This window comes from Lolium perenne, chromosome 7 (genome assembly GCF_019359855.2).
Source record: "Lolium perenne isolate Kyuss_39 chromosome 7, Kyuss_2.0, whole genome shotgun sequence".
In the NCBI taxonomy this organism is placed as follows: domain Eukaryota; kingdom Viridiplantae; phylum Streptophyta; class Magnoliopsida; order Poales; family Poaceae; genus Lolium; species Lolium perenne.
Window position 1 is genome coordinate 189,953,268 of NC_067250.2, and position 72,089 is coordinate 190,025,356.

Sequence of the window (72,089 nt, forward strand, 5' to 3'; positions counted from 1 at the left end):
ACAGTGAGGTTGTCAATCTCACCGGCTTGCTGTAACAAAGGATTAGATGTATAGTGTGGATGATGATTGTTTGCAGAAAATAGTAGAACAAGTATTGCAGTTGATTGTATTCGATTAAAAGAATGGACCGGGGTCCACAGTTCACTAGAGGTGTCTCTCCCATAAGATAAATAGCATGTTGGGTGAACAAATTACAGTTGGGCAATTGACAAATAAAGAGGGCATGACCATGCACATACATGTTATGATGAATATTGTGAGATTTAATTGGGCATTACGACAAAGTACATAGACCGCTATCCAGCATGCATCTATGCCTAAAAAGTCCACCTTCAGGTTATCATCCGAACCCCCTCCAGTATTAAGTTGCAAACAACAGACAATTGCATTAAGTATGGTGCGTAATGTAATCAACGAATATATCCTTAGACATAGCATTGATGTTTTATCCCTAGTGGCAACAGCACATCCACAACCTTAGAGGTTTCTGTCACTCCCCCAGATTTAATGGAGATATGAACCCACTATCGAGCATAAATACTCTCTCTTGGAGTTACAAGTATCAACTTGGCCAGAGCCTCTACTAGTACGGAGAGCATGCAAGATCATAAACAACACATAGGTAATATTGATAATCAACATAACATAGCATTCACTTATTCATCGGATCCCAACAAACACAACATATAGCATTACAGATAGATGATCTTGATCATGTTAGGCAGCTCACAAGATCCAACAATGAAGCACAATTAGGAGAAGACGACCATCTAGCTACTGCTATGGACCCATAGTCCAGGGGTGAACTACTCACTCATCACTCCGGAGGCGACCATGACGGTGAAGAGTCCTCCGGGAGATGATTCCCCTCTCCGGCAGGGTGCCGGAGGCGATCTCCTGAATCCCCCGAGATGGGATTGGCGGCGGCGGCGTCTCTGGAAGGTTTTCCGTATCGTGGCTCTCGGTACGAAGGCTTTAAGTAGGCGGAAGGGCAGGTCAAGAGGCGTCACGGGGGCCCCACACAGCAGGGCCGCGCGGCCCCCCTGTAGGCCGCGCCGCCCTACTGTGGCGGCGCCCCGTGGCCCCACTTCGTGACTCCTTCGGTCTTCTGGAAGCTTCGTGTCAAAATAGGCCCCTGGGCGTTGATTTCGTCCAATTCCGAGAATATTTTCTTACTAGGATTTCTGAAACCAAAAACAGCAGAAAACAGCAACTGGCTCTTCGGCATCTTGTTAATAGGTTAGTGCCGGAAAATGCATAAATATGACATAAAGTATGCATAAAGCATGTAGGTATCATCAATAAAGTGGCATGGAACATAAGAAATTATCGATACGTTGGAGACGTATCAGTCAACAGATGCGAAGAAAAATCCTAACGGACGTGTTAGGTACCCGATAAAACATAACGGGAATTCGACATTTGGTAAGACCTTAAGCGGCGCATGTCGAATTTCACCAGTATCCCGAGATCATGTCCAGGGACGTGATCTTGAAGTAGGTTTTGGTGGATTGCCACAAGAGAAGTTAACTAGTACCTATTCAGTCAGATGAACTAGCCCCAATTACCGTTATCCCTGCATAATATATGGTTGATTTATTAAAAATATATCTTAACTCGAAGAAGTTGTATTGTAATTATAAAGCTGGAGATTTTCCCTGATTCTTCGATTCAAGCAAAATCTCGGGGGCTACTGACATAGGCATCCCCAATGGGCCGCCAAAGATGGTACCCGGGGTTTTACTGAAGGCCCACGACCCGAAGATTATAAAATCCGGAAGCCCAGTTAGGAGAGTTTGGAAAGATAGAATTGTATTAGGAATATCGACTTGTAACTATTACGGGACGGACTCAGATTGTCTCCCGAACTCTGTAACTTGTGTATCACGAAACCCTCAGCTCCGCCTCGTATATAAGGGGGAGTCGAGGGACGAAGAAACGATCGATTTCATTGTCAACACAACCCTAGTTTTCTAATAGTCGAGCACTTTTCCGGCTGAAACCCTCGAGATCTACTTGCCCTCTACTTTCAACTAAACCCTAGTCTACAATCTGTAGGCATTGACAAGTTAATCCCTTGTCATGCGGAGCGCGTAGAAGGACGTTGACGACTACGAGGACGACGCGTCTACTGCTGCGTGAAGCAGGAGACGCTTGTGCCGGCAGCGCCCGAGCCATCAAGCAATTGAAGGCGGAGGAGGAAGCCAAGTGGTCATGGGACGGGCTAAACGAGGTTGTCGGGCTCATGGCCATGGTGGCGGAGCACATCGCCTCGCTGCCACCGCCATCGCCACTGCCCCCGCACGCGCCACTGCAGGTCGCATGGGAAGGGCAGATGGTGCCGCCTCCGCCGCAGTACATGTCGCCTCCGTCTCAGCACATGTCGTTGATGCACACTGTGTGGGCGCAGCATGGGCCATGGACACCTCCCCCGTTCGTCGACCTCACCACCAACGAGGAAGAGGATTAGGTGGCAGCGTCGCCGCCTCCGGCGTTGGGAGTTAGGGTTTAGAATTTTTTATTTTATTTATTTTATATAAATTATGTTTGAATGAATGATTTTTTTTTTCCAAAATTCCGCGTGGAAGTGTAGTGTGCTAAATGTTTGCGATGCCCTAAAAGCGCTCGTTTAGCTTCGTGTGTGCATTTTTCTCCCGATGTGGTCAGGCTTTGCGTGGCACTATGTACTTGTTCGCGGTCTTTGGCCTGTGTTTTAAATTAATGAAAGAAAAATTCAGGTGGGGATTTGCCCCCACGGTTGACCCATCAAAGAAAAAAAAATGCAAATCAAAATTTTACGTATCATAGATCAAATCTTATCATTTTGCAATAAAAAAACATCATCGAGCTAATAAATTTTCAGGTAAGAATAGGACAAGTCACATCATCGTGCAGAATCTAAATTTTCAGATAAGAATAGGACAAGTCACATCACCGTACGATCAATGATTTAACCGAGAACCAACCTGAGGTTGGGTGGTTAGGAGGGTGGTTGTACCCCCAGCCCACCAGAGTTCAAACCCCAGGTTTGACATCTGTGTGTCTCATAAAGGCGGAATATTCTTTCAGTGGGAGGCGACGTTCCCGTCGATAGCGAGGCGCCTGTGGCGACTTCGTCAATTTCAAGATCCAATCCGCCGGCTCGGTCTTCCGGAGGTGCTCATAGGGGTAGGGTGTGCGTGTGTGCGTTCATAGGGGTGAGTGTATGCGCGTGTATGTGAGCGCCTACGTTTGTACTGTGTTTCTCAAAAAAAAAATGATTTAACCAAACAATACAGTTTCTGAAAATTGTTGCTGCCTTGAGCCTTCTTGCATCCATCTCATCGGTTCCTCCTTACAGCCCCGTACCTCCCGGCAACCTGCTGCATGCATGCATTGTCGATGACGACGACCAAATTAATTTAACCTTGAGATAAATAACCAGACCACCGATCACGTTTCACGAGTCACGAGCAGCAATGGAAAAGGACATGAAGTTAAACACAAAGAGGCACGCACATGAGGAGACCGGCGTTTCTTGGCCCTGCCGTCTTCTTCTTCCTTAGGCGGTGGGATCCGGCGGTAGGAAGTCAGGTCTGTCTTCCTCCTACTGCAGCTGGAGGAAGAAGATGATGCGGGGCCATCAACCATAGCAAGTGCCGTGCGCTTCACTGGCCTCGGTAGCTGATGGCGCTCTTCATCCTCCTTGGCCATGTACAAGAAAAACATAATCAGCGTGTTGGCTCAGCATTACCATACTCTGGCAGGAAACTGTAAAACTGACCGACTTAAGCTGTTGATACTGCTTCCTTCGATCGTCACTAATATAGATTATCTAGATATATTTTAGTTCTAGGTACATTCATACTAGTGGCTTTTTTTTTTGGAATCATACAAGTGGTCATTAATATGATTCAGAGAGAGTACTTGCATCGCGATTTGTTGCGGAAGAAGAAGACATACCGACGATATCTCGATGAGCTCATCAGAGTCGTTGTGGGTGTCTTGGTCGACGTGATCCGAGGAGCACTTCAGTTCCTCGAACGCGCTGAGCGCCATGCTGGCTGGAAGGTTCTGCGAGCTCGGTGTGCTTCCAGTTTCTTGCTTCGCTGATGCCTACAGTGTGGTAGAAGGATGCCACTATATATTATTACTTTCGAGCTCTCTCCAAAATCAAACTTATCAAGGGCAAAGATCGTTTCCTCGTAGCCTCTATAATTTTAATTATAAAGACTTACGGAACGATCTCAGTCTTTGATGTGCTTGAGTTTAGGGGAGGAGGTTATACTGGAACAAATGTCATCCCCCTTTAACTACATGTCTCATTTTGTTATTTGCTTTCTCGTCATATTAAATCGCATATCAGTTCAGCTAGCTGGTAACTGAAGAGCAAAGAGTTTTTACACACCTGCATGCACCGATCCAATTCAAGTGCTAACTTTTCTTTGTCCCCGCTTTTAAATTCTGAAGAACCATCGGTCAACTTCTTCTGCAAAATTGAATGACCTCTTCGATTCACAGGATTTCAAACAGTGCAGGAATATGAAAAATGTAGGATAATAGTATCATGCCAAAACTAACCCTACAGAAAAATAAGGTTTAGGGTCATGCCAAAACTAGCCTTGTAAAAACAAATTGCACCAAAATTTATCTGATTGCACCATAAGACAAATAAAATAATCATTTTGCAAAGGATTTGTGTGGATGGAAAAAAATCCTTAGAAAAATTTGATTCAGTCCTACATATCAATTAAACAAGCCACACAGGAACAGAATTCTAATCCTCCAAAGTTGATATGAAAAACCTTTGAGCAAAGAAACCCCAACTTTAGAATTTTCATTTCATGGTCTGGTCAGGATTATTAGTTATATTTTTATTAATAAGATTATTTTCTATATTACTACCTGAGATCTAATATGTATATTGAGTAACTGTACTATACGTGTGTAATATGTGGTTGTCTCAGAGTCTATTCATGCTTTGAGATTTGCATGTGTTCTTTTCTTTTTTATTGGCACGTGTTATTTCACACTTAACTAAATCAACTTTTTTGCGAAATTAAGTAAATCAACTCTATAATGTCTAAATGTCTAAAACAAGACCAATGAAGTCTACATTGCAAAACCTAGCGCATAAGCGAGAAAAAACACGTCACGCGACGCCGCCAGCTGCGGCCCTTTCTCCCCCACGTCGCAGAGGATGGGTAGGGCCCTCTCCCTCCGTGGAGTTGGTGCACCTCGGGAAGCTCTGGTCCGGCGCGGCTGGGTGCTTCTGGCGGCGGTGCTGTCCCCCGATGGCATTGTTCAGCTGCAGCGGGTGCTGGCGGCGGCTCGTCCCTGGCTCTGGGCGGCCCGAGCCCAGATGGGCTTGGCTAGGCCTAGATGGGTTCAAGTGGGCCAGAGCTTGTATGTGGAAGAGCTCCCTGATGGTGGTGGCAACGACTTGGCCGGATCCCGGAACCACGGCTCTACGGTCTGCCTTCTGCAGCAGGGCAGCCCGAGCTTCACTGGCCCATCTGGGCTCGGCTGGGCCTGACAGGGCCGGGTGTGCTCCCGCTGCTATGTCGGCCAATGATTGCCTCTCGGCAGCGGAGGTGGGTTCCTCCCGTGTGGCTGCGAGGCTTCTATTCCTAGCTCGTCGATGTCGTGTGCCTCCGTTACTCGTTGCTTGAGTAATGGAGGCACATGACATCGACGAGCTAGGAATACAAGCCTCGCAACCACACGGGAGGAACCCGCCTGATGATGGCGACTACAAGACCGTGGTGGTGCATACTGGTGGATGGCGAAGTTGGGTGGTTGTGCCAGGGCTTTTTTGTCGATGGGGGCGGGAGAAACCCTGTCAGCTTGTCTGGCCCTGATGCGGTGCCGCCTTCGAGTGGCACAATTCCTTCCTAGAGGGCGTCGTGGGAATCCCCTGCCCACTGTACTCTATGTATCGGGGGAAACACTAGGACCGGTCTGGTCCGGGCAGCAACGCCGTGTCGATGGTGTTTTCCTTCCTGAAGGTGTTGCTTGATACGGGGCACTTCGGAGTGCTTGGAGTGTGGTGGGTCAATGATGGAGGGCGCATCAGTGGCAGGTCATCATCATTTCGTCGTTTTTCCACTGCTTCCATTTATTTTCTCTTTGGGCATGTTTGTGATGTTGTACCTTTTTTTTTTTGTTCCGAACTCTTGTATCGGTATGGCTGCTATATTAATATAGCGGGACGAAAACCAAAATTAGCACATCATCATTTCTTCTTTTTAATACCTAACAAACATATGAATTGATTTGTAGGCCAGAGAGTTAGAGCAATAAACATGTAAGTCTCAAAGCACGATCTGATAGTATATATAACAAGGGTATAAACCACCAGGGTCACTCTCTACTATACGAAGATATTGGTGGTGTGAAGTGTCTCTTACTTTCGCATCTTCAGTATTTTTCTGCAAGCAGGAGTGAAACGCCATATTATCATCCTTTTTGACAAAAACATGCAGGGCAGTCTGCAGATCATTCACTTGAAGAATCTGCGTTTTCTGCAAGACAAAACAGTGCAATATTGTTTTGTTACCACCGATTTGCTACTGGACAAAATGAATAAGCCAGATATCATACCCTAAATACACTATGGTAGGATTCATCTTGAATAAAATAGTTGCATCAACGTAACTATGGATTTTGTACACTCAGGTGTTCACGCAGTTCGTGATTCACAACAAAAATAGAAAAAACATGCAAGAAATTTTGAGCATATAAGTAATTGAGCTACGTGAGCCACTCGGTGAAGGGGCTGGGGATGCTTCTTTGTTTTCAACCAAAAAAATTAAAATAAATGGTATTGATGTACTTTATTGGGTGTACTACAAACCTACAAATTTCAAGTCAGAATTGTCAATCTGCCTTCTATGATCCTATCTTTCATGTTCAGCGTCCTCAAAATGACATGCATCAACTAAAGCTAAACATGGACAAACGGCCTGGACCAGAATGCAACATCACTATTAAATATCTCCGTCATAACATCGGACGAAATTTTCCAAATAAAAGTTAAGTTTAAGTACCACGTTACTCTCTGCAACCAAATCTTCGACTGTGCACTGATCAAGGTCAGTTGGATAAATCTGTTCAGAACCATCAGTGTTTACTGCAATATAAAAGGAGAGTCTGGGAATTATTTGTAATTCTGCATTATAATTGTATTAGTCACAAGTGGTGGATACTAATAATGCCATATTTTATTAGCACAAGTATGCACCTTGCGTATTTTGACGTCTTTTCGCTGATCTTGAGAAAACAATAACGTCTTGGGGATTTGCGACCTACAATTAAATGTTCTATGATAATAGACCACCTAAGTAGTATTAACATGCGTCAATGTTAGAAAGTTCCATAATAGTTCTTGAGGTACCTTCCCAACATACTTTTGACCAAACCGATGCGGGTTTATAGTCGAAAACCCAGAGTAGTCCACCTGTAGAAGAAGATGAAAATTTTCATTTCACAATCATGGACGCAAAATTGGACAACATTATCTGAAGAGCACCTGATTTATTTACCTTTATCCTAACAAGTGGAAGTTTGGGCTCTGATCCACTGCCTGTTTTTCTATTGTTCTTCTCAATAAGATTTTCCACCTGAAATTAACAACTTATTGAGTATCCAGTATACACAAGTAGATAACTGGAGAGCAAAACTAAATATAAAGATCCAACAATTGAAACTCAACTGCGACCAGCTCTAATAATTAATATGTGGACAGAGTTTCTAGACAAGATCATCTTGCTCTTGTATTGCAATTTGAGTTAAAAACCTACAACTTTATCCAAATGTGCGTGAACCGTCCGTTCGTCGTTCGGGTCAACATCCTCTTGTTCTTCTAACACAACCTGAATGGCATTCCCTTGATGAGATTGATACTGAAATAAGCATGAAGAATGGAGTGGCTCACGTACCTCAGCATATTCGAATGGTCTAACAGTCTTCAAAGGTATTTTAGTTGGCCTGTATTTCATTCCCTATTGAGTGGAACATAGGAAATTAGACATGTTGGTGGTCAATACAGCAGGTTGAAGCAATATATATGTGCTTGCCTTTATTTCCAACAAAAGCACATGCTTTTGGGTTGCTTCGGCACTAGTGAGTGATGTGGTAATTGTAGATCCTGGTTGTGTGATGTGAAAACCTATACCTGGAACCTCCTATAAAGAATAGATTGATCAAAAGGGAGGTGAAGTTGAATAATATATGTGAGTAATGAACAACATTAATCAAACTGAATTGTAAATTTGCAATTAAGAACCAGCTGTGTTTCTTGTTACCTGTGGATCTGCAATGCTTTCATGCTCGTGGCCCCAAATTACCAAGTCTAAAGAATGTGGCAAAAGATATTCGGTGATGCCATTGTCAGGACTCGCCGTTCTCCTGCAGAAATTCAGAAAAACTTAATTTCTAGCCAAGGAGCACAGTAGCAGATGAAGTAGAATAAAACCCAGTGAATACAAAATTGTATTGGTGTCCGTTCAATCACATCATGTACCTGTTCTGATGAAGAATCATAATGTTGAACCAGTTAGATAATGGCATATCTTCTGGACTTTCATGGTTAATCCACTTTATTGCACCTGGTGTCTGAACAACATATAAGAAGATAAGAAGTAATTTTCTAGCACCAAAAAGTTAATTAACCACTCTAGCTAAACAAATTCCATTAAAAGTGAAATTAATACTTGAAACATCTCTCTCAATCTTGTATCCCTGACATTCCCTAGGCCGTATAGTGCGACAGATGTTGCGGCCTGAAGTAGCACACATTTCGGAACGAATTAGCATCTGGAACGTAACATACACAATTGATTATAATTGGCAATGTACAGTGTGGAAACTAGGAAAATACCTTTTTGATAAGTATAGGATGAAGTGATATTTCATCAACATCAGAACTGCCAAGATCCACCTTTCCAAAATAATTCACAAAACCAGCCGAGGCAAGAACATCTATTGCAGACATGTTATCCTGCGGTACCCATTGGAGAATAAAAGGTAAAACAAAAAAGAACGTTCAACAAAACTGGATTCAAAGTTTTCCATTTTCAATAATGAACATGTTTTGTTTTCAAACATGATCATGAGCATATATATATAATTTAAAATCCATATGAACTAGGTATCGATATTTGTACCACTCCTGTAGGATCATCATGGTCGCCATGTATGGTGAACACGGGCAAGCTGATGTTGATGTTTGGGTCTTCGTGATTCACCCGACCGAACCTGAAGCATGCATGCAACAACTTCATTAGTTTGAGCGAGAGAAAAAATACATGGCGTTCAAAGTTGAGAGATGGATTAAGAGCGTACAAGTTCTGCAGGCTCGTTGCCTGATCACTGACCACCTGAAACTGCACCGGCCGGTCACCCAGGCAGCAGCGCCTCAGGATCTCAATCGTCTTCACCAGCGTCGAGCGCGACGGATTGTTCTCGTGGAACAGATTACCACCGAGAAGCACAAAATCCACCTGCAGATTAACCATGGTAAATCACGTACACATGCATTGCAAAAGACATCATGCATGCAATGCAAGATCGTTGATTAGTTAGTTTACCTTATGTTGCTCTGCCAGTGAGAAGATCTCCTCGAAGGTGTCGAAGGAGTCGGGCCTGCGTAGCTCGTCCTTCTCGAGATAGCCGAGGTGGCAGTCGGTTGCTACCAGTATCCGCAGCGTGCTGCTGCTTCCTCCTCCTCTTCCTACTACTGCTGCGGCCTCCCTGAATGAAGAACACAGGCGGGCCCGTGCATGCAGAAGCTAATTTCATCAGCAAAAATAAATTGCAGGCTTGCATGCAATATTGGAAGCTAAAATGTATACTAGCATATCGAAGTACGCAGCTACCTGCTTATGGGATGTTTGGATAAATCATATTTCTTACTCAACTTACCTGTGAAAACTTATTTGAAGAAATCCAAACCAATCTGATAATTTAACAAACATTGATAGTTCAAGATTTTGTCCGGCGGACCGATTTTGGAGCTGAGCGTTGTACAATAAAATTGGCCATAAGTTTTAGTAGTATTGTAAAGTGCACCTTTGTGAATTGGTATTTAATTACCTCGAAATCTTGAATGCCATTTTTCTTACAACCAACCATATGTTTTTTTCGAAAAAAATACAAAGCTTCTGTTTCAATGTATTGATAGAAAGAAAATAATTGTGAGTCTAAGAATAGGCGACAACTGACCACGAAAGACACGATCATGACCAACGGTTGACTGACAACCACACGAGCGCACATGATACTACAACCCAACAAAGCCCCGCTAACATGGGAAAAATTGGAACCCTCCCGCTTCGGTATAGTCGATAGCGCCCCGGTCCGCCGGAATTGCCTCGGAACCGCCAACCGATATTGTTTTCCACATATTGCCATAAACTCAGTCGGTCACAACATACACAAAGAGGTGTCATCCATATCCATCGAGAGCTATCCTCCATGATCTTCTTTCCATGGAACGCCCAAGGTAGATCTGCTGCCATGATGCTAATAATGCAATTAGGAACTGCTTAGAAAAGAGGGTAGGGACATTGATGATGTTCGTCGTCTTTTAATTGAGTTCCAAAAATTATGATCTCGGTTTTCAGTTAGAGGACTTGAACACAAGGGATGTGAGCAAAATGGGGCTCCTTGATGACGGCACAAAGAATGAAGTGACGCTCGAAGGTGCTGCCATCGATAATGCCGACAAGGTTGAACTAGCTTTCGACTGGAGTCGCACAACCACCACTGCCTCCCTACTTTCAACCCCCACAAAGGCACTCCAACAAATCCCTAAAATCACCCATAATCACTCAATCCCCAAAACCTGGTTGGTTACTTGGCTTTAGAGACCACCATGCACCACGAATCAAGATTAGCACGAGGCAACGACGAGGCCAACCCAAAGAGCTAGCCCGTGGCCCAAGGACCTATGCACATGCATCCCAAACCCGTGGCATCGACACCTAGATCTAAGGTATGTCGTCAGACCACACAAGAACAACCCTAGTAAGTAGCACGACAAATAAGTGGGACCACACCACACGATTTAGTAGGATGAGAACCAACAAAATGTGTGCCACAATATCTATTGCACATCGTTGTGTTACCGCATTAGACAAATGTCTGTCTTCATTGAACGATGGCCACCCATAAAAGGTACAAATAGTCGATGGACGTCTCCTAGGGCGAACCTATAACAAAAATGACCCGGTGTGACTAATGTAGGCACATAATTTTATTTACCTAGATTTGAGGTGTCATAGACTATAAATGACTGAAATATATATCCAATAAACCAATTTTTACCGGGTGTCTTTTGACTCCTAGTAGCATAACCTGGGTATACCACCACTCCCGGAATACACTCCCACCCTCGCCTCATCGATAGCATCCATCCCCTAGCTCTCGGCTATGAGTGACCAATCCAAATTATCATGCCGGTGTATAGCCGCATGGCCGATGTCAAGTTTAAACACCATGTAGACACCACACCCCGTCTAGTTGGTTTGCACGTTCGCTTGCCGAGAGGGTTAGAAAAAAATCCAAAGATATCACAAGCTTATTGTGGCGGTGGTTCAAAGTATACCATCGCAGTCAACACTTCACTCCAAAATCTTCATCATTGTAGAAGTTATTTGTGATGCAAAAATAGACCCATCTAGGATAAATATTCTTCTCAAGAACCTCCACAAATGTGTCTCATTCTTGATGAACTTTTCATAACCATCTTAGATGATCAATAGGTAACATGTAATAGTGATTTTAAAACAAGGGGAAACTACACAAACCCTGCGACCAAGCCCGACGAAAGAATTATTTAAGTGTCAATGGATAGGCATACCCAATCAAAGATATTTTTAATATAAATCGACGGGGAAAATGAAAAGCCAAATAAAGAATATAAGGTCACTAGATTTTACTTGGAAAATCCATGTGGGGTGAAACTACATTTGCACAATAATGCCCCACCATAGAGGGAAAAAAGAGTGTAACAAAGATAAATGATTTGTACTAAGGTGTCAACTTAGGTTCAAAGAGTTGGTGCCTAAATAGGCTGAAATATAATCCAATTTCTCACCATAAAATTGATTTGGATAATACAAAAATATTTATTTTTTCCTCCTCGAAATAGGCTTTCGCCCCGCTATATTAATATAGCAACCAACCGATACAACAGGCACGCTGGGACTGCAGCACAACCAAGTCCAAAGAAACAGAAAAGAAAGAAAAGAGAAAACAATGCCGACGTTGGCAGCTCGACAAAAACGAAGATGACTCGCAACCGCTGCGCCCTCCGAGTAGTTCCACCACACACCTAGCCTACCGAAGCCCCGCGTATCAAACAACACCTTCAACAAGGAAAGCGACGACGATGCCGCTGCTGCCCGGACTAGTCCTAGGGTTTCCCCCGATACGCGGAAGGGATTGGGGAGGAGGTACACCCGACGCCCTTCAAGAAGGCAGGGCAACACCCGCAGGCGTCTCCGCGTCGGTGTCGGGCATGCCGACAAGGATTTCTCCCGCCCACCAAACCCACAACCCCGAAAGCTTCGATGTGCTCCACCTAACTTCCGCCCACCAGCACACGCCACCGCGGTCTTGAAGCCATCATCGCCATCTCGCTGTGGTCACCGGAGCAGGGCCTGGACGTAGAGAATAGCAGTAGCCGGGCCGGGGGTCACAGCACCTCAGCCGTGCGGGAGGGAACTACCTCCACCGCCTTGGCGGTAGCCGACCGGACATGGCAGCGAGGTCAAACCAGGCCCAGCTGGCCCGGCCGGGCCCAAAAAGGCCCGTAAAGTCCCCACTGCCGAGCTGCAGCAGGCCGGCCGGAGCGCCGCCGACACCCAGCCACCACCACCGCGACTACTCCGCCTCCAGGGAGCTCCGCCGGCGAGCCAGACGCGGCAGCCCGCCCAGCCCCTCCGGGCCCCGCCTGGGCCCAGATCTGGGCCTAGCAGGCCCTGCATCCCGGCCGCCGGCCTCGCTCCGCCACCAAGGACCGCGCCGCCGCTCCTCCTCCCACCCGATGAACGGAAATCACGCCGCCGCGCCGGACCATCGCCCGCCGAAGAACACCGCCGCCGGCTCGAGATCCCCGCACCTCTGCTGCGCCGCGGGTAGAGCCACCCCCGCCACCACCGGCACCGCACAGGCAAGGCCCGGCGGCTCAGGCCGGCGGCGGCGGCAGGGGAGAACGCGAGAGAGAGCTAGAGGAAGCCGGAGGGAAGGCGCGGCCCGGCCGCCGCGGGGGGCGGCGCGGGTCGCGAGTCGCGAGAGCGTTTTCCTATCGCTGTTTGGAGGGTTGCCTAAAGGGCTCAATATTTATTTTTTCACACCCCAGCCTGCATCAAAATGATGCATACAGCCGCACACACGTGTCATATGGCACATGCGAAAATGGCAAAATGGCATTGTATCAATAGGCGATAGCTATTAATCGGGATTACCTTTTCTGTGGGTGCAAGGCCAGTACGTAGATCAAATTAGTTTGATATAACCACATGAAGTGAACGGCACATGCAATGATGAGTGACACTGATCAGTGTGAGAACCGACAGCAGTACCACATTTCCTTTTCTTTTTTTGTGAGTACATTTCCATTTTGCAGCATTTGTGCATACACATATTGCACATATGTTACAGCCAACCTCCTATATAATTGTATCTACATGTCAAGGTAAACAAGGACCCCCGAGCATGCAAATGTTTAGCCTACATGCATGCACAAATGTAGAACCGTCTCTTAACCATGCATGCATTGTAATCTTAGACTTGGTGGATATCCTAGACATGGAGAACTGCATCTATCTTTACATGCAGGCAGCTCCAAAAACGTTTCTTTTCCTTTCAGGGACAGAGCAAGAACCTTGCTTTCTTAGGTACTGATTTGCGGGACGCCCCCGTTCCTGCTAGATCCCATCATGCATGTAGTCTATTACTAACTGATACTTCATACTCGTCTGTGCGTAGCAAACTGAATGTCACCATCACCATGCATTCACATTTCTGTACACTAGAACACGGACTGATATACAAAAGAACCCTAAATTCGCACACAAACATTTGCGGATCCTCTGTTTTCAGGGCCACGGTCAATCTTGAGCTAGAAAAGAGTTCAAGAGGACGACGAAGAAAAGCAAAATCAATCCAGTAGAGTGACTATACGAACTCACATTCCAGATTTGCTTGATTGCTTCCGTCCGTCCGTGCAGCTGGCTAGAGCTAGCGCAGCGTCATCAGCTCATGGCTGTGGATCAATCGATTCATATCTTTCCGATCTGTGAGGTGAGGTGGTCCTCTGCGTATCTAACCAGTTACCTAAAACTGAGGAGGCAGAGAAGTGGGAGGGAGTGTAGTGGCGTCAATCGAGTGGCTGAAGCTAGGGGGTGGATCGATCGTTAGCGTCCTTTGGAAGGAAGAGAGAAGAGTGCAAGAGAAGCCACACGAGACACGACATGGGCCGCTAACGCGGACCTCGGCCCAGAGAACAGGCCCAGCACTTTTAGAGGAAAAAAACAATAAGAAGACAGAGAAAAAGAAAACAGAACAGAAAAGCAGAAGGAAACACCTGCATCGGCGGCCGCCTCCCTCCCTACGCCGGTGAGCCATCGCCGCCGAAGCATCCCTCTCCTGCGCCGGGCGATGTTCTGACCGTCTTATGGTTTGGTCTCTTCCTTGAAGGTTTCGCTGGTTGATTGGTTCGTGGTGGTTAGTTTTGGAGCGAGCGAGCTGGTTCGCGATGGTGAGTAAAGCTCGGATCGAATCGATCGATCTCCCCGTTCGCTAATGGAAGGTTGGAATTTGGATACATCTAATTCGAGTGAGTTCTTTTCCTGCTTGTGCAGTCGGGGCGCAAGGAGACGGTGCTGGACCTGGCCAAGTTCGTCGACAAGGGCGTCCAGGTCAAGCTCACCGGCGGCAGGCAAGGTCCGTCGCTTTAATCCCTTCGCAAATTAATCCCTGTTCGCGTCCAGGACAATCCCCTCCAAATTGGTTCATGCTATTTATCTGTTCACCGACGAGCTCATTGCAAGTTTGTTGGCTAATGGGTTAGTAATTCGACTTTTGTTTAGATTAGATCGATCATTAGATGTGCATAGAACTTCCTCTGGAGCTTCATCTGATTGTTAATTTGCCAAATGATCCTAGTGAATAATGTTACATTCATAACTAAAACCAAGGTAATTGACTCCTTCAGCGAGATAACTGGTTGGGGACGGGATCACACCGACCCCCTCGCGTCGCTCCTCACGCGGCGCCAGGGGGAAACCCTAGCCCCCAACCCCGCGCCCCCCCTCCGTGTCCTTCCGCCGCCGCTGCCGCCGGCCTCTGCCGCGGCGGCGGCGGGCCTCGCCGCCGAAGGTGGTGGGATCTCTCTCTCGCGCGGCGCTGGTGGCTGGCTCTGCCGGGTGAGGCGGCGGCGGGCCGACTGGCGCGTGGAGGCCGGGGCGGCGGCCCCGGACGAGCCGACGGCGCTTCGGCGGCGGGAGCTCGGGTGGGGGCCGCGGTGATGTGCTGCGGCGCATCCCCGTGGATGGTGGCCGGCATCTTCGGCCACGGGGGTGGCGTCGCTGCTGGCCGGCCCAGTGGAGCCTCCATCGTGGCGGATCTGGAGCTCCAAGCTCCAATCCCTGCGTCTGGCCAGGCCGGCGGTGCGGCGGCTGCGGCGTCGTCGGTTGGAGAGGTGGTGGCTTGGGCGGTTGTGCTGCTGGCCCAGATCGATCCATCTTGGATCTGTTGGTGCTTGGCAGCGGCAGGGAGGCGGTGTTGTGGCGCTCTTGGTTGCGGATGTGCGGTTGCAGGTCGTCGTCTGGCAGCTCGGGTGGTTCGAGGTGAAGGATCCTAGGAGAAATCCTTGTCCCGGGCTTTGGTCCGGACTGGCGACGGCGACACCTGTGGGTGCCGTTGACTTTCTTGGAAGCGTCGTTCAGGACTCCTCTCGTCACCACGGAGTTACGCACTCCGGAGGGAAACCTCAGATCCTTGGGATCGGACGATGGAGGCGCTTCTGTGTCTCTCTCCCTGTTGAGGGCATTGTCTCGGAGTGGGCTTCGTCCTGGGGACTCGAGGATGGATGGTTGATGAGTTGCCTTGCTGGGGGCGCTACGGGCAGTTTGGCAACGATGAGGCGTCAAGCAGAGTTTGGGTCGCGGCTTGGGCTTGATAGTCGGTTACCGGCGTGTCCGACGGGTCTTCTCGTGCTTCGTTGTGGAGCTGTGGAGTCGGAGCTGCGGTGGAGGGTGCCCCTGCGGCAACGATGACCAGCAACCGGTGTTGTGGAGGATGATTCGGTCGGCGCAAGCCCAGCATAGTTCTCTTGTGATGCTCGACGGCCAAGTCGGAGCTGTCTCTCGTGGGCGTGTGTGGTCGACTGTTGGCATTTGGCCAGGTCGGTCGGGGGTTTGTGCCCAATTTTGTCATCTCCCATGACGTTTTTGGTGCATTTGTATCGGTTTTTGGCCGGTTTTCCCGTTAATAAATCGGCCGCCTTCTTCTTTATCAATGAAAATGGCAAGTCTTGCCTTGTTTCAAAAAAAAAATAACTGGTTGGGGACTGGAGAATGACTTCAACCTGTTCTTTTCTGAGATCATTCCTGGGAAAAGAACTGAATTGTAATCTTCTTAGGCAGGATGAATGGTGAAAATGACTTGGTTTTAGTTGCATCAGTTATCATTTCCCAGGATTTGGTACTAGTGGCGGTATGCATACTTTGTTAAATGAGGAGTAGTCTCTATGTTGTGTCTCTTGGTTGTTGGTCCAATATGCATGGACCTAAAATGGCTCCATTTTCCTAAAAGGCAACGCACCACAGGCTGGGACTTGGCATTAGTCAACCTTTGGCAGAAAATATTTGCTATCTTGCAGTTTGTCCAACACAACGCAAACAGGCTGACTTTGGCATCTGTACACCTGCAGTTACAGGAACTTTGAAGGGCTATGACCAGCTTCTCAACTTGGTGCTTGATGAAGCAATTGAGTTTGAGAGAGGTACTACTCAAACATGCTGCATATTTTAATTTGATCGCATCTCCTACCCTCCAAATTTTTTTTACAAAGTATGTCTTCTGTTTGGAGCTTGGTTTCTATGGACTACCATACAAAAGCTTACTACTAACGCAACCGAACAAATGAGGAAACAAAAAATACCATAACTGCTATCTGCATTTGTCAATCTAAACATAATATCTAATTGCCGTGCACTTGTAAAGATGAGGACAACCTTATCTTGTCTTTTTTCCAAGTCTAATGAATCTCAAATTACACCTGTGTCATCTTACTTTGTAGAGCAAGATGACCCGCTGAAACTGTCGGCGAAAACCAGGCAGCTTGGTCTCATTGTAAGTTTACATCGCTCCTCTATTGGTTTGGCGATTGTACTTCCAAGAGTAGTGAATTTCGTCCTTCTTAATTCTTTTTCGGGGGACTGAAGTGCTGCATGGTCACATCCTTGAAATCTATTTATCAACTATATCTGCAACAGAGCAGCAACTGAAGCATTCGCTAACGCCTGTTAATTGCAGGTCTGCAGAGGTACAGCGGTGATGCTCGTGTCACCAACCGAGGGAACGGAGGAGATCAAAAACCCCTTCCAAGAGGCTGATGGCGCACAAGCCTAACCTGCCTGTGTTCGTGCCTTGGTCGATATCTGCGGACCCCTAAACATGGCCTCAGACGCTGGTTGGTTTCCAGGTGGCGAGGCTTATGTTAACTCATGTAATTTTGTGTAGCAGTCTCTTATGAGAGTTACGTCCATGTCTTATGTCTGACGGTTTATATGTATGCCAAGATAATAATGAGTACGTATATGATGTCTCCTTGTACATCTTAAGTGTCTCTAGCTGTCTCTGTTGCCCCCTTGTGTGTTGTGTGTGATTGCAGTTTATTCTTGTCTCTTGTCTAAAACTAGGAATATATGGAGGATATCTTTATTCCTTCTTCCTGATGGAAAGGTCCACAACTCCAGAAAATTGGCACTTTGCAAACAAAAAACTAAGAGAAGATGGCAGACCTAATTTGCACTGGAAGGTGCCAGTGTTAACACAGAAACTGCAGACTGTCATTACTGTTGCAGAATATTTGGAATTAACATGTTAACTGGAATTTGCCGATGACACAATTGAAACTACCAAATCGTGTACACAAAGGCAGAGCTGTTCGTTTTGTGTGTCCATAGAACTAAAACATATGACGACTAGTACATTATTATTACTCAAATGGAAAATCTTCTTGTACTATTTCCCCTCTTTTGCTTGTGAAGCACCACCAAATCTTTAAAGCAAAGAGATATACGTCGAAGCACCAAATCTACTCGTCCATCCTCATGACGCAGCGCAGGCCCTCCCCCTTGAGCATGAGGTCGAACGCCGTGTTGATCTGCGAGAAGGGCACGCTGTGCGTGATGAACTTCTCCAGATCAAGCTCCTTCCTCATGTACATCTCGACGACTTCGGGAAGGTCCGTGCGTGGCTTGTAATTGCCGAAGAAGGTTCCCTTGAGTGTCCTCTCGTTCAGGAAGTTCATGGGGTGGGTCTTGAACACGGCCTCCTTGTGGGGGACGCCTACCAGCACCGCCACGCCCCACCCCTGCATCCACCACATTCAGGATATTCAGTTTAGAGCAGAAAGAGATATTGCTCAGAAGAATCATATGAGTACAGTACATGTTATTAAGTGCTGAGAATTATTTTACATACATCGTGTACGCATTCAAAGGCGGCGATCATGGCATCGATGTGGCCAGTGCACTCCACGGCCCGATCCAGACCACCATTGGTCATTTCCACAAGCACCTGGGGGCACCATTGAACAGTGAGCATTTCACACAAATTTTATGCATGCCATGAGCATAGGGAGATATCAATAGATGTATATTGACTGAGGCAAAGAAATTAACAGACCTCTTGCACTGGCTTGGTGTAGTCCTTTGGGTTCACAAAGTCTGTGCATCCAAATTTCTTAGCTGGAAAAAATAATAATAGACATGTTGTTAGCTTTGTTCAGTGTGCTATCCAACAACATTTACTAAGATATCCTTTGTGTTTCCATGGGGCAGAGGCAGACTGTACCTTGTTCATATTTTGCAGGGTTCAAGTCCACTCCAATGATCCTTGATGCGCCAGCCATCCTAGCACCTTCCATGGCCTAATCAAGTAAGAAACACATAATAATTAGTCATGGTTACAGGGCATAATTGTCATCAACCTGCAGTACGTTGTTGAAGGTATTTATCAGTGTCACTTACAGCAAGGCCTACAGCTCCAAGTCCGAAAATCGCCACTGTCGAACCCTTTTTCGGTTTTGCGACATTGAGGGTCGCACCAAGACCTGAAGAAACATGACATTTCAGTAACTAACCGAGGCATCCTAAACACAGTGTTTCAGTTGGAAAAAATGGCGTGAGGAGCCATCTCTTCTTACCAGTTGAGATACCACAGCTGAGAACACAAACTTTGTCGAGGGGAGCCTCAGGGTTGATCTTGGCAAGGCACCCTACATGAATCACGGTGTACTCACTGAAGGTTGAGGTCCCGACAAAGTGGAAGATCGGTTTTCCATCGATGGTGAAGCGGGACTGCCCGTCACCGATCATCACTCCACGATCCACGTTGATCCTGAGGAGGTCACACAAGTTGCTCTCCTCTGATTTGCAGTGTGCACACTCTTTGCACTCTCCAGTAAACACAGGGAGGACATGGTCACCTGGCACTAGTTCTGTCACACCCTCTCCCACGCTCTCAACAATACTGTTTGAAAGAAGTAATTATAAGAAAAGAGTTACTATAAAGATAAACTATGAAGAGGAAAGATACTAATATTCAATAATATGATGGATAAAATTGGCAACTTCCAAAGGATGTAGTTATGTTACTGATCTTTTTTTCAGGAACGATCATATAGTAATGAAAGAATTAGGAGAACAGGAACATGAAGAACATGATGGTTAGAGTAGACCATATTATTCTACAAAAAAATTGCAAAAAATCTACAAAGCACTTTATGTGAGCTAGTGCCACAGAAGATGCTGTCCCATGATATACTTAATCCTTTGGCAATAAAATATGACCACTTGCTGTATATAGTTATGAATCTAATACTACTGGCAAATCAGAATTCTGAATTACTATAATTAGAAGCCAACATCATAGTCAAGATTCCACGACGTAATTAACAAAACTGCAAGGGAAAAAAGACAGAGACAGGGACAGAGAGGCATACCCTCCAGCTTCATGGCCTAAGATCCTAGGGAAAACAGGAGTTTGTCCCTGCACAAATCCAAGTAGAACATCAATCACCTTGTTAATTAGTTACTGATCCACTACTCTAGGTGTCACCATTACCCGACTGGAAGAAAAAAACAGAGAGCTATTAGTTTGTGAGTTGTGGATATAAAACCTTGGCTTCCCAGAAGTAGACGTCGGTGTGGCAGAGGGCAGTGTACAGGATCTTGACGCGCACCTCCATGGCCTGCGGCGGCGCCACCTCCACCTCCTCGATCGACAGCGGCTTCCCGGCCTCCCATGCCACAGCCGCTGCAAGAACCAACAAGCCCCTTACTCAAACAACAACTCCAGAGTTTCTTTAATCAAAATCTGATGAAACTGTTTCGAGAACAAACCTTTGCACTTGATCACCTTCCCGGCTGTCGCCAAACTCGCCATGCCTTGCCTGTCGGTCGGTCGCTAGTTCCAAGAACTCGAAGAGAAAGATGGATCGCTGTTTGTTCGCTGTTTCTACTTGGCAGGCTGTTCGTAAATTTGATGTTGGTAAGGAACGACGGTGGGCGAGAGCTATATATATGCTGGTACGGGAGAACCTGCGAGTAATTAGAGCATCCCCACTCGTTGGCGCTCCCCACGCCCGAATCCGGCGAAATTTTCGTCCGGATTGGAGGAAGATTTGGCGTGGGGAGGAGTAGTTTTCCAGTCGTGTGCTCCCCAAGCGGCGTTTCTCGGGGAAAAAGAGGATGGCTCGGGGAATCCGGACGAAAGAGGAGACACGTGGGCGTGGGCGGTTGGTTTAGCTTCATCCGGAGTCCCCCGGAGACCCCCGGGAAACCGAGGATGGCATGGGGAGTCCGGACGAAAATAGGCTCAAATCCGGACCAAAACGAGGAACCGGGGACCTGACTGGGCCGTTTTTCGCCGTCCGGATGAAAAAAAGTGGCCGTGGGGGCTCTGTGGGGAGACGAGTGGAGATGCTCTTAAGGCTGGCTTGGAGTGCAAGTGGGGAAAGAAGAAGGATTGTTTTTTTCTTGGGGAAGGAAGCCAAAACAGGGGTGGCCGTGGCTTCCGTTTCTCTGTCTGCGGCTCCGCCGGTATCAGACTCTCAGCCCCATGTGCTTTGCCAGCTCGGATGAGATGGGCGTGGTGGGATGATACCTCCATTTATTTTTCAAAAAATATGAAAATTGTATCTAGTACAAGTTTAAAAAAGATGCTGTTTTAGTCCATGTTATATTGTGATCCAAATACACATTAAAAGGAGACTCACTTCTAATGAGCGGAACGAGCTTGTCGCGTTTATAACAGTCCATGATGTATCTTACAATCATGCAAAATCACACTGAGAAATTTCCTGTATCTAGGCTATATAAAAGTGAAAAAATCTAACAAATTGTTTGAAACGTGTATTGTTCATTATACTCAGTTTCACACTTTTGTCATTTTTATCCAACACAATTTAAACCGTTTATCTAACATTAATTTAGCGATTGACAGAAAAAAAATCACAAGTTAGTTGAATTCTTGCTAAATCTAATTGCATGATAAATCTCCTAACTTATCATCTTAAAGCATGAAAATACTACATTAGTTACACATGAAATTAGGCTAACTGACAATACCAAAAAAATTAACTGCTTGCTCCATGGAAAGCTAATGAAATGATGGTTATTTCTTACAAAAGAAAATTAACCCTATCATTCCCTCAAAAAAAAAACCTTACCATGTATTATAAGATTTCCATGTTTTGCGGGGACATGTTCTTTCTATGATTTATAGCAGCCTTGGCAGTGACGCTACTTTGAGGCCCTATGCCTCGTTGTTGGCGTGTGACGGGGCTTGATGGAGTGTCTTAATTCGTTCCCCGGCAACGGCATCAGAAAATCTTGATGGAGTGCAGTTGTTGGGGAACCCTAAGAGAAAGGTCTGATTAGCACAGCAGCAAGTTTTTCCTCAGTAAGAAACCAAGGTTTAATCGATCAGTAGGAGCAAAGGTGTGACTTAGGTGGTGCTAGCTAACTAGTGGCAGGGAACCTGCACACAACACAATCAAAATACTTTGCCCCAACTTACAGTGAGGTTGTCAATCTCACCAGTTTGCTGAACACAAATGATGAGACGTATCGAGTGGAAAGATATGTTTGCAGTAATTAAAGAGAACAGAGCTTACAGTAAGTAACACAGGATTGCAGTGGTTGAATTTATCAGTGTAAAGGAAAGGACTGGGGTCCACAGTTCACTAGAGGTGTCTCTCCATAAAGATAAATAATATGCTAGGTGAACAAATTACAGCTGGGCAATTGACATAATACCGATCATACATGACAAGATGATTATTTTTCGTGGATGGAGGCTCGGGTGTTTAGGTTTTTTCCGAGATCGTGAATAAATTGGCGGAGGGGCGATGTCGGTGGAGGCCAGGGGGCCCACACCACACCTAGGTGCGGGCCAGGGCCTGACCGCGCCTAGGGCTGGCATGGCCATCCTGCTGCCTCTCTTCGACCCCCCCCCCCCCCTCTGGACTCTTGTCTTTGTTACGGAAAAATATTGACTTCGGCTTTTGTTTCGTCCAATTTCGAGAATATTTTCTGTACAACTTTTCTGAAATACAAAACAACAGAAAACAGGGAACTGGCACTGGCACTGTGGCATCTTGTTAATAGGTTAGTGCCAGAAAATGTATAAAAGTGCAGCGAAGCATGAGAAAAACATAAATAAAATGGTGTAAAATAAGCATGGAGCATCAAAAATTATAGATACGTTTGCGACGTATCAAGCATCTCCAAGCTTAACTCCTGCTCGTCCTCGAGTAGGTAAGTGATAACAAAATATAATTTTCGAGGTGACATGAAGCCAACGCAATCTTGACCAAGTTATTGTAAAAGCATTGTGAGCTGAAATCTAAGTACTCTAAACATAGGCATGATAGATACAATTCTAACAATAGAACTTAGCAACTATATATGTTATAACATGAAGAGCAACTCAAACAAAGGATCACGAATAATAGTGCATTGAAAGCAACTGTTTATTTATGAGCATAAAGAAAACATAGCAAATTGGTACTCAGCATGTCCTTTATGAAATAGCAAAACATAAATTCTAGCACACCTTCAAAGTTCAGAGGGTGACTAGGTACAAATAATTTAAGAACAAGCAATAGTCATAATCATGAATCAATCAATAATAATTTTGGGACTATGCACATTAAACTAAGAATGACAACTATGCTCTCTTAATTGGTGCATAAAGTAGAAGATGAAGACTCAACATAAAGGTAAAAGAGAGACTCTTTGCAGAGTAAGCAAGATAAGCAAGTTTTATAAGCCTTCCAAAAAGTATGGTACTTATTAGCTTTGAGCTCTCATTGCCCCTACCATAAGCATCTTGAATGGTTAAAGTTAATGTGAATCAAATATGAGCTATATGCTTGACAAATCACAAGTTGAAAATTTCATGCCCCTTGAATACGAGTACCTAAACCTCATGCTACTCAATTTAGGTCCTAAATAAGTTCTTGTCATTGTAAGTATACATGCATCATTGAGAACCGCCAACGGGGTACCTCCTGCCCGATGATATAGAAGCATTCCCACACCAAAATGACAAGACAAATAGACAATGAGCATCTCAGCAATATTTTTATTTACTATGGGTATAGCTTTTTATTGAAAATGCTTCATAGAATGCTCACTATGGTTTGCTGTAAATTTCCACCATGAATGTTGCATGGCTTAGCTTAGCGGCTCATGCGTTTCTCTAACTCATATACAAACTCCATGGACTTACAATTTTCCATTTTATTTCGCACCGCTAGGCATCCATAAACAAAAGAACGTGACATCAACTAAATATGAATAAGTGCAATGTCGAAATCGTTCCCCATGAAAGCAGGGTTATGCTAAATCCCAACTTGCAATTTGCAAACATACAAAATTCATAAGATAGTCACAATGATCGAGTTTATTAAGTGCAAGAAAGTAAATGTGCCATCAAGTTCGTGAGAGCTTTACTGACTAATTTTCTCATGCCAAAATTTAATTTGGAAGATAAATAAAAATATGATGAATATACTTGGAATAGCAATAATGCTACTAGGTAGATATGGTGGACACTTTTGGCAAACTTTGGTTAATTGTGGTTGGATGCATGAGTAAAATTCATACTTAGTATAGGCGGAGGCTAGCAAAATACTGGGAGCGACCAACTAAGAGAGCAATAATGACCATAATCATGCATAGGGATAAAACATTATCAATCAAAGCATAAAGTGATATTACAAGTCAAAAACTAAATGATCATAGAGGCTTTAGTTGGCTGGTTATAGTCATAACATGGTATAAGCATGTGCCAAGTCAACCCAATAAAGCATCAAAGGAGAATACCACAATATTATGCTTTTATGATGGAAACAACACATGATTCTTTCAATGGCACATTATGCACTCTCAGCTATTTGAGACAATTCATGCTATAACAATAAATACTAAGCATATGACAAGAATAACATCCAACATGACATGCCAAAGTCTAGGCAAGCTCTCTTTTGTATCACTATAGTCATGAAATATTTTATTCGTATCCAACACCAATCAACTTATTTGAAATAGCTCTCAGAGATGAAAATCAATATGCACCAGAGAGCTAATCCTACATACATAAAGAATATTAACGAGATTTGAACAAAATTTGAGTGAAATAACAAGAGCTAAACGCAGTACTAAAAAACTAGAACACTCACAGAACAATAAGAGTGGAAACCAGAGCGTTCTATGCAATTAAAACGGAGCGGGTCTTTCTCCAAAACAAGTGTACCAGGATCCAACATATGCTACAGAAAATAAAACTAAACTAAACTAAAAACAAAAATAAAGACGCTCCAAGAACAACACATAGCGTATGAAGCAATAAAAATATAACGCATAGAAAGATGACATGTTGCTTTGTTGATGAAGAGGGGATGCCTTGGGCATCCCCGAGCTTTGACGCTTCTACCTCTTGAATATTTCTTGGGGTGCAGGAGCATCCCCAAGCTTGACATTTTGTCCATTCTTCATCTCATCACATCATTCTTCTCTCCCTACACTTGAAAACTTTCTTCATACAAAACTTTACACAATTCTTTATTAGCAGCATTAGTACAATCAAAATAAACAAATTCACTTGGGTTCAGTTCTAACATATATCAAACATCTATTAAAGCATTAGCTACTGTAGAAACTCTTCATAAAGCTCTTTTATCAAAAGAACTCAAAAAAGAAAAGAGATTAAGAGGCAAATGCAAATAGTGGCAGAAATATGTTAAAACAGAACAATAGGTAAAGATCAATTTTTCCGAAACTCTTTTATTGCTCATCTCGAAAAGTGGTAAACTAACGAAAGTTAGATAATAACCTGGGGCATATGCATAAAAAATGGTAGCTCAAAATTAAGCTCTGGCTATTTATACAATTTTTGTCGTAACAGCACAGAATCTATTTTCAGGACAACAACTTCTCCAAATCTTACTTTCTTCCTATTAGAGGCTATTCTTGGCACAAAATCAAAATAAAAATGATAAGCAGAGGTTATTACAGAGGTAATAAATTCCAAGACTCAACAAAAAGAAAAAATTACAGTAAATAAACATGGGTTATCTTCCAAGAGTGTTTTTCTTTAACGCCTTTCAGCTAGGCGCAGAAAAAGTGCTAGCATCAAGTGTTATCAAGTAAAGAAGCATCAACATCATAATTTATTCTAATAATAGAGTCATAAGGTGACTTCTTTCTTTTCCGAGGAAAGTGTTCCATACCTTTCTTGAATGGGAACTGATATTTAATAATCCCATCTCTCATATCAATAGCAGCACCAGCAGTTCTAAGAAACGGTCTTCCCAACATGATTGGACAAGAAACATCTATAATATCTATAAAGTTCATCCCCACTAAGACTCATTCTCCAAGAGAAATAAAAGCACGCCAAACTGATGGAGAAGAGGAGGCACTCTGTATCTCTGTCTCCTCCACCTCCGTGATGTGGCAGCTCCAAATCCGGTAAGCCCCTACTGGCTTACACCACTCTCACTTCCACCGCTGCTTTTTTTGGTGGGGCGATGGGTACCTCATCTCTCACTCGTCGCTCTCCTTCCATATCGAGCCGCCGCATCTTGCGTTGGCTGCACGGAAGGGCTCTGCCAACGTCGGCCTGCCTGCGTCGTTGTCCGATGGCAGGCCGTCTCAAGCAGGCAGGTACGTGATCGTGCTACGTGTCATGCTATTCGTCGTCTCGGCTTTCCCATTCTTCCGGAATGCCATGTCCGCGTCCAGCTCGTGTTTATTTTTCATGTACTGAAGTTGAATCCTAATCCGTCTCATACGGGGATTCTGGTAAAGAGTTTCACCCATTTTTTCATCAACGTGACCAATATTGGCGATAGTATAAAAATACCGAGGAAAATTTTTTAGAACTACTATAAACCAAGAGACTGAAAGGCCACCTTGCGTACTCACATGAAACCATAAGATTGTGACCCAAAAAAATCATCTCACATGCGTACTCAAAGTGCATCTTCACAAGTACTCAACAAAAAAAACATCCTATACAGAGAGATTTTGTGGGGGAATTGCTACCACATTTAGTATTGCGTTGTACAGAGATGCATGAGATTTTAGATGTTAGAGCTATTTTTCCGAAATTCAAATTTAATCGTGAATCTTATGTTATGTTTGTTTGGAGACATCACGATTATGTTTTTGGTATAGAAATTCCTTACATACGGACAAACTTCTAGACAATATTGAAGAGGACTATCGATGACTCCTCAAACTAAATACTCGCTTCACAGATGCTATATCACAAACTTCAAGACAGTACCATCAGTGTCTCTGCTTAATTTTGGCATTCCGATGCAACATCTTTAAAATTGGTGGTATGCAGTTATGCACGAATTACACAAGGCTTATCTCAAGTGAATTTTAAATTTGATTATGGCATATGATTCAGATCTTACTTCTTATTTTATAGTGTTTGGCATGCCATTACTCGAAGGGTTTATTAGGTTCCTTCTCAGTGATGATATGGGAAGCAATAGATGCTCGCAACATCAATCCATGGCGTCATTTTTTTTTGTGTATTTCGTGAGTCATCACATTCCATGGCATCAATATTTGTGTATTTCGCGAGTCATCACATTCCTCCCTCTCTCTACCATCTTACCAATTAGCCATCTCTCCTGCAGCAATCCCACTTCCCTATTTTTCTTCCATGTATGTGTTAACATAGCCCACTTCCGGTCCACAAAATATTTTTGTTATAATATTTTAGGAGCTTTTTTGTGTTCACATTGGGGTGATACATTTCTGAACTTCACATTGTGTTAATAATTTCTATCCTTCAATGACAACAATTCATTTACATAAGGTCAGTACATGATGAATGCATATTTTCATTTAATATTCATTTGTGCAGAAGGATGGATGCATCATGGATGCCTAAAAAGATATGATAAATCAGAGGGGCCGAGAAGAATTGAGATTATTACACAAACAGTCTTTTTACTACATGTGTATATGATTATTATATCATATTCAAATACATTGGTAACTGATGGGACGATGGTATATGATTATTATCTCTATATCTATATCTGATTTTTTTGGTTAGCTACAGATTATTTCAACTTTACGTTTCTTCTCCCTGATGATGCAGGGTAACCATCACAATATTATAAAGGTTTCGTTACTATATTAGCACTATTAGACATAAATAAGTCTTTATATAGTTTAACATTTATGAGCTAATTTCATTTGTAAATAACATTATTGTTCGTAGGTTCTTTTTTTTGTAAATCATCTCTACTAGCCACCGCAACGCGCGGGAAATCAACTAGTTGCATTTAGTATCCAAGATAATAAAATCAACGGGGACAAGGTTATTGTTAACCATAATAAGAACATTATCAACTCTCCCCAAAGGTTTCTTTGCAGCAATATCAACAAGATGAACATCCAAATAATATTATTCCAACGGTGGCAAATCAAGCATATCATAGATTTTTCTAGGCATAACAAAAATACTTGCAACAAGATCACATAAAGAATTGCAACCAAAGCCATATATTTTCATCTTAATGATTGGCTCCCAGCCATCTTCTAACTTTTTAGGAATAGAAGCTTCACTTTTTAATTTCTCCTCTCTAATTTGCATGAGAGCATTTGTAATATGCTTCGTGAAAGCTATATTTATAGCACTAGCATTAGAACTTCTAGCAAGCTTTTGTAAAAGCTTAATTACTTCAGAGATATTGCAATCATCAAAATCAAAGTAATTTTTATCAAAGGTGAAAGGACTTTTGTCTCCCATACTCCGAAAAATTTTAGAATACTTATCAGGAGCAGTTTCAGTTGTTCTAGGCAATTTCGTAGAAGGAGTGGTGATACGTCTCCAACGTATCGAAAATTTCTTATGTTCCATGCTTGTTTTATGACATTACCTACATGTTTTGTTCACACTTTATGATGATTTTATGCGTTTTCCGGAACTAACCTATTGACGAGATGCCGAAGTGCCAGTTCCTGTTTTCTGCTGTTTTTGGTTTCAGAAATCCTAGTAAGGAAATATTCTCCGAATTGGACGAAATCAACGCCCAGAGTCTTAAAATTCCACGAAGCTTCCAGAACACCCGAGAGCCACCAGAGAGGAGCTCTGGGGGGCCCCACATGCCAGCCTGGCGCGGTCAGAGGGGGGGGCGCCCCCCTATGGTGTCACCACCTCGTCAGCCCTCCGACTCCGCCTCTTCGCCTATTTAAAGGTCCCTGACCTAAATCTTCGATACGGAAAAAGCCACGGCACGATAAACCTTCCAGAGCCGCCGCCATCGCGAAGCCAAAATCTGGGGGACAGAAGTCTCTGTTTCGGCACGCCGCCGGGACGGGGAAGTGCCCCCGGAAGGCATCTCCATCGACACCACCGCCATCTTCATCGCCGCTGTTTTCTCCCATGAGGAGGGAGTAGTTCTCCGTCGAGGCTAAGGGCTGTACCGGTAGCTATGTGGTTAATCTCTCTCCTATGTACTTCAATACAATGATCTCATGAGCTGCCTTACATGATTGAGATTCATATGATGAGCTTTGTATCACTATTAATCTATGTGCTACTCTAGTGATGTTATTAAAGTACTCTATTCCTCCTTCATGATGTAATGGTGACAGTGTGTGCATCATGTAGTACTTGGCGTAGTTTATGATTATGATCTCTTGTAGATTATGAAGTTAACTATTACTATGATGGTATTGATGTGATCTATTCCTCCTTTCATAGTATGAAGGTGACAGTGTGCATGCTATGTTAGTACTTGGTATAGTTGTGTTGATCTATCATGCACTCTAAGGTTATTTAAATATGAATATCGAATATTGTGGAGCTTGTTAACTCCGGCATTGAGGTGCTCTTGTAGCCCTACACAATTAGTGGTGTTCATCATCCAACAAGAGAGTGTAGAGTGGTTTTATTATGTGATCAATGTTGACAGTGTCCACTAGTAAAAGTATTATCCCTAGGCCTTGTTCCCAAATACTGCAATCATCGCTTGTTTACTGTTTTACTGCATCTCTACTGCCTGCAATATTCCCACCATCGACCACACGCCAGTTGTAGCATCAAGTATTTTCTGGCGCCGTTACTACTGCTCATATTCATTCATACCACATGTATTTCACTATCTCTTCGCCGAACTAGTGCACCTATACATCTGACAAGTGTATTGGGTGTGTTGGGGACACAAGAGACTTCTTGTATTGTGGTTACAGGGTTGCTTGAGAGGGATATCTTTGACCTCTTCCTCCCTGAGTTCGATAAACCTTGGGTGATCCACTTAAGGGAAAACTTGCTGCTGTTCTACAAACCTCTGCTCTTGGAGGCCCAACACTTTCTACAGGAAAAGGAGTGTGCGTAGACATCAAGCTATTTTCTGGCGCCGTTGCCGGGGACCTGAAGGAACAAGCTTTCCTCCCTCGTCAACTACGCGCCAGTCCTGGACAGCATCAAGTATTTTCTGGCGCCGTTGCCGGGGAGGAAAGGTAAAAGGTACTCACACTCCGGATCTCGGCTACTAAGCTATTTCCGGCGCCGTTGTAAGTGCTCGAAGCTATTTCCTTTAGATCCTGCAATTGCATCTTTTTGTTTCTTGTTTTACACTAGTTTGGCATAATGGAAAGCAATAGTGAGCTTTTAAAATTATTTCCTGAGTTAAGACATGGATGGTTTGATGCGAAAATTAAAAAACCCATGGAACATATTAGTATGAATACTTTGAACACCATTGTTGCTAATGATATGGAAAATTCTAAGCTTGGGGAAGCTGGTTTTGATGAGCATGATATTTTTAGTCCCCCAAGCATTGAGGAGAAAATTTTCTTTGATGATACTTTGACTCCTATTTATGATGATTATAATGATAGTGGTCTTTTGGTGCCGCCTGTTATGGAGGATAAATTTGATTATGATTACAATATGCCTCCTATATTTGATGATGAGAATAATAATGATAGTTACTTTGTTGAATTTGCTCCCACTATTACTAATAAAATTGACTATGCTTATGTGGAGAGTAATTATTTTATGCATGAGACTCATGATAAGAGTGTTTCATTTGATAGTTATATTGTTGAGTTTTCTCATGATGCTACTGGATATTATTATGAGAGAGGAAAATATGGTTGTAGAAATTTTCATGTTACTAAAACACCTCTCTTTTTGCTGAAAATCTTGAAGCTGCACTTGTTTTATCTTTCTATACTTGTTGCATTATGCTTCTTGAATTTATTTATTTACAAGATTCCTATGCATAGGAAGCATGTTAGGCTTAAATGTGTTTTGAATTTGCCTCTTGATGCTCTCTTTTGCTTCAAATACTATTTCTTGCGAGTGCATCATTAAAACTGCTGAGCCCATCTTAATGGCTATAAAGAAAGAACTTCTTGGGAGATAACCCATGTGTTATTTTGCTACAGTACTTTTGTTTTATATTTGTGTCTTGGAAGTTGTTACTACTGTAGAAACCTCTCCTTATCTTAATTTTGTTGCATTGTTGTGCCAAGTAAAGTCTTTGATAGTAAGGTTCATACTAGATTTGGATTACTGCGCAGAAACAGATTTCTTGCTGTCACGAATCTGGGCTGAATTCTCTGTAGGTAACTCAGAAAATTCTGCCAATTTACGTGAGTGATCCACAGATATGTACGCAACTTTCATTCAATTTGAGAATTTTCATTTGATCAAGTCTGGTGCCTCTTAGAAATTCGTCTTTACGGACTGTTCTGTTTTGACAGATTCTGCCTTTTATTTCGCATTGCTTCTTTTGCTATGTGGGATGGATTTCTTTGTTCCATTGACTTCCAGTAGCTTTGAGCAATGTCCAGAAGTGTTAAGAATGATTGTGTCACCTCTGAACATGTGAATTTTTGATTATGCACTAACCCTCTAATGAGTTGTTTCGAGTTTCGTGTGGAGGAAGTTTTCAAGGGTCAAGAGAGGAGGATGATACAATATGATCAAGGAGAGTGAAAGCTCTAAGCTTGGGGATGCCCCGGTGGTTCATCCCTGCATATTTCAAGAAGACTCAAGCATCTAAGCTTGGGGATGCCCAAGGCATCCCCTTCTTCATCGACAAATTATCAGGTTCCTTCTCTTGAAACTATATTTTTATTCGGTCACATCTTATGTACTTTACTTGGAGCGTCTGTGTGCTTTTATTTTCGTTTTTGTTATTTTCATTCTCTGAATAAATTCTTGTGTGGGAGAGAGACACGCTCCGCTGGTTCATATGAACACATGTGTTCTTAGCTTTTAATGTTCATGGCGAAGGTTGAAACTACTTCGTTAATTGTTATATGGTTGGAAACAGAAAATGCTACATGTGGTAATTGGTATGATGTCTTGAATAACTTGATACTTGGCAATTGTTGTGCTCATGATTAAGCTCTTGCATCATATACTTTGCACCTATTAGTCAAGAAATACATAGAGCTTGCTAAAAATTTGGTTTGCATTATTGGTCTCTCTAAGGTCTAGATATTTTCTAGTAAAGTTTGAGCAACAAGGAGGACGGTGTAGAGTTTTATAATGCTTGCAATATGTTCTTATGTGAGTTTTGCTGTACCGGTTCATACTTGTGTTTGTTTCAAATAACCTTGCTAGCCTAAGCCTTGTATCGAGAGGGAATACTTCTCATGCATCCAAAATCCTTGAGCCAAACATTATGCCACTTGTGTCCACCATACCTACCTACTACATGGTATTTCTCCGCCATTCCAAAGTAAATTGCTTGAGTGCTACCTTTAAATTTCCATTCTTTGTCTTTGCAATATATAGCTCATGGGACAAGTAGCCTAAAAACTATTGTGGTATTGAATATGTACTTATGCATCTTATCTCTTATAAGTTGCTTGTTGAGCGATAACCATGTTCCTGGGGACGCCATCAACTACTCTTTGTTGAATATCATGTGAGTTGCTATGCATGTTCGTCTTGTCTGAAGTAAGGGTGATTTACCATGAGTTGAACGATTTGAGCATGCATATTGTTAGAGAAGAACATTGGGCCGTTAACTAAAGTCATGATCCATGGTGGAAGTTTCAGTTTTGGATAAATATCCTCAATCTCATAAGAGAATATTAATTGTGTTGAATGCTTATGCATTAAAGAGGAGTCCATTATCTGTTGTCTATGTTGTCCCGGTATGGATGTCTAAGTTGAGAATAATCAAAAGCGAGAAATCCAATGCGAGCTTTCTCCTTAGACCTTTGTACAGGCGGCATAGAGGTACCCCTTTGTGACACTTGGTTAAAACATATGTATTGCGGTGATAATCCAGGTAATCCGAGCTAACTAGGACAAGGTGCGGGCACTATTGGTATACTATGCATGAGGCTTGCAACTTGTAGGATATAATTTACATGATACATATGCTTTATTACTACCGTTGACAAAATTGTTTCTTGTTTTCAAAACCAAAGCTCTAGCACAAATATAGCAATCGATGCTTCCCTCTGCGAAGGGCATTTCTTCTACTTTTATGTTGAGTCTGTTCACCTATTTCTCTCCATCTCAAGAAGCAAACACTTGTGTGAACTGTGCATTGATTCCTACATACTTGCATATTGCACTTATTATATTACTTTATGTTGACAATATCCATGAGATATACATGTTACAAGTTGAAAGCAACCGCTGAAACTTAATCTTCCTTTGTGTTGCTTCAATGCCTCTACTATGAATTTATTGCTTTATGAGTTAACTCTTATGCAAGACTTATTGATGCTTGTCTGGAAAGTACTATTCATGAAAAGTCTTTGCTATATGATTCAGTTGTTTAATCATTGTCTTTATCATTGCTTTGAATCGCTGCATTCATCTCATATGCTTTACAATAGTATGATTAAGATCATGTTGGTAGCATGTCGCTTCAGAAATTATCTTTGTTATCGCTTACCTACTCGGGACGAGTAGGAACTAAGCTTGGGGATGCTGATACGTCTCCAACGTATCGATAATTTCTTATGTTCCATGCTTGTTTTATGACATTACCTACATGTTTTGTTCACACTTTATGATGATTTTATGCATTTTCCGGAACTAACCTATTGACGAGATGCCGAAGTGCCAGTTCCTGTTTTCTGCTGTTTTTGGTTTCAGAAATCCTAGTAAGGAAATATTCTCCGAATTGGACGAAATCAACGCCCAGAGTCTTAAAATTCCACGAAGCTTCCAGAACACCTGAGAGCCACCAGAGAGGAGCCCTGGGGGCCCCACACGCCAGCCTGGCGCGGCCAGAGGGGGGGCGCACCCCTTGATACGTCTTCGACGTATCGATAATTTCTTATGTTCCATGCCACATTATTGATGATATCTACATGTTTTATGCATACTTTATATCATATTTATGCATTTTCTGGAACTAACCTATTAACAAGATGCCGAAGTGCCAGTTGTTGTTTTCTGCTGTTTTTGGTTTCAGAAATCCTAGTAAGGAAATATTCTCGGAATTGGACGAAATCAACGCCCAGGGTCCTATTTTGCCATGAAGCTTCCAGAAGACCGAAGAGTCAACGAAGTGGGGCCACAAGGTGGCCAGGAGGGCAGGCGGCGCGGCCCCACCCTTGGCCACGCCGACCTGTCTCCTGGGCCCCTCGCGACGCCCCCTGACCTACCCTTCCGCCTACAAATAGCCTTCGTCGCGAAACCCCCAGTACCGAGAGCCACGATACGGAAAACCTTCCAGAGACGCCGCCGCCGCCAATCCCATCTCGGGGATTCGGAGAGATCGCCTCCGGCACCCTGCCGGAGAGGGGAATCATCTCCCGGAGGACTCTACGCCGCCATGGTCGCCTCCGGAGTGATGTGTGAGTAGTCTACCCCTGGAGTATGGGTCCATAGCAGTAGCTAGATGGTTGTCTTCTCCCCATTATGCTTAATTGTTGGGTCTTGTGAGCTGCCGAACATGATCAAGATCATCTATCTGTAATTCTATATGTTGTGTTTGTTGGGATCCGATGAATAGAGAATACCATGTTATGTTGATTATCAATTTATATCTATGTGTTGTTTATGATCTTGCATGCTCTCCGTTATTAGTAGATGCTCTGGCCAAGTTGATGCTAGTAACTCCAAGAGGGAGTATTTATGCTCGATAGTGGGTTCATGTCTCCGTGAATCTGGGGAAGTGACAGAAATCTCTAAGATTATGGATGTGCTGTTGCCACTAGGGATAAAACATTGATGCTATGTTCGAGGATGTAGTTATTGATTACATTACGCGCAATACTTAATGCAATTGTCTATTGTTAGCAACTTAATACTGGAAGGGGTTCGGATGATAACCTGAAGGTGGACTTTTTAGGCATAGATGCATGCTGGATAGCGGTCTATGTACTTTGTCGTAATGCCCAATTAAATCTCACTATACTCATCATAATATGTATGTGCATGGTCATGCCCTCTTTATTGGTCAATTGCCCAACTGTAATTTGTTCACCCAACATGTTGTTTATCTTATGGGAGAGACACCTCTAGTGAACTGTGGACCCCGGTCCAATTCTCTATACTGAAATACAATCTACTGCAATACTTGTTCTACTATTTTCTGCAAACAATCATCATCCACACTATACATCTAATCCTTTGTTACAGCAAGCCGGTGAGATTGACAACCTCACTGTTTCGTTGGGGCAAAGTACTTGGTTTGTGTTGTGCAGGTTCCACGTTGGCGCCGGAATCCCTGGTGTTGCGCCGCACTACATCTCGCCGCCATCAACCTTCAACGTGCTTCTTGACTCCTACTGGTTCGATAAACCTTGGTTTCTAACTGAGGGAAACTTACTGATGTACACATCACACCTTCCACTTGGGGTTCCCAACGGTCGCGTGCTGTACGCGTGTCAAGCTAAATTTCTGGCACCGTTTCCGGGGAGATCAAGACACGCTGCAAGGGGAGTCTCCACATCCCAATCTCTTTACTTTGTTTTTGTCTTGCTTAGTTTTATTTACTACTTTGTTTGCTGCACTAAATCAAAATACAAAAAAATTAGTTGCTAGTTTTACTTTATTTGCTATCTTGTTTGCTATATCAAAAACACAAAAAAATTAGTTACTTGCATTTACTTTATCTAGTTTGTTTTATTTACTACTGCTAAAATGGGTACTCCTAAGTTGTGTGACTTCACAACCACAAATAATAATGATTTCTTATGCACACCTATTGCTCCACCTGCTACTACAGCAGAATTCTTTGAAATTAAACCTGCTTTACTAAATCTTGTTATGCGAGAGCAATTTTCTGGTGTTAGTTCTGATGATGCTGCTGCCCATCTCAATAATTTTGTTGAACTTTGTGAAATGCAAAAGTATAAAGATGTAGATGGTGACATTATAAAATTAAAATTGTTCCCTTTCTCATTAAGAGGAAGAGCTAAAGATTGGTTGCTATCTCTGCCTAAGAATAGTATTGATTCATGGACTAAATGCAAGGATGCTTTTATTGGTAGATATTATCCCCCTGCTAAAATTATATCTTTGAGAAGTAGCATAATGAATTTTAAACAATTTGATACTGAGCATGTTGCACAAGCATGGGAAAGAATGAAATCTTTGGTTAAAAATTGCCCAACCCATGGACTGACTACTTGGATGATCATCCAAACCTTTTATGCAGGACTGAATTTTTCTTCGCGGAACCTATTGGATTCAGCTGCTGGAGGTACCTTTATGTCCATCACTCTTGGTGAAGCAACAAAGCTTCTTGATAATATGATGATCAATTACTCTGAATGGCACACGGAAAGAGCTCCACAAGGTAAGAAGGTAAATTCTGTCGAAGAAACCTCTTCCTTGAGTGATAAGATTGATGCTATTATCTCTATGCTTGTGAATGGTAGGCCTAATGTTGATCCTAATAATGTTCTGTTAGCGTCATTGGTTGCTCAAAAAGAATATGTTGATGTGAATTTCATTAAAAATAACAATTATAATAATTCTAGGCCATATCCTGCTAATGGTAACTCTTATGGTAGATACGCTTCACCTAATGAGGAAAAGATGTTAGAAATTGAAAGATCCACCAAGAGCTTTATGCAATCACAATATGAGAAAAATAAATTGTTTACTAAAACTATGAATGAGCAATCTACCTTGTTGAAGAATATAGGAAATCAACTTGAAAATCTGAATATGGAGATATCTGGGTTGCAAACTAAACTTGCTAATGCTGAAAACCGAATCTCATACATGTCTGCGTCACAGTCTTCTTCAATTAATAAAATGGCTGCTAAACCTGAGGATATTTATAATAAAATTACTACTACAGCAAATGCCATCCAAGTTAGAATTAATGAGAATATAAGATTGATGGCTGAATTGCGTGCTAGGTGGGAAAGAGAAGAAAATGAAAAAGAAGATAATATAGCTAAAGTTTGGACTATTACCACCACTAGTAATGTTAATGCTACACAAGTTGCTGCACCTCCTACTATTACTAATAAAATAATTGGTGTTAGCAATGTTTCCACTTCCAATGCAAAGCGCGAGAAACTGCCCGAAACTGCTAAAACTGCTGAAACTGCCTGTGATAAAACTGCTGAAATTTTTTCCAACATTGGGGATGATGATCCCATTGCTTTAGATTATAATGGTTTGAATTTTGATGATTGCCACATCTCTGAAGTTATAAAGTTCTTACAAAAACTTGCTAAGAGTCCTAATGCTAGTGCTATAAATTTGGCTTTCACGAAACATATTACAAATGCTCTCATAAAAGCTAGAGAAGAGAAACTAGAACGCGAAGCCTCTATTCCTAGGAAGCTAGAGGATGGTTGGGAGCCCATCATTAAGATGAAGGTCAATGACTTTGATTGTAATGCTTTATGTGATCTTGGTGCAAGTATTTCTGTTATGCCTAAGAAAATTTATAATATGCTTGACTTGCCACCGCTGAAAAATTGTTATTTGGATGTTAATCTTGCTGATCATTCTACAAAGAAACCTTTGGAGAAAGTTGATAATGTTCGCATTACCGTTAACAATAACCTTGTCCCCGTTGATTTTGTTGTCTTGGATATTGAATGCAATGCATCTTGTCCCATTATATTGGGAAGACCTTTTCTTCGAACTGTTGGTGCTATCATTGATATGAAGGAAAGTAATATTAAATATCAATTTCCTCTCAAGAAAGGTATGGAACACTTCCCTAGAAAGAGAATGAAGTTACCTTTTGATTCTATTATTAGAACAAATTATGATGTTGACACTTCGTCTCTCGATAATACTTGATACACACTTTCTGCGCCTAGCTGAAAGGCGTTAAAGAAAAGCGCTTATGGGAGACAACCCATGTTTTTACTACAGTACTTTGTTTTATATTTGTGTCTTGGAAGTTGTTTAATACTGTAGCAACCTCTCCTTATCTTAGTTTTGTGTTTTATTGTGCCAAGTAAAGTCGTTGATAGTAAGGTTCATACTAGATTTGGATTACTGCGCAGAAACAGATTTCTTTGCTGTCACGAATCTGGGCAAAATTCTCTGTAGGTAACTCAGAAAATTATGCCAATTTACGTGAGTGATCCTCAGATACGTACAAAACTTTCATTCAATTTGAGCATTTTCATTTGAGCAAGTCTGGTGCCTCGATAAAATTCATCATTACGAACTGTTCTGTTTTGACAGATTCTGCCTTTTATTTCGCATTGCCTGTTTTGATATGTTCGATGGATATTTCGATTCCATTGACTTTCAGTAGCTTTGTGCAATGTCCAGAAGTGTTAAGAATGATTTATGTCACCTCTGAACATGTATATTTTGATTGTGCACTAACCCTCTAATGAGTTGTTTTGAGTTTGGTGTGGAGGAAGTTTTCAAGGATCAAGAGAGGGAGATGATACGACATGATCAAGGAGAGTGAAAGCTCTAAGCTTGGGGATGCCCCGGTGGTTAACCCCTGCATATATCAAGAAGACTCAAGCGTCTAAGCTTGGGGATGCCCAAGGCATCCCCTTCTTCATCGACAACATTATCAGGTTCCACCCCTGAAACTATATTTTTATTCCGTCACATCTTATGTGCTTTGCTTGGAGCGTCGGTTTGTTTTTGTTTTTGTTTGAATAAAATGGATCCTAGCATTCATTGTGTGGGAGAGAGACACGCTCTGCTCTAGCATATGGACAAGTATGTCCTTAGGCTCTACTCATAATATTCATGGCGAAGTTTCTTCTTCGTTAAATTGTTATATGGTTGGAATTGGAAAATGATACATGTAGTAATTGCTATAATGTCTTGGATAATGTGATACTTGGCAATTGTTGTGCTCATGTTTAAGCTCTTGCATCATATACTTTGCACCCATTAATGAAGAAATACATAGAGCATGCTAAAATTTGGTTTGCATATTTGGTCTCTCTAAAGTCTAGATAATTTCTAGTATTGAGTTTTGAACAACAAGGAAGACGGTGTAGAGTCTTATAATGTTTACAATATGTCTTTTATGTGAGTTTTGCTGCACCGCTTCATCCTTGTGTTTGTTTCAAATAACCTTGCTAGCCTAAACCTTGTATCGAGAGGGAATAAAAGAGGAGTCCATTATCTGTTGTCTATGTTGTCCCGGTATGGATGTCTAAGTTGAGAATAATCAATAGCGAGAAATCCAATGCGAGCTTTCTCCTTAGACCTTTGTACAGGCGGCATAGAGGTACCCCTTTGTGACACTTGGTTAAAACATGTGCATTGCGATAATCCCGGTAATCCAAGCTAATTAGGACAAGGTGCGGGCACTATTAGTATACTATGCATGAGGCTTGCAACTTGTAAGATATAATTTACATAACACATATGCTTTATTACTACCGTTGACAAAATTGTTTCTTGTTTTCAAAACCAAAGCTCTAGCACAAATATAGCAATCGATGCTTTCCTCTTTGAAGGACCTTTCTTTTACTTTTATGTTGAGTCAGTTCACCTATCTCTCTCCACCTCAAGAAGCAAACACTTGTGTGAACTGTGCATTGATTCCTACATACTTGCATATTGCACTTGTTATATTACTTTGCATTGACAATATCCATGAGATATACATGTTATAAGTTGAAAGCAACCGCTGAAACTTCATCTTCCTTTGTGTTGCTTCAACACCTTTACTTTGAATTGTTGCTTTATGAGTTAACTCTTATGCAAGACTTATTGATGCTTGTCTTGAAGTACTATTCATGAAAAGTCTTAGCTATATGATTCAGTTGTTTACTCATGTCATTTACATTGTTTTGATCGCTGCATTCACTACATATGCTTACAATAGTATGATCAAGGTTATGATGGCATGTCACTCCAGAAATTATCTTTGTTTATCGTTTACCTGCTCGGGACGAGCAGAAACTAAGCTTGGGGATGCTGATACGTCTCCGACGTATCGATAATTTCTTATGTTCCATGCCACATTATTGATGATATCTACATGTTTTATGCATACTTTACATCATATTTATGTATTTTCTGGAACTAACCTATTAACAAGATGCCGAAGTGCCAGTTGCTGTTTTCTGCTGTTTTTGGTTTCAGAAATCCTAGTAAGGAAATATTCTCGGAATTGGACGAAATCAACGCCCAGGGTCCTATTTTGCCACGAAGCTTCCAGAAGACCGAAGAGTCAACGAAGTGGGGCCACGAGGTGGCCAGGAGGGCAGGCGGCGTGGCCCCACCCTTGGCCGCGCCGACCTGTCTCCTGGGCCCCTCGCGACGCCCCCTGACCTACCCTTCCGCCTACAAATAGCCTTCGTCGCGAAACCCCCGATGCAGAGAGCCACGATACGGAAAACCTTCCAGAGACGCCGCCGCCGCCAATCCCATCTCGGGGGATTCAGGAGATAGCCTCCGGCACCCTGCCGGAGAGGGGAATCATCTCCCGGAGGACTCTACGCCGCCATGGTCGCCTCCGGAGTGATGTGTGAGTAGTCTACCCCTGGACTATGGGTCCATAGCAGTAGCTAGATGGTTGTCTTCTCCCCATTATGCTTAATTGTCGGGTCTTGTGAGCTGCCGAACATGATCAAGATCATCTATCTGTAATTCTATATGTTGTGTTTGTTGGGATTCGATGAATAGAGAATACCATGTTATGTTGATTATCAATTTATATCTATGTGTTGTTTATGATCTTGCATGCTCTCCGTTATTAGTAGATGCTCTGGCCAAGTTGATGCTAGTAACTCCAAGAGGGAGTATTTATGCTCGATAGTGGGTTCATGTCTCCGTGAATCTGGGGAAGTGACAGAAATCTCTAAGATTATGGATGTGCTGTTGCCACTAGGGATAAAACATTGATGCTATGTCCGAGGATGTAGTTATTGATTACATTACGCGCAATACTTAATGCAATTGTCTGTTGTTAGCAACTTAATACTGAAAGGGGTTCGGATGATAACCTGAAGGTGGACTTTTTAGGCATAGATGCATGCTGGATAGCGGTCTATGTACTTTGTCGTAATGCCCAATTAAATCTCAATATACTCATCATAATATGTATGTGCATGGTCATGCCCTCTTTATTTGTCAATTGCCCAACTGTAATTTGTTCACCCAACATGTTGTTTATCTTATGGGAGAGACACCTCTAGTGAACTGTGGACCCCGGTCCAATTCTCTATACTGAAATACAATCTACTGCAATACTTGTTCTACTGTTTTCTGCAAACAATCATCATCCACACTATACATCTAATCCTTTGTTACAGCAAGCCGGTGAGATTGACAACCTCACTGTTTCGTTGGGGCAAAGTACTTGGTTTGTGTTGTGCAGGTTTCACGTTGGCGCCGGAATCCCTGGTGTTGCGCCGCACTACATCTCGCCGCCATCAACCTTCAACGTGCTTCTTGACTCCTACTGGTTCGATAAACCTTGGTTTCTAACTGAGGGAAACTTACTGCTGTACGCATCACACCTTCCACTTGGGGTTCCCAACGGTCGCGTGCTGTACGCGTGTCACCCCCCTATGGTGTCACCACCTCGTCAGCCCTCCGACTCCGCCTCTTCGCCTATTTAAAGGTCCCTGACCTAAATCTTCGATACGGAAAAAGCCACGGCACGATAAACCTTCCAGAGCCGCCGCCATCGCGAAGCCAAGATCTGGGGGACAGGAGTCTCTGTTCCGGCATGCCGCCGGGACGGGGAAGTGCCCCCGGAAGGCATCTCCATCGACACCACCGCCATCTTCATCGCCACTGCTGTCTCCCATGAGGAGGGAGTAGTTCTCCCTCGAGGCTAAGGGCTGTACCGGTAGCTATGTGGTTAATCTCTCTCCTATGTACTTCAATACAATGATCTCATGAGCTGCCTTACATGATTGAGATTCATATGATGAGCTTTGTATCACTATTAATCTATGTGCTACTCTAGTGATGTTATTAAAGTACTCTATTCCTCCTTCATGATGTAATGGTGACAGTGTGTGCATCATGTAGTACTTGGCATAGTTTATGATTATGATCTCTTGTAAATTATGAAGTTAACTATTACTATGATGGTATTGATGTGATCTATTCCTCCTTTCATAGTATGAAGGTGACAGTGTGCATGCCATGTTAGTACTTGGTATAGTTGTGTTGATCTATCATGCACTCTAAGGTTATTTAAATATGAATATCGAATATTGTGGAGCTTGTTAACTCCGGCATTGAGGTGCTCTTGTAGCCCTACACAATTAGTGGTGTTCATCATCCAACAAGAGAGTGTAGAGTGGTTTTATTATGTGATCAATGTTGAGAGTGTCCACTAGTGAAAGTATTATTCCTAGGCCTTGTTCCCAAATACTGCAATCATCGCTTGTTTACTGTTTTACTGCATCTCTACTGCCTGCAATATTCCCACCATCAACCACACGCCAGTTGTAGCATCAAGTATTTTCTGGCGCCGTTACTACTGCTCATATTCATTCATACCACTTGTATTTCACTATCTCTTCGCCGAACTAGTGCACCTATACATCTGACAAGTGTATTGGGTGTGTTGGGGACACAAGAGACTTCTTGTATTGTGGTTGCAGGGTTGCTTGAGAGGGATATCTTTGACCTCTTCCTCCCTGAGTTCGATAAACCTTGGGTGATCCACTTAAGGGAAAACTTGCTGCTGTTCTACAAACCTCCGCTCTTGGAGGCCCAACACTGTCTACAGGAAAAGGAGTGTGCGTAGACATCAAGTGGGGACTTTTTCTAAACCATTTATTTTACCATTAATAGTAGTAGAGTGGCTAGCATTTGAAACTTCATTGCTACTGGTGGTGGTGATGGTGTAAATTTTAGTCAAATTATTATTTCTAGCAATTTCATCTTCTCTTTCCCACCTAGCATGCAATTCCGCCAACATCCTAATATTTTCATTAATTCTAACTTGAATGGCATTCAAAGTTTTACTTTCTTTAACATCATGAGGCATAACCTTTAATTTGAGAAAATCAACATCATGAGCAAGGCTATCAACTTTAGAAGCAAGATCATCAATTTTGCCAAGCTTTTCCTCAACAGTTTTATTAAAATCAGTTTGTTTACTAATAAAATCCTTAAGCATGACTTCTGTCAACACCCGGATTTTAAGTCCGAATGCCTATTATGTCATACATCGCAATCCCAGGAATATTGTTGTTGCGAGGCATAATAGTTAAGTATCACAGTTATCATTCATTACAAACCATAATGTCTTACAACTTGGAATCACATCATCCATATTACAAGAATAGTTGATCTATTGATCAACGAACAAACACAAGTTCATAGCGGAAGCGTAAGATACAAGGACTCTCGAGTCCACAGGCCAACGCTTGACGTCGGAAGACTCCTAGTTGTCGTAGGCGTCCTGCTGGTCATCTCCTTGTTCATCTTCATACTCTGGCCATTTGAATAGCCAGGGACAAAGCCGTGAGTACTTCAAGTACTCGCAAACTAATACTAATGTAAGTGCTAAACATTCTAGTAAGGTTTGTTAAGCTCTAGTTTATTTGCATAAAGCTAGTTTTAGTTCACAAGTATTTGAGAAAAGCTTATTCAAATGCTAACTAACTCAAGTGGGAACATTAGTGTCATTCCCACCATTCAAGTGGTGATTTCAATTCAATTCACCACAAGTCATTTCACCATCTTCTTTCATCATCATTTTTCAAAGATATGACATCGGAAACTGTATGGCCTTTCCAACCGTCCGTAACCGTGGACGCGGCTATTCGAATAGGTTTACACTCTGCAGAGGTTGCACACTTGTGCCACAACATTTGATTTCATCCGTCGGGATTACCCCGAATCATCGTAACACAGTACGCGGATCATCAACCATAACCTTTCACTTACAAATCCTAGTATGAGCACCTCTCCTCATGAGCTTGGCCTCCCAGTGAAGACCAGCGCCAGCACAGGAACTGCACAGGGCTTGGCCGTACAATTCACCTCAATTCACATCTTTTCTCAACAACGGAGGCAGCCTCAAGCATAACCCCTATGATGTGTGTTTAGAGGGAACCCATACTAAGATGCATAAACTTCCAGTTAAGCCCTACCCATAATCAGGTATTGTGGGGGTACTTACTATTGGAAAGGTATCGCATTCACACCAATATCATGTTTATCAAAAATCACTATCTTCTCTTGGTCATATTCACCTTCAAAAATCATTCAATGAAATGCTTCACTATTCCAAGGTTTCAAATTCATTTCAAGTCACATTGTTCCCATCTAGAGTAGTCAAGTTTTATTTCATTAGCACTAGCTCTAATTCATGAGGGGTGCTATCTTGCTTTGCTTGATTGAGAATAACTTCACTACTCTAGTAACCTCTTGTACTTTGACCAAAGTTAACTATAAAGGTAACTTCTTGAGCAAACAAGTAAAAACTTGTAATGTATAAACTTGGGATAGGCTTATGTAAGAAAAGGTAAGACTCATGGTGCCTTGCCCCAAGGGGCTTTGCACTTTGCAAGAATATTAGCTTGCCTTGGTAGTTCTCAAATTTCTCCTCCTCCTCCTCCTGGTAGCAACCTTCTTCTTCCGTGTACTCTCCGGTGCTAGCGTCTAAATTTGAATACGAGTATAATTACTCACTAATTCAATGGCTATTCCATGCATCACATATAATCACACAAACTATTCTATGCACACAAATAATCTAATTAGGGTGCATGAGTTGTGTTGCTTGAGGAGAATTTACCTCTTTTTATTTAATATGTAAATGATAGTTTCCATAGGGTTCTTGAGAAATAATTTTCTCTTATTGAAATCTTCTTAAGATTTAATTTCTCAAACAATCATATATGAACTTATATTGACCTAAGTCAAATATTCATCATTATCATTTGAGAAAATGATTTAAATGAGGTAGACCACCTCATACCATTTAATAATGCTACATATGATTTAAATCTCTAAGTAATTCATATAGGTGAGTTTGGCCAGGGGTCCAAACATCACATGAACTAGATGCTACCCCGCGCATTGCTGCGGCATATTACATGGAATTTCTAAGAAAAAGATATGCAAATGGTATTAAAATGATATAATTATCTGTACAAATGACTAATTATCGGGGCCAAACGGATAAATTTCACTTGCCTAATTTGTTCATGGCTAAGCTATTTTTCACTTGCTCAGCATAATAGTGAAACCTTTAAGAATTCCATGGTACAATAATTTTGAGCACATGTATGCAAAAGATACCAACGGTAAATTCAACACTCGTGAAATAATCAAATATAATTCCTGTGATAATGGACATTGGACATTAAGGGATCCCTTTGCTTACTTCTGAGACCAGGTAACGTAATTAAGAGCTAAAATAGTGAAAGGTACATCCATGCTTAATCAAAAATCTGCAACCTGGCGAAACCCTTCAAAGAAAATGCATGATAAGTAAACACTAAAATATAGCCAAGGTGCATAACACTTCACTTGGAGAAAGAAAGAGTTCAACTTGTATACTCTCGAGTGTGAGATCGAACTGAGTAGAACATGGTGTCGCCATTCCAATGAAGGAGGATATGGTCAAATTTGCGAGACGTCTATGTGTACTGCTGGTTGAGTGTGCGAGATCTCCCAGAAGGACATGTTTCAACTTGTTCGATGTAGGATTAAAAAAGAAAGGCGAATCCAGCAAGCATAATGTGTTTCGCTTTGTGTTCCCTGATGGTAATATAGCATACGTATTTCAGTCCTTTTAGAAAATTAACCCTGGAGAACAAAAGACACAATGCAAAATGGCTAAGCTTGTCTTCAATTTCTTCTTCTTTGGCCAGTCAATGAAGCTTGAGTGAGCCTGGTGCACACAGGGATATGCAGAATTTGTAAACCAAATCAACTACAAACTTGCAAAGTTAGCAACAAAGTACGCGAAGTGTAAAAATATAACTGAATAACCAGAGGCACCTCACGTCTTGTAGTGTACAATCTGCAATAAGGGAGAACTATTTGATTGAGATATATTTGCATGCTTCGAAACGACTCTGACACTACACATGGTGTAGAACATGCAACCTGCAAAAAAGAAAAAAATAAGAATAACCTTATGCATAATTTCCCAGGAATAGACATGCATTCAGTTTCACTCTAATTTCTTGAGCGTTAGGACAAAAAAAACTAACCTGAAAACGATGCTGACAGATTTAGACATTTCATCGAACATTTGGAGATATGTACACACTGCATGCTTGATTTCAGAAAAATAATAATACTGCATGCCTTCAGACGATGGAGAAACTCATCCGTGTTCCGTCCAAAGCAGCGGAGGAGCTTTTGCTTCAGACGCTTCTTCCTGGAAGCTCCGATTGGAGGTAAGCACAAACAGTGCTTCTGTTCGCGTCTAAGATCGCATCAGGCGGCAGCCACAAGGTTGGTCCACGCATCTGGAGGTGCCTGAATAGCTCGCGGCAGTGGTAAGGGCGGCTGGCGAGGATGGCGCAGCCCCAATGCGAGTGTCTCCTGTGCAGAGACGGCGAACTTCCGAACTTCCGCGAGGAGAGGGACGATCGTTTCATGCGAGTCTGGGAAATGGATGTAAAGAATGGAAAAGAACTGAGTTATATACAACTCAACGCAAGGAGAGTGGGAGAAATAAATTCATCAGTTTTCTTTTAAAATTAGTGGAGAAGATGAAGATGAAGGAAAACCAATGAATGGCCACCGGGTGGGCATGTGGGAGCGTTGGGGGAAACATTGAATCGAAGAGATTAAAAAGTCCATTTGTTGAAGGTCGACGGGATCTGTAAAGGTCGCAAACAAACGACACTGTAGCTTTTTACCAGAATAAAAATTGTTATTGGAAATATGATGTGGCAAGCTTGCTGAGTTGGATGCTTTGCATGTTGAGGGAAATCACTTAGTGGGTAGCTCCTATTTAGATATTATAGATTCATTTGAGACAAGGTTTAAGTGAAGTATAATACTTCATATGATTTACTTAATAGTTTTGGACAATATCAACTACATAAATTAGCCATATTGTCCATTAATTAAACTAGGGCATGATCATGCAAAGTGACCACACCATTTTATTGCATAAACAATCAGTGTAAGTCAAAGGTGAGCTATTAGAGTTGGAATTAACTTAATATCTATTTTGGTTGATTTTTAATAATTATTTGAATAGAGAAAAGTCCCTGACTTCTTCTTTTTATCAGATTAATTCTACAGCATATCTTGACATGGGACCAGTGGCATTTTGTAGATCTTTTCATTAGCTTTCCAACAACATAAAATTCATTGAATTTGGTTAAGCCAATTTGAATCTATTGATTTTCAAAGTTTGGGCAGTATTGAAATTATTTGGAATTGTTTAAATCGAGTTTGAATTAAAAGGGCCGGCGGGAAAGCTAGGTGGGCCGAAAGGGTTTAAAACCGAGGAAAACGGCCCAGCCACGCATCCAGTGCGCCTGGGCCGCCTGACAGAGTGGGGTCCACTCGTCAGCGATGTTTAAACGCCGAAGCGGTACGTTTTAACGTGGAGCGTTGGATTAGATCAGGATCTAACGGCGCGGGTGCGTCGTTGTGGGGACCCCGGACTAGCTGTCTGAAATACCCGTTATGTATACAGTTCACGATCCCATGATCAGTGCGCCGTGAACACATAACCGAACTGATATCAAAATTTCATTATCCTTTACAAAACGGAATAAGAAAATTACAACAAGGTCACATGACCAATCTTTACATACTAGCCTCGAAGGGCCTAATCTAATCATCAGAGTAGAGGAATCACTTCAGCAGCGTAGAGCCCAAGTCATCTGCCTTAACCCTACAGGCAACTGACTGGGAAGACGTTCCTAGCTCGCATAGACGTTGTCAACTCCTTCTTCACATGTCGAGTTCCTCCAAGTCTGGCCAAGTAAATAGCCAGGGACAAAGCCGTGAGTACATTGGAATTGTACTCGCAAACCATCAAGAAGGTGATAACAATTCTAACTAAGGAAGACAATAGAGAAATAATAGTTTCTCTTGTGGATATAGCATGTGGAAGAGAATCAGTTTCTCTTGTGGATATAGCATGTGGAAGAGAATCAGTTTCTCTTGTGGATATAGCATCCCAACTTCGCAGTTAAAGGGAACACTAAGAGGGTTCTATGACATCTCTATATCTTTGTTGAAGAAGATACTCTAAAAGATATCCTATGACATCTCTATATCTTTGTTGAAGAAGATAATCTAAAAGATATCCTATGACATTCTCTATATCTTTGTTGAAGAAGTTACTTCAAAAGAGTTCCACAACATAAAACACTAGGATGGGGTAACCCAATTTTATTTATCCTTCCCGACCATCTCCATATGGTCGACACATCCTTTCCCGTACCCTTCTGGTACTTCAAAACAAGTTCTTTCCTTTCCTTTGTCAAACAACTTTGTAAAACAAAACTCATCAGGCTAAGCAACAGCCATTCCAACCGTCCATGACCGCGGACGCGGCTATTCGAATAGATTTTACTCTGCAGAGTTTGCACACTTTCCCCACCTCTATCCGGATACCTATCGTGTGGGCATCATCCCCGCATAACAACATATGCCACGACGGATACCCGAACATAGCCTTTCGCCCATTCGACTTAGCAAGAGGTCCTACCCTATGGAGTATGTACCTCCCCGGCATCGTGGCAGCTCACCTCCTCTTGAGCGTGGCTCCACCGCCAAGCCAGGAGACCCATAGTGTCTTCCGGACGGGTCAGCCCCGAAGGCCTCCCGTTATACTATTGTCCCAACAATGACAACCCGGACTCGGGGGTAACCGTACCCTTGTATAGTTGTGCGGTGCCTCATGCTAAGAAGAACAAACGTCAAGCTAAGCTCCGTGCCCACGTTGGAGTAGTTGTGGTTGCGCGGGTTAATTGTCACGGGTGAATACTTAGACGCCAAAGTTTTCATAAACAAGATTCTCTTTCCAACCATCTTTGCCAAGATCCTTTTCTTTCATAAACACACACTTAGGTAAGTCCAACTCACCCAAGGTTTTTCAGAAGTTCTTTTCAACAAGGTATTTTTCCAAGGGGTTCCCAACCTATAGTTTCATGTAAGAACTAAGAGACAACAATGGTGTGATGCTAGCCATCATACCACTAAGGAGATGATAATTGAGGTGTCAAGGGGATCATACATACTTAGGATAAGCATGCATAGGGACATCATAAATAGCATGATTCAACAAGGGTCTTGATGTTAATCATCATACCACTAAGAAGATGATAATATAGGTGGTCAAGGGGGCATACATGCTTAGAGTAAGCATGCATAAGATCAACAAGGGGTTCAACACACTCGAGAGTAAGTATGTATAACAGCAACAAGGGGTTCACAAACTTGGGAGTAAGTATGCATGGCATCAACAAGGGGTTTAAGATACGACAAGGGCATGATGCTAACCACCATACCACTATGGGGTGCAAAAAGGGTGTCAAGAGGTCGACACACACAAGACAAGTGGGCGTACCCATCACACTTAGAGGGGTACACCAAGAACATGATGATGAATACCACCATTTCACTAAAGGGGGTTGTAGGTGAGGTGTCAAAGAGAATAAACATGCTCATGGTGAGCATGCTCCATCAACATAAGTAGAAACAACACAAGATAGATCGAGAGACAAGAATAACAACAAAGTAACCACAATATGTGATTAAACATTCAGAGATCAAGAGATGGCTTGCCTTAGCTTATTTGTCCCTGGACTTCTTCAACTCCATCAATATAAGAATCCCAACAATAAAAATAAAATCCTCGCCCGAACCACTTCTCCTTCTTCTCCGAATTGTTCGCATCTAACGCCGGAAAATATAAAAGAACACAATCAACACATTGCACCAATCATAACAAGCATGCAACAATCAACAATCAAAAGCTAATCACTCTACTAAGTCTAACATATTAAGTACTTATATATACTACCAAGCAACTAAAAGAGAACCCATTTTATTTACCTAGTAAAGGTATGAGAGTATCACACTTAGCAAATGCCTCTCTCGGCATCACCATGGCCCAACTAAGTATCCCCTGGTAGATAACATTAGAAAGAGGAAAAGTGCATAAGTTTGGAACCACAAACATTTATATTTTATAATCAAACATTTTTGGAAAAGCGCAAATCATTCTTCTTATCTTATTTTGTTACAAAACACTACCAATAAAAAGGAAGTAAACAATTATTCCACACCATTTGAAAACTTAAGCCAGATAATAGAACTAAGGATAAGTTGCAGAGGTTTTGTTTTGCAAGAATAAAACATTGGTTGACCAATTTTTTTTAAGAAAAGTTGGTTAAAGATTTTAAATAAACAAAAGTCTTGGTACAACCATGCATGTGACACACACACACTTGCAAACAGATACAAAATTTCTTGAATAGAGACTAAAAGTATTTGTCCTAGATGGACAGTAACAAAACAAGGTCAACACAATTGGATTCATCCAAAAATATTAATCCTAACATTTTAGGAATTACAAATACTAAACAATAACCAGTGAACATGTTTAATGCACTAAAAATCGTACAAAAATCCTAAAAATATGGGACCAGTGGCATTTGAAAGGTATTGAAATTTATGAACTAACGCAATTGGTTTCACTCGATTTGGGTTAGTAAAACTCTAGATATTCTCAAAACAGTGCCACTGGTTTCTACAGCAAATTTCAATTTTTCAAACATTTAAAACGGGCGGGAGTTCTCTGGGCCGTGCGGGGTGGCAGTATTGGGCCGGCCCAGGTATGTTTTCCAGGTGGATGAAAAAAAACAAAACAAAAAAATAAAGAGAAAGAAAAGGGAGAGGGGCCCGGGCGGGCCAGGCCACTTGGGCCGACGTGGCCAAAATGGCCATGCAGGCACGATTGGGACGTCGAGGCCTTCGTCGTCCTCTTCCTCTGTGCAGCGGACGGGAAAAGAACAGGGGCGTCCAGGTGCTTACCTGGAGGCGACGGAGGTTGACGGCGAGGTCACGGTAAGGCGGTGGCGGGTCGACGGCGGTTCGAGGCCGTCCAAGGGGCACGTCCAGGGCGCCATACCCTCCTGCAGCAGCCTCGCTCGACGGATCCTCTCCGCAGATGCTCCCGGATGAACTTCAACGGCGGCGGTTACCGACGGTCCTGGGCGTTGTGGAGGCATGCGTTAGGACGGGAAGAACATGGCAAACAAGACGGAATAGAGAGGGAGGGAAAAAGGGTGTCGGGGCGAGCTCCACCGGCTCGCCACCCTTGCGGTGATCATGCCGGCGTGCCCTTCTCCGGCGAGCAGCGGCTAGGGAACTTCTAGGTGCATGTTGCGGGAGCTCAGGGAGGGGGAGAGGAGCCGTGGGGTGTGCAGAAAGGAGTGGGCAGGGTGCGGGTTTTATAGCCGGAGGGAGGTGTGTGGGTGGTGGCTGTGGCCAACGGGAGGGCGAGCTAGCGGTGGAAGCGACCAATGGAGAGGCGAGGGATGACGTAGGGGCGTTGCTGGAGCATGACGTAAGGGTGGGGACGTCAGCAAGAGGGAGGGGCGTGCGGGAAGGGAGGGAAGGTGAGCGAGGGAGTTTCCAGAGCTGTTGTTCTCTCGTTCCCTCTCGGTTAGGGTTTGGTGTTGGGCCCCTTTTGGGCTGCTCGACTTAGGTTGGTGGGGAAGGCCTAGAGGGAGGTGCAGGGGTGGTTTTTGGGGGGTTTAGATCGGGCAAAGAGGGTGCAAGGGTTAGGCACAAGCAAAAACATGGCCCGGCCATGTTTGATGCAAAAAGAGAGAGAGGGAGAGGTAGAGGGGTGGGTGTGAAATGTGATGGGACAAATCCCATGCAAAGTCCGGGTTTGCACCACTTTGCAAGAGTTGGAAAGAAACCAAGAGTAAATTTGAAACAAAGAGATCTCCTAGAACTCAATTTTGGAAAGGAACACCTTCCTATCTTTAATTGAGCAAAGATTTTTGAAAAAGGTTTGGTAAGACTAGAAATAGTTGTGTATGGAGAAGGAGGTTTTCTAGGGTTTTAGGTTAAGTGAAGGGAAACCCCAAATTTGAGAATTTCAATTATTGCCAATGTAGAGTTGGATGATTTTGAAAGGATTAAAAACAAATGGAGGTTATCCATTTGATGAACCAAAGTTCATTCACCAAGATCATGAATATAAGGAGTTGTGATCTTGATAGATATGTGAGATGTATTAATGGCAAAGGCAATGCCATGCATGGGTATTTGATCACAGATTCAAATACCTTAGATTTGGTGTCTAAGGCTTTGATTTATATTTGTATAATCAAATAGGCTTACTTGAAATATTTGAAGAAGAGGAGAGGTTTTATAAGAGTATAATGATTCATAGAGGAATAGAAAATATGAATCCATTCATTTTATTTTAGGAACCCAAAACTACACATAAAAGCTTTCATAATATTTTGAAGTCACATAAAGTGATGGTAAACCATTTGGTAAATACTTTGTGCCAAAATAAAACATCTTTTGGAAAACCTTTTATGATACCATGATCAAAGGTGATCATAGTAAAATTTAAAAAGAAAGGTTTTTGACAAGATCCTTTGATTAATATTTTGAGTCATAGGACAAAACAAAAAGAGGTATATTTGTGGTTTAGGTCAAAAGGTTCAATTATTTTTAAAGAGAGGAGGTTAAGGTAATACAAGAGTTACCATGGCTTCACTATTTTTCTGGAGACTAGAAATTGTGTGTTGAGGTACTTTATGGTAAAACACCAAGCATAGGGTTTTGTGTACTGGTAGGGAAAGGAAAAGAATTTCCCAGGGCCACACATGTGTTTTATTAGGTGAGTTGCTAGATTGTTTTACCACTAGATGCATTGTTCTCAAGAGTAAACTTAACAAGCAGATCAAGACAATACATCTATAAACAGATCAAGGCAAATTCATCTTAGTTAGCCTTTAGAAAAAGTTTTTGTTCCCCCTAATTTTTGCACTCAGGACAATTAAACAAGGTTGCAAAAGTTAGGGTGTGACAGTCGTCTTCTCCGGCGAGATGCCGAAGGTCTGGCGGCGAGCCTAGGGGGTCGGAGAGCTCACCGTGGCTCCAGCAAGGTTTGGTAGTATGCTCGATGACGTTGTGGACGACGGCGAAGCTCCTGGTACCGGCGGCTCCTCCTGGAACAGCTCCAATCGACGGCGAGCTTCCGCGGCGTCTGGCGGCAGTGAGGCTTCAATTGGGCGGCGGCGGTGGCTAATCGAGGCAGTGGGGTGGCTCAGGTGGTCGAGTGAGAAGAGGGGAAGGTGCTGGTGTGCTCAGATCGGCGAGGGAAGGTCTCCTTTTATAGGCGCGTGAGGGTGCTGCGGGGTAGTGAAGAAGTCGACCATGGCGCGGCTTCTCCAGCGAGCTAGGCAAGGGCATGGCGCTGTTCTGCGGTTCCTGGCGAAGCGTTTGGCGGCGACAGCACGGTCGGGCGGTGGCTAGATTGGTCGCGTTGCTTCCGAGTCTGCCGCGGAGTTCACGGAAGCATGTCGTCGTCTCCGGCGCAGGCGGTCACGGGTCTGGGCTGCACGCGTGTCTGGCGGCGTCGCGGTGGCACGGTGACGCTCAATGTGCTCGCAGGGGGTCCAGGGCTTGCGTAGGGTGGCGAGGCAGCGCGTGTCCAGCGGCGTCTGCGAGCGTGCACACGTGCGACGTCATCGGCATGGCGTCGCCATGCTGGGCGCACGCGTTCCGGCCAGTGTCGAGCTCCTCCTCGACCAGGGCTTGCTCTAGCATGCCCAGTAGGGTGTGGTGGCGAGCGTTGGCAAGGTGGCCAGGGTTGGCGACGAAGGAGAGGAGGGGTGGCTCGGCATGGTGGCGCCATGGCCGGCATGCCATGCACATGTGAGCTAGCCTCTCCTCCTTAGGTTTACTATGTGCCATTATGAGTGAGAGGGAACCAGGGGACAATTTGGACTAGGGTTTAGGTAGAGTTGATGAGGTAGATCACTATAGCAAATAGTGTCAAATAGTCACATAGATGCTATTTGTGATTTTTGCCCAAATTTGATTTAATTCCCATGGTTGCAAGTTTTGAATTGGGAGTGTCTCATTGAGTTAGAAATGACCAGAGGTGGTGAAGTGTGGTGGTGGCATTGTTGAATTCCAAGTTTTGCAAAAATAGACAAGTGTGAGATTGTTGCACTTAATAAAAAGTTGCAACTTTGGTTGAGCATAGCTAATGATCAAGAAAGAATTTGGCATGGTGATATTTACAAAAAGTGTTCACCTTGATGTTGACTTGGATGTGGTGCAAAGAGTTAGCAAGGTTTGGTTTGAGAAATTTGAATTGCAAAGGCTCAAAGTAGTGATCAGACTAGAATTGGCAGTTTTGACCATTATCATATGTGAGCAAGTTTTGTATTTGAAATCCATTTGATTTGTGATTCTTTGATTCCAAAAGTTGTAATAAGTGTTTAGTAACATTATTCAACTAATGATGAAGACCAAATTGGTCGAGGGTCAAAATTTATAAAAATGCCATAGGGCATATGTGAGGGTTTTAGGGTTTTTCATTTATTTGATTTCTTTCTCTTTTTGATTTATTTGGTTGGTGATCTTCTCATGATCACATTAGGGTTTTAGGGTTTAGCTTATACACATAATAACAATCATCATGGCATATCAATCAAATGCACAAGTCCTATGCATGGCACTATATGCAATTTAAAAAGTTTTTGTTGGTTTGAAATTTTGCTCTCTGGAATTCTTCTAACTTTCTTTTATTGAAATTTGGGATGTTACAACTTCAAGATCAGAGGATGAACTTCTATTATTGTTTTAGGAATTACCATAATAATTACCATAAGCATTACCATTATTAGAAGGATATGACCTATAATTGTTGCTACCAAAATTATTCCTAAAAGCATTGTTGTTGAAATTGTTATTTTTAATGAAGTTCACATCAACATGCTCTTCTTGAGCAACCAAAGAAGCTAACGTAATATTATTTGGATCAACATGTTCTTTACCATTAACAAGCATAGACATAATAGTATCAATCTTATCACTCAAAGAGGAGGTTTGTTCGACACAATTTACCTTCTTCTTACCTTGTGGAGCTCTCTCGGTGTGCCATTCAGAATAATTTATCATCATATCATCAAGTAATTTAGTTACAGCCCCCAAAGTAATGGACATAAAGGTACCTCCAGGAGCTGAATCCAAGTCATTTCATGAAGAAAAATTCAGTCCTACATAAAAAGTTTGGATGATCATTCAAGTAGTCAGTCCATTAGTGGGACAATTCTTTACCAAAGATTTCATTCTTTCCCAAGCTTGAGCAACATGTTCATTATCAAATTGTCTAAATTTCATTATCTCACTTCTCAAAGATATAATTTTAGCAGGAGGATAATATTTTCCAATAAAAGCATCTTTGCATTTAACCCAAGAATCATAGCAACCAATCTTTAGCTCTACCTCTCAAATAGAAAGAAAACAATTTCAGTTTAATAATATCACCATCTATATCCTTATATTCTGCATCTCACAAAGTTCAACAAAATTATTAAGGTGAGAAGCGGCATCTTAAGTACTAACATGTAATATCCCAGGATTTGGGGTTACAAAAAGAGAGGAAACAGATGTGTGCATTGCATTCATGCATAGAAAATCTGGAGAATTTTCGCGCTTTAAAGTAAAATAGTCACAGTAACTGAAGTTTCACTTGACCTTGGTGGAATTGAAGTAGCTCATCAAGTCAAGCGCTATAAACCTCAATGTGACCTTTGCTAAAACCTTGTTTTGGATAAAGATGATTTGATCTAAGGAGTTAGATCAAATGGAACTAAAATCAACACAATAACATATTAATCAAGCATCAATTGCTTGATCTTATCAAAGATCATAAAATGTTATTCCTTGCCATAACATATGAACATCTATTCAATTGGAAATCAAGCAACAATAAAATGGAGAAACTATTCTTACCTTATCTTTTCCATGTCTTAAACTAATCTATGTTCCTACCATGAACCTCATGGTATTCATTTTACTTCATTCTTGGAAACATGACAAGGAGATCAACTCTAGAAGTATATATTCTTCTCAATTCAAATTAGTATACATCAAAACTAGAGAAGTTAGAGTTCTATAATATTTATTAGAGAAGCAATGACAAACCTTGAACTAAACCTTGGATATACATCCATGTGTTGAAATCATCATCTTTAAGAGGAACCCTAGGATATTATTCAAGACATTCCCTAGAGAGAGAACCCATTTAGGTTAAACATGTATATTGATGATCCCATCATTTTCTATGGAGCCTAACCTTAGGTTAGTATTAAAGTCCTACCCAAATGAGAGAGACCATTCATACCAATCCTAGTTTTACCAATTTAAAAACTAAGGACAACCTTTGAACTAAAGTATTAGGATAAACCATTTCATCTTGGAGTGGTGAGATAATCTTGGATCAAATGGAATAATACCATATCCATGAATTGATAAAGTAAGGAGGAGACTAATCCAACCAAGATAGCCAAGTGGAGTCTTAGCCTAGATACCTAAGGAAATATTAGGAGTACACCATAAACCCTAGAATAACTATTCCTATATGAGAGAGCTCAAGCTATGGTGTCACACTCAAGTTAGTTGAGGCAACACTTGAATTTGAAGGAGAGAACCATCCATATATCTAGATGATTAAATCATCATTCCTTGAGAAGAACTCTAAGTGAATATCTCAGGCATTCTCCTGGGATATAAACTATTGAGGCAACCATAGCCATGTCCATCCAAGAAAGTAAAATAGAAGTACTATACCCTAGTTGATCAAGACAATACTTGATCTTAGAAGTGAGAAACCTAGTTCATGAGAGATACCTTAGGAAGCCAAGACCTTGATCATTATAATTGAGTAATGATCATAAACCCTAAGAACTTGAGGTAGAAGACATTAAGAATAAGTTGATCATGTATAATCCATGACCATGCTTTGAAGATATATAAAGATAAGTAAAACCCTGATGACCCACAAGTATAGGGGATCGCAGCAGTCTTCGCTGGTAGTAAAACCCAATTTATTGATTCGACACAAGGGGAGACAAAGAATACTTGAAAGCCTTAACAGCGGAGTTGTCAATTCAGCTGCACCTGGAAACAGACTTGCTCGCAAGAGTTTATCAGTAGTAACAGTTTTATAGCAGTAGTAGTAGTGAAATAGCAGCAGCAGAGTAACAGAGACAGCAGTAGTAATTTTAGTAAACAGCAGGATTAAAATACTGTAGGCACGGGGACGGATAACGGGCGTTGCATGGATGAGAGAAACTCATGTAACAATCATAGCAGGGCATTTGCAGATAATAATAAAATGGTGTCTAAGTACAAAGCAATCAATAGACATGTGTTCCATATATAGTCGTACGTGCTCGCAATGAGAAACTTGCACAACATCTTTTGTCCTACCAGCCGGTGGCAGCCGGGCCTCAAGGGAATCTACTGGATATTAAGGTACTCCTTTTAATAGAGTACCGGAGCAAAGCATTAACACTCCGTGAATACATGTGATCCTCACATCACTACCATCCCCTCCGGTTGTCCCGATTTTTGTCACTTCGGGGCCATTGGTTCCGGACAGCGACATGTGTATACAACTTGCAGGTAAGATCATAAACAATGAATATCATGATGAAACAATAACATGTTCAGATCTGAGATCATGGCACTCGGGCCCTAGTGACAAGCATTAAGCATAACAAGTTGCAACAATATCATCAAAGTACCAATTACGGACACTAGGCACTATGCCCTAACAATCTTATGCTATTACATGACCAATCTCATCCAATCCCTACCATCCCCTTCGGCCTACAGTGGGGGAATTACTCACACATGGATGGGGAAAACATGGCTGGTTGATGAAGAGGCGTCGGTGGTGATGATGGCGATGATCTCCTCCAATTCCCCGTCCCGGCGGAGTGCCAGAACGGAGACTTCTAGCTCCCGAGATGGAGTTTCGCGATGTGGCGGCGTTCTGGAGGGTTTCTGGCGACTTCGACTTCTCCCCGTGCGTTTTTAGGTCGAAGGCAATAAGTAGTCCGAAGGAGGGCGTCGGGGGTCGACCGAGGCTGCCACACACTAGGGCCGCGCGGGCCCCCCTGGGCCGCGCCGACCTAGTGTGTGGGGCCCTCGGGCCCCCACTTGGCTTGCCCTTCTGGCTCCGCCAATATTCTGGGAAAATAGGACCTTGCGCATAAATTCCGAGGATTTTCCTGAAAGTTGGATTTCTGCACAAAAACGAGACACCGGAGCAGTTCTGCTGAAAACAGCGTTAGTCCGTGTTAGTTGTATCCAAAACACACAAATTAGAGGCAAAACAATAGCAAAAGTGTTCGGGAAAGTAGATACGTTTTGGACGTATCAAACCCTAGGTTATAAGTAGATATCATACATCCCATGAAATCATAGGGAGAACACTAGTAGGTCAACCCTAGAACTACTCTAAAGGTACCATCACATTATTATGAGGAAGAGAAACCTAGTTATCTTAAGATGATAGCAAACCACCTGTAGAACCCTATGTCCATATATCAAATTTAAATTGAGTATCACATGGGGATCACCAGTAAAACCATAGTATTCATTTCTACACTCAACTCCAAATGGTGTAATCAACCTTACACCACATTCCTATTTCACATATGCTTCAATTGGTAAGCATAGGAAAAACCCTAGTGTTAAACCTTACACCCAATACCAAATGGTGATATGTCACTACTATTCTTGGGGATGAACTCAAGTTGTGAGACCAACAATTAACCATCATCATGTTGTATTCCCAGATGTCCATATTGAGCAAATGCATAACTCATGTGGAGGATAGTATATACCTTAAGAATTTTCAAGTCAGGGTTCAAGCAATCAAGAACAAGGGCCCAAAAATAAACCTAAATCAACTTCCAATTCCATCTGTGTGGGCACATAAAATAATGGAATAAGATCACTCCTCAGAGAAGATCTTAAGTAATAAATATTACCTTATAAATTATTAAATTGTAATGAAATACTAAAGGAAACTCATTCCATCACTTGGTAAGAAACATATACCTTCTGAAAAATAATTTGAACACTTCACAATTTAAAAATACAATTCATATCCATAGAGAATATTTTCTTCTCATTCTCACTAGTATTAATGATTATATATAAATACTTTAACAAAGTATATTAAATAAGTCACCAAAGCAATTATTACTTGAGATATTTTAATGGAATTAAACTAAGCATAGACCTGCAAAATTAAACTAGATTAAAAATTGGAATTCAAAAACAGATAATACAAAATAGAAAACAGAAAACAGAAACTATAAAAGAAAAAGGAGAAAGAGACTTACCAGATCGGAGCAGGCCGTCACAGCCCAGCAGAAGCCCACCAACGCTAGCCCAAGTATCACCAGGAGAAGCCCGTACCTCTTCGTTCCAGATATTTTGGAGGAGGGACGAGTTCGTCGTCAACCCCTGCTTCGTCGACACCGCGGCGAGCCACGTCCCGCGCCGCCGTTGTGGACCGTCACTGACGTCTTTGACTAGTCCTTCGCCTCTACCTTATCCCTACGAGTTCGAAAGTGCCCTCGCGCGCCACGACTCGTGCCCGAACCATGCTCGCCGACATCTCCATGCATCCCGGCCGTCTACGACGGCGAACCATCGCTGTCGACCTCGCCCCGTTGTATAAAGCCACGAGGATCTCTGCCAGGAAACCCTAAATGCTCATCGTCCCTCCATAACTTCTCCCAGAACCTCAATATCTCTCTATCTTCTCCAATCGCCGGAGTTGCTGTCGGAGAGTTCTTCGGCTAGCCGTCGTTGCAGACCACCCAAAGGTCCATGGTGTGGCTCTGGAACTTCGCCAAGATGAGTAGATCAGCCCAGTACAAGGAATCGAGTCGAAGCATCCTCTATCGAGCCAATTTGTGGATTCCCCTGCGCCGGTGATCGCCAGTATCAGTGAAACTCGGCTCGAATCTGACCTCAATCCTCACCGGCGAGTACACCATCCGCTCCAGGGTACGAATACACACTCATAGCTCATTTATCTTCATCATTTGGCATGCGGTAGCCCGATTTCGAGACCTCGCCGGAGTTGCACCACCGCAGACATGAATTCCGGCGATGCTCCGGTGGTCTATTTGAGCAATAAACCCCACCATCGGACTCAGCGTGTAGAGGGGGTCCGGAAAATGCTAGTCACGCATCCCAGTAGGCCAAAAATCGGCGTCGCCGTCGTGTGTTGACTCGCCGATGGCAAGTTGACCGGCGAGGTGATGTGGCAGTGGGGTCCGAAGACTGGTTTGACCCAGTCAACTGCCAGTGAGGCAGCTGACTTAGCCTTGACCCCACATGTCTATGTCTGGGGGTAAGTTTAGGACGGTAGATTTAGAATTTCCACTTATTTATAAATTCCAGAAAATACATGAAACTTAACAAGAATAAAAAAATTCATTGTAACTCAGAAAAATACAAATGAGATATAAAAATTCTTATAAAAGTAAACTCTATCCAACAAAAATATAATATGATTTTTTTATTTTTAATAAAAATTTAATTATTTAATCTTATTATTTAAGCCTTTTCTTTTATTCTAAATTCAATTAAAATTCAATAATTAAGAAAACTTTCTAAAATAAATAAAAACCAGTAAGTAAATAAAGAAAACATTAGAACTAATTTTCTTTATTTATTATCTTATTAAATCCTTATTAGAGGGATTAAAACCCTGATTAATAATTACCTTAATTATTAATTCTTTAAAAATAATAAAATGTCAAATCCAATATTATTTTTATTTCAAAGTTCTTAATAACTTCAACTTTATAATGAATTTATTAACCTAAGAAATATATGGTAGATTAGGAAACCCTAGTTCCATTATACATAGAGTAGAAGTTTCATAATTTTATGTGGAACTCTAAAACCCTAATTCAATTAAACCAAAACCTAGGCTATTACATATGATCATGTACTTCCTTTTGACTCATAGATCCATATAAACAACTAAATGCATACCATGTTCACATAAAAAATCTAGGAACCCTTTTGATAATAAATTGGTATTTCATGACCTCATCCTAATCAAACCTAGATGATCAAGTAGGACCAACCAAATGTAAACCCTAGTTCTTATTAACTCGGCCATCATCCCTAGTGATCCATGCTTAGTATCACACCATTGTGATCAATCCTAATGGTAACTATGTCTTGTATTGGACATTACATACCATATTCCACTAAACCCTACAAATACTTCATACTTATGAATCATCCTATTTAGGAACCAAATATTATTTACTTAATGGATCCAAAAGAAAACCTAGACATGATGGGATTTGTAGCATAGAAAACAAAAAAATTCCTACCGCAAGAACGAATAACAAACCAAGATCTAATCTAGTAGATGGTAGCAACGAGATGAAGATCATGAGACTAACCCTCAAAGATTCCAAAGCCTACTTGATTAGATCTTGTTGTTGATGTATTCGATCACTTGCCGCTTTCAAAAGCGCGTAGAAGATCTTGACGGTGCCACAATCGGGCATCACTTCCGTACTAGGTCACATGTTCAGTGTTGATGACGACGTCCTTCTCCCGGTTCCAGCGGGCAGTGGATGTAGTAGATCCTCCTCAGAATCCCGATAGCACTACGGCGTGGTGACGGTGGTGGTGGAGATCTCCGGTAGGGCTTCGCCTAAGCACTACGGGAGAAGCGGGAGGAGGGGGCAGCTAGGGTTTGGAGAGAGGGGGGCTTGGGGCACCGGCCAGGGAGCCCCTTGGTGGTGCGGCCAAGTGTAGCCAGCCCTCTCCCTCTCCCTCTCTTTATATAGGTGGAAATCCCTAGGGTTTACCCCCAAAACCACATTGGAGTCCAACTCCAAAACTTACCAGATTTGGGAAACCTAGACAAGGTGGGATTCCTCCCCTTCCTTGTGGTGCCGGCCACCTTGGTGGAGTCCATCCTTCCCACTTGGTGGGTTCGCTAGGGCTGGTGGAGTCCCTCCGGGAGTCCTCCTTCCATAGTGATTTATTCTGGATGATTCTAGAAACTTCTACAACCTTCCATAAATTCACCGGACCACTCCCAAACTTGGAATGTGACTTCCTATATATGAATCTTATTCTCCGGACCATTCCGGAACTTCTCATGATGTCCTGGATCCCATCCGAGACTCCGAACAACATTCGAACTCCATTCCATATTCCATATCTACTTAAAACGACATCAAACCTTAAGTGTGTCACCCTACGGTTCGAGAACTATGCGGACATGATCGAGACTCCTCTCCGATCAATAACTAATAGCGAGACCTGGAGATCCATAATAGCTCCCACATATTCAACGATGACTTCGTGATCGAAAGAACCATTCACATAAAATAACAATTCCCTTTGTCTCGCGATATTTTACTTATCCGAAGTTTGATCGTCGGTATCTCCATACCTAGTTCAACCTCATTACTGATAAGTACTCTTTACTCGTACCGTGATATGATATCTCTTGTGAATCAGTCACATGCTTGCAAGCTAATCAGATATCATTCCACCGAGAGGGCCCAGAGTATATCTATCTGTCATTAGGATGGACAAATCCCACTATTGATACAAGTGCCTCAACCCTATACTCTCCGAACACTTAATGCCACCTTTATAACAACCCATTTACGCAGTAGTGTTTGGTTTCATCAAAGCATCCATCCGGTGTAGGTGATTAACAAGATCACATGGTCGAAGGATTAAGTTACTATGCATATCAAAGCTTGAAGCATAAAGAACTAAATGACCTGATCATATGCTACGCTTACTATGGGTGTATGTCCATCACATCATTCACCTAATGATATGACCTTGTTATTAATAACATCCAATGTTCATGATCAGGAAACCATGATCATCTATTAATCAACAAGCTAGTTTAACAAGAGGCTTACTAGGGACTCCTTTATGTTTACAAAACACACAAGTATTAATGTTTCCGGTTAATACAATTATAGCATGGGATGTAAACATTTATCATGAACACTAAAATATAACAATAAACATTTTTATTATTGCCTCTTGGTCATATCTCCAATAGTCTCCCACTTGCACTAGAGTCAATAATCTAGTTTACATTTGTAAAGATATAACACCTTGGCCTTATGGTATTTATCATGTTTGCTTATGAGAGAGGTTTCAGTCAACGAATCTGATATACTCAGAAACGTATGTATTTTACAATTCATTTGCGTCTCTACGCATTACTCAGTTTTTCAAATGAGTCGGCATTAAACGTATATGTTTGGTCTTCTGGTGGAACCTTAATTTCGCGGTCTGAAATATGTTACCAATATTGTCACATACAATATAGTTTCATAGTTCTGACACTACCGAAACTACACCAAGTTCTCAAAGAACTCTTCGACTCAAACACCTTTGATCATTGTCAAAACAATGACATACTCTGCCTTCATTTGTAGAATCCGTCACAATATTTAGAACTCATCTAAATCTAGCATAGACTTCTTCTAGCTCATTGTGCTACCTTTTAAATAACACTTAGCCTAATTGAGATTGACATTTTATTTTTATATGTGACCAAACTAATATCGGTGCAACACCTTACAACGATTTGTTTGTCATTACCCCATACAAAACTATATATATATCCTTGGTTCTTCTAAAGCACTCAGGGATATTCTTACTGTTGTCCAATGATCATTACATGAATCATTCTGGTATATGCTCGTAACACTTTAGAGCACATGACATATGATTTTGTACATATTATTCGTGATCTAAAATCACTCATGTGTTTTTACTCATCGAGTGTCAAATACACTCAAGTCTTGTTAAACCTTCACATGGAAAAGAACACCTTCTTAATATTTTTATATTGAAATACTTCAATATTCATTCTATTTACTTTGACTTAAACTTATTATGTGTTTCAATCTATCTCCATAGATCTTGACACTAAATATGTTTCAGTCTATATCCTTTCATTGAAGTTAATTCTCAATGAAACCTTTTAATCACATCAAGTATATAATTACATCATTTATAATCAATGATATGTCATCCACATATAATATTATAACTATGTCTCAGCGCTCCCACTTAATTTCTTGCAAATGCAAGCATCTTCATCATTTCTGATGAAATCAAAACTCTTTGATTGTTTCATCCGGTGAAGATTCCAACTCCATGATACTTACTTCATCCCGTGAAGTTTGTATACCTATCTAGTATTCCACGGACTAGCAAAACTCTTTGGTTTGTATCTACTATACATCCTTCATACACATTTCTGGTAAGGAATGTATTTCTGCCATCCTACTATCATATCTCATAAAAGAAATATGTAGCAATTACTAGAATAATCCACATAGACTATAAGCATCGCTATGGAAGATCTAATATTATCATAGTCAACTCTTTGAACTTTTTCATAAACAACTTTTCGACAAGTCGAGCTTCTTCAAGGATATTCCATCAAAGTCCATCAATTTTATAGATCCATTTACTTTCAACAAGTATTCACCTATCTTGTATTTCATGGTGCATAGCCATTTTAACAGAGTCAGGGCCCATCATAACTTCTTTGTATGTAGTTGGTTCATTATTGTTCAAAATCAATCCTTTGTTAACAAATCATTTATTTGATCACAAAGTAAACCATACCTACAAGGTTCAATGGGTACTTCGATCTCCATGACTATAACTCTTTGTAGACATGGGAGCTATGATCTTCGTGGCCGCTTCCGGAACCATTTCCGATGCTACGCTACTCTGATCATCATGCTCAGGTTCATAAACCTTATCAAATTCCATTGTCCTCCCATTCAAATACTTCGCTAGAAACAATTTCTTGGAAATAAGTAAGAAACATTGACAAACACTTTTGTCTTTGTCTCCATAGTGAAAAGAATTCACAATCAATTCTCTGGGATAACCAACAAAGACATTCATCCGATTTTGGTTGTAAACTTATTTACTTATGCTATGCATACCAAAACTTAAGAAAGGACTATTAAGGTTTATACTCATGCCATAACTCGTATGGTGTCATTTCAATGGATTATGATGATGCTCTATTTAGTGTAAAAGCGGTAGTCTCTAAAGCATAATCCATAAAAATATAATGGCGTCATTTTATTTTATCTCATCATTAACCCAACAAGGTTTGGATACGTCTCTCGGATACTCCATCAACACTATGATACTCCAAGAAACGTGAGTTGTAGAACAATTTCCTAACTCTCTTAGATGTTCGCTAAAACTCGTAATTCAAATATTTCCACCATGATCCAATCATAGATATTTGACTTTTCTATTACGATGATTTCCACTTCATGCTGAAATTTATTTGAATCTATTCAAATGTTTCAAACTTCTTCCTTATTGAATATATCCTTATATATACACTCAATTCATTGTTGGAAGTTTTCATGAAGTAGAGGAATCTTCCGCACACAACTATGCCTAATGAACCACATATATCATCATGTATGTTTTCACTAAGTTAGTTGCCCATTCAACTTTTGGCCTGTGAACGGTATTTCAGTCATTCTCTTTAGAAGAGATTTGCAAGCGCCAGACGATATGACTCCAAAAATCTATTTGCATGGAGTTCCTTCATGCGTTCCTTTCTAACATGACCTAAATGGCGGTTTCACAAATAAGTGGAATTCACATAATTTGCCTTATGGCATTTTAGCGTGAGTGTTATGCATGTGTGTTTCACCATAAAGACTTATAATAACTTATCCATCGTACATGGAATACTGTCAAAATTTGAACAACTCATTGTTTTCATTTGACCAGAACAAAACAACAATTATAAAGTTCTTTATTGTAAATCTGAAGGGCTAGGTAGAATGCCAATGTCGAACACAATAACACTTTATTTTGTTCCAGACGTGCATTCCTACCATATTCCTTGTCAGTCACTTAGGCCATTGTATTCTTGTATTGCGTTGTTTTGTATGACACCTCATACCAACCAATATGGTACAAATACCCAAGAATTTAATTGTGTGACCAAACAAAGAGTACATTCATACCATGTATATCATCTATATACACATGAGCTAGACTTTCTAGTCTTTTCTTTCTTTCTACCAAAAAATCTTTTGTAGTTTCTCTTTTAGCTTTCCTTATTCGCAGAAAACACTTCACCTTCAATAAATTCTAAGTCCATTGGTCAATTACCAATAACCTTGAGGTTCTTACTTTGAATTTGATCATCACATGACAAGTGTTCCAGATTTTACTATTAGTAACTTTTAATGTGATGAACAATTTCACTCATAATTTTATCCATCAAATCATGACGACTTTCCGAGACCATGTCTGTACATGCTAGGCTCGTAAAGTTTAACCTTAGTATTCTCATGTGCAAATCTGGCTTGCACCCGTTGTATGCACACATAGAATCTATAACACCCGATCATCATGTGATGCTTCGAAGCGACGAGTCTTAGCAATGGTGCATACTAAGGACGATCACTTCATGGATATGCGAATATCGTTAGTGCCCAACTAGTTGGAGGATCGGGACGCCTAGCGTCTTCAACCTTCATACATTCCCATAAACTTATGAGTTTATGTAGTCTCACTAGATTATATTCTATCATCTTGCAATAAGGTCTTAGATATCACATATATCTCATACCTCGCTTATTTCTGAAAACAAAATTTCCAGCTCCTTACTTTTCAAACGGATTTGAACTTCAAGTTTCACGGAGACAAGATGATTTTAGGTACTAATTGAAACTATTGTTCTTTGAATCAGCAATGTGAGGTTTACTAAAAGTTTGCAATAGGACTTAATCATTTCTTGATTCTTTAACAATACGGTACCAGTCCGTAAAGTTACTTGTCAGACTTAACAATATTTCTATCTCAATTACAAGACTAGCGCATGGTAGAAAACGGATGTCAATTCTACAAATTTAATTCAAAATACTATTCAGACTATGTTCATGATAATTAGTTCATGTTTTAATCTAATTACTAATTAAATCCTACTTAATACAACATCCCTCATAGTTGTTTAGTGGCACACGATCCATATCCACTACACCAAAACCGATCATCACGTGAGATGATGTAGCTTCAATGGTGAACATCAACATGTTGATCATATCATCCATATGACTCGTGTTCAACCTTTTGGTTTCCTGTGTTCCGAGGTCATGTCTATACATGCTAGGCTCGTCGAGCAAACCCAAGTATTTTCGCGTGTGCAACATGGCTTACACTCGTTGTATGTGAACGTAGAATCTATCACATCTGATCATCACGAGATGCTTCAAAACGACGAACTGTAGCAACGGTGCATACGAGGGGAGAACACTTTATTATCTTGATATTAATGTGAGGGATCATCTTATAATGCTACCGTCGCGATCTAAGCAAGATAAGATGCATAAAGGATTAACATCACATGCAATTCATAATGTGATATGATATGGTCCTTTAGTCTTTGCGCCTTTGATCTTCATCTCCAAAGCATAGACATGATCTCCATCATCAACAGGCATGATCTCCATCATCGTCGACGTAGCGTCAAGGTCCATGGCGCCGTCTTCATGGTTGTTCACCGTGTATAACAACTATTACAACTACTTTGAAATAATACTACAACATCAAATATAAAGACAACCATAAGGCTCCTGCCGGTTGCCACAATACAATAATGATCATCTCATACATATTCATCATCACATCATGGCCATATCACATCACCAAACCCTGCAAAAACAAGTTAGACGCCTCTAATTTGGTTTGCATATTTTACGTGGTTTAGGGTTTTCGAGTAAGATCCAATCTGTCAACACCCAGATTTTTAAGTCCAGATGCCTGTCATGCCGTACATCGCAATCCCAGGAATATTGTTGTTGCGAGACATAACAGTTGAATATCATAAGTCATCATTCATTACATACCATAGTCGTCGTACAAGTAGAGATCACATGATCCAATATTACACAAAGAGTTGATCTATTGATCAACACACACACAGTTCATAGTTTCATAGCGGAAGCGTAACGTAGAAGGGACTCGCTAGTCCACAGGCCAACGTCTGACGTCAGAAGATTCCCTAGTTGTCGTGGGTGTCCTGCTGGTCGTCCTCTTCATACGGCTGTTCTGCTTCATAGTCTGGCCATTTGAATAGCCAGGGACATAGCCGTGAGTACTTTAAAGTACTCGCAAACTAATACTAAAGTAAGTACTAACAATGCTAGTAAGGAGTGCTAAGCTCTAGTTTATTTTGCATAAAGCCAATTTTAGTTCACAACATTTTTGTAAACAACTCGGTATGTGCTAACTAACTCAAGTGGGAACATTAGTGTCATTCCCACAACTCAGTTGTGATTCAAAATCAGTGTCACCTTTCAAGTTCAAAACCACAAGTCACCCTTCACCATTCATAGTTTTCGAAAAATTCTGATGACGGAACAGTATGGCCTTTCCAACTGTCCATAACCGAGGACGCGGCTATTCGAATAGGTTTAACTCTGCAGAGATTGTACACTTGTGCCACAACAATTGCAATAGCTCGTCAGGGGTAACTGGCCCTGATTTATCGTACGCAGTACGCGAACTACCAATCATAACCTTTCATTTACATACCCTAGTATAGGCACCTCTCCCCATGAGCTTGGCCTCCCAGTGAAGACAGACGAGTCGGCACAGGAACTGCACAGGGCTTGGGCCGGACATTCACCTCATTTCGCATCATATCATATCGTTTCTATGGTGGTAGAGGCAGCTTTCGGCATAACCCCGATGACGCTTGTTTAGAGGGAACCCATACTAAGACACACAAATTTCCGGTTAAGCCCTACCCAGATTCAGGTGCTGTGGGGGTACTTGTAAAATTGGAAGGGTATCGCATCCGAACCCAACCATCAGTGTTTTTGTAAAATTCACCAAGTCATTCACCAGTCATATTCACTTTCAAAATCTCTCAATGGAATGACTCATCATTCCAAGGTTTTCAAAGTCATTTCAATTCCCAAATTCCCAAATGGAGTAGGCACTCTCAAATTAGCACTAGCATCTATGTATGAGGGGTGCTAAGTATTTTGCTTTGCTCTAGGCTAACTTTGATACTCTTGTACTAATTCAATACTAACCAATTGAATCATAAATCAAAAAAAGTACTTTGATAAACCAAAGTAAATAAAGCTTGTAAGGTAAAACTGGGAAATAGGATCATAAGCATAAAGTAAATAGGGTAATGCCTTGCTCATAGGGAGCTTTGCATTTTGCAAGAGTATCATCTTGCATTGGGGTTAACTTGCAAAAGTCTAGCTTGTATTGGTGATAGCTTGCTGACTTTACTACTCTAGTAAACTTCTTTACTTTGACCAAAGTTAACTATAAAAGCAACTTATTGAGCAAACAAGTAAAACTGGTAATGTATAAACTTGGGATAGGCTTATGTAAGAAAAGGTAAGGTTCATGGTGCCTTGCCCCAAAGGGGCTTTGCACTTTGCAAGAATATTAGCTTGCATTGGTAATAGCTTGTAATAATATCAGCTTGCCTTGGTTGAAGTGGGGGTCCAAGTTCTCTTCTCCTTTCTCTTTGTAGAAGTCCTCCTCTTCCTGATGGTCTCCGGTACTAGCGTCTAAAATACGAATGCGGGGTACACAATCATCATACCAAACTTACATACTAAACTAAGCACACACCAGTTTTACACAACTTAAACTAGCATCACACACTACTATTAAGTGGGTGGATGTGTTCCTCTTATTTAAGAAAAATAATTTCCTCTCATCCTAACTTAGGTGTTACTTTTAAGTCCTTAGAGAAATAATTTCCTCTCATTATCTTATTAAGATTTAATTTCTCTTATGAATAATATATGACCTAGGTTGACCAAAGTCAACCTCTTCACACTCATCATTTGAGAAAATGATTTAAATGAGGTTCCATACCTCATACAATTTAATACTAACATGGTAGTGATTTAATGTCACCAAATACTCAATGTGAGGTTATATAGACCATGGTCCATACCTCATGTTGAAATAATTGAGACCAAGATTTAAATGAGAGGAAAACCTCTCATATGATTTAACACATAGTTGTAACTAGGTTAACAACTATCATTGAGGGGATTTAACAATATCAACAATTCATTGGCTATTCTAACATTACTTGTACTCACACCAATTATTCTATTCACATAAATAACACAATTAGGGTGCATTGGTTGTGTTGCTTTGAGGAAGATAATTTCCTCTCCTTACATATGTAAAGGATAGTTTCCATATGGTTTTTGAGAAATACTTTTCTCTCATTGAAATCTTCTTAAGATTTAATTTCTCAAACAATCCTACATGAAATCATGTTGACTCAAGTCAACCATTCATCATCATCATTTGAGAAATAGATTTAAATGAGGTAGAGTACCTCATACCATTTAATAACACTACATAAGATTTAAATCTCTAAGTAATTCATATAGGTGAGTTTGGCCAGGGGTCCAAACATCACATGAATTTATTTGAGACAAGATTTAAATGAAGTATCAGACTTCATATGAATTACTTAATAGTTTTGGACAATATCAACTAGTTAAACTAGCCATATTGTACCCTACTTAAACTAGGGCATGATCATGTAAAGTGACCACACCATTTTCTTGCATAAACAATTAGTGTAAGTCAAATGTGGGCTATTGGAGTTGGAAACAACTCAATATCTATTTTGGTTGATTTTTAAGAATTATTCTAAGGCAGAAAAGTCCCTGACTTGTTATTTATGTCACATTAATTCTACCAATAAATTTGAGATGGGACCAGTGGCATTTGATAGATAATTTCACTAGCTTTCCAACGGTATAAAATTCATCAATTTTGGTTCAGTAGATTTGAAACTATTCAATTTCAAAGTGGGGTTCAGTATTGGAAAAGTTTGAATTGGATTTAAATCAAAAAGACTAGGCGGGCTGGCGGGAAACTAAACGGGCCGAAACTATTTGAAAGGCGGCAGAGCAGAGTTGGGCCGGCCCAGCAGTGCGTCCAGTGCGCAGCGGGCCAGCTGACAGGGGGACCCACACGTCAGCGGGTGAGGCTTACCGAATCGGTACCGAGGAATGTGGGCGGTTGGATTAGATGCAGATCGGGCGGTCGAGGCGCGTCGTCTTCGTCGAGGGGAGGGCTTGCTGGCGCGGCGAGGCACGGGGGTCGACGGCGAGCTGGGGCTCCGGCGACGGTCGGCGATGATGTAGGGCGGCGTTGTCGAGGACGAGGAAGCAGATGGCGCGGGCGGCGGCTCGAATGGTGGCCTGAATCGGCGGCGGCGATCTCAGGACCTCTGCGGGCTCCGGCGATGAAATTGGGGCTACTCCGGCGGAATTGGGAAGGGGGAGGTGGTCGAGGAGATCAAGGATGAGGAGGGAAGGCGACTGGTGTGCAGGAATTGGCCGCGGGTGTCTTCCTTTTATAGCGACGCGAGGTGGCCAGAGGTCTGCGGCGGAGTCGACATGGTCGCGGCGTTTCTGGCGAGTAATGGGGATAGGCGAGGGCGGCGCTAGGTAGGTGACTTCGAGGCGGTGCTAGCGAGCTAGAGAGCGAGGTGGGGGACGGTCTGGTTGGCGCGCGCGACGTCGAGCTCTGGCGGCACGGGCGCGGGATGATGGCGAGCTGGTCGACGGCGACAGGCCGCGCGAGGACACGGGACCGTGTCTGGCGGGTTGGCGCGGCGACGGTGAAGCTCAACGTGCAGCGAGGGGGTCCAGGGGAGGCGGCGTTCGTCGGCGTTGCACGTGGCCAGGGTCTGTCCGCGCGTGCACACTTGCGACGCGAGCGGCATCCTGGCGTGCTTTGGGCGCGCGTCGTGCGGACGTTGTCGACGGCGTCCGTGGCCGTGGCGGTGCTAGGCGTGGCTAGGGTGGTGAGGTGGT

General features: G+C 42.1%; 3 protein-coding genes across 4 annotated transcripts; 1 reads left to right on the top strand and 2 right to left on the bottom strand.

The window, feature by feature from the left end:
• Window positions 1-3,255: 3,255 nt before the first annotated feature.
• On the bottom strand, window positions 3,256-14,405 carry LOC127326239 (double-strand break repair protein MRE11). 2 transcript variants are annotated; one of them, XM_051353100.2, is made up of 20 exons: window positions 14,178-14,404; window positions 9,570-9,732; window positions 9,325-9,482; window positions 9,147-9,237; window positions 8,861-8,980; window positions 8,694-8,762; window positions 8,504-8,595; window positions 8,286-8,388; window positions 8,058-8,165; window positions 7,920-7,982; window positions 7,782-7,853; window positions 7,524-7,601; window positions 7,376-7,438; window positions 7,223-7,286; window positions 7,029-7,111; window positions 6,390-6,503; window positions 4,388-4,468; window positions 3,943-4,095; window positions 3,499-3,684; window positions 3,256-3,359 (listed from the first exon to the last, which is right to left on the bottom strand). In XM_051353100.2, coding segments are annotated over exons 1-20 (1,902 nt in total). In that variant the 5' UTR covers window positions 14,180-14,404; the 3' UTR covers window positions 3,256-3,320. The 2 variants fall into 2 exon arrangements, with proteins under 2 accessions (XP_051209060.1, XP_051209059.1); XM_051353099.2 differs by having other exon boundaries at window positions 3,262-3,362; window positions 14,178-14,405.
• Window positions 14,406-14,550: 145 nt separating this feature from the next.
• On the top strand, window positions 14,551-17,834 carry LOC127326277 (sm-like protein LSM7). The gene is made up of 6 exons (XM_071823961.1): window positions 14,551-14,604; window positions 14,686-14,746; window positions 14,850-14,931; window positions 16,922-16,993; window positions 17,291-17,343; window positions 17,527-17,834. The coding sequence occupies exons 2-6, from the start codon at window positions 14,744-14,746 to the stop codon at window positions 17,620-17,622; spliced, it is 306 nt and encodes a 101-aa protein (XP_071680062.1). The 5' UTR covers window positions 14,551-14,604; window positions 14,686-14,743; the 3' UTR covers window positions 17,623-17,834.
• Window positions 17,835-18,053: 219 nt separating this feature from the next.
• On the bottom strand, window positions 18,054-21,166 carry LOC127326240 (alcohol dehydrogenase 3). The gene is made up of 9 exons (XM_051353101.2): window positions 20,622-21,166; window positions 20,399-20,535; window positions 20,222-20,268; window positions 19,424-19,749; window positions 19,248-19,330; window positions 19,072-19,147; window positions 18,904-18,965; window positions 18,700-18,795; window positions 18,054-18,589 (listed from the first exon to the last, which is right to left on the bottom strand). Exons 1-9 carry the CDS (start codon window positions 20,662-20,664, stop codon window positions 18,311-18,313), a joined length of 1,149 nt encoding a protein of 382 aa, XP_051209061.1. The 5' UTR covers window positions 20,665-21,166; the 3' UTR covers window positions 18,054-18,310.
• Window positions 21,167-72,089: the final 50,923 nt, after the last annotated feature.

Excerpts from the sequence above, each read along its gene's own strand:
- LOC127326239 (XM_051353099.2), bottom strand. Across the intron at positions 9,483-9,569 it reads CACTGGCAGAGCAACATAAG|GTGGATTTTGTGCTTCTCGG; the intron begins GTAAACTAACTA and ends GTTAATCTGCAG. Across the intron at positions 8,166-8,285 it reads AAAGCATTGCAGATCCACAG|GAGGTTCCAGGTATAGGTTT; the intron begins GTAACAAGAAAC and ends TATTCTTTATAG.
- LOC127326277 (XM_071823961.1), top strand. Across the intron at positions 14,932-16,921 it reads GCTCACCGGCGGCAGGCAAG|TTACAGGAACTTTGAAGGGC; the intron begins GTCCGTCGCTTT and ends GTACACCTGCAG. Across the intron at positions 16,994-17,290 it reads AGCAATTGAGTTTGAGAGAG|AGCAAGATGACCCGCTGAAA; the intron begins GTACTACTCAAA and ends CTTACTTTGTAG.
- LOC127326240 (XM_051353101.2), bottom strand. The coding sequence starts at position 20,664 with ATGGCGAGTTTGGCGACAGCCGGGAAGGTGATCAAGTGCAAAG. Across the intron at positions 20,269-20,398 it reads TCTACTTCTGGGAAGCCAAG|GGACAAACTCCTGTTTTCCC; the intron begins GTTTTATATCCA and ends GGATTTGTGCAG. Across the intron at positions 19,148-19,247 it reads TTGGAGCTGTAGGCCTTGCT|GCCATGGAAGGTGCTAGGAT; the intron begins GTAAGTGACACT and ends TTACTTGATTAG.